This window comes from Coccinella septempunctata, chromosome 4 (assembly GCF_907165205.1).
Source record: "Coccinella septempunctata chromosome 4, icCocSept1.1, whole genome shotgun sequence".
NCBI lineage: Eukaryota > Metazoa > Arthropoda > Insecta > Coleoptera > Coccinellidae > Coccinella > Coccinella septempunctata.
Genome location: NC_058192.1, coordinates 23,057,334 through 23,125,274, shown reverse-complemented (window position 1 = coordinate 23,125,274; position 67,941 = coordinate 23,057,334). Strand labels below are relative to the sequence as shown.

The window sequence follows — 67,941 nt, the reverse complement described above, 5'->3', positions numbered from 1 at the left end:
GACTGCATGCCGTCGAGTCAATGGGAGAATAGGAGACCAATATCGCATAGGAACATACACTACCAGATATTAGTGTTCTATGCTACCAGTCAACCGCTTGCAGAGGCGGTGTGTGTGTGCGGATCCTTGCCTGATGATAGCACACCCTATTAGTCCAGTGCCTGCAGGCTGTAAATCCACATTCCACATAGTTTTCCACCCTACTATGTCGAAAACGTTGAGAGATTTACCTTCTCTAAATTTTTGGAGATCACCCTAAGAAGGTTTTGGGTGAATAAATGACTCCAAGACTAGCTCTCATATGACATTGCTCCGCAGTCCGCGAACTGAAGCAATCTCACCACGGAGGATTCGATGAAATACTTAAGAATGAGTGGGAAGGATTTCCAAAAAAATCCTACCTTTGGTTTCACCTAGAATCAAAAAAGTGGACACCCATTTACGTCAGGGAATCAGTGCTGAGGAAAGGTTGACTGCAACGGGCCAAAGTTTCGACGATCTGAATTTTCCGACGCGAATTTCACCTCAAGCGCCGGTGAAAATCATCAATTTCAACATCAATCACTTTCAAGCAAATTTACCTCGATCTGAAGGATTTTTGTTTGAAGGTTAAACAGGATTAGGCCCGGTACAGTCGAATAAATCTAGAAATAAAAGCTGTTTTACCATCCATCTCTAAGCGTCAGTCCAATCACACACACTAGCAGGGGTCAAAATGTCCTGCCGTGAAATTTACTAAAATTCGAGAGGAAGACGATCAGGCGCCAGCAAGCCAACTGACAGTGTGGTAGAGAGCACATAAGTTCATCATCCAATATGTCTGTAAGGGCGGCGGATTTGTCGTCCGTTCCTCGTCTGTGCAGCCGACTGCGGCGTCCACACACCTTCAGTTTGCGCCAACTGCAGTTCAAGATCTTCAGATCAACTGCTCAATGTGTGGACGAAGCCGATCGACAGCCTGACGATAATATTCAGGTAAACTCAAGAAAATTCTTAGTGTATGGGGCTCATATAAGATATCGTTGGGTTCCCGGACATTAGAACTGGAACGCGCAGAGATGAAGATCCTGCCTGTTCACGGAAAAGCTCCCATAGGAACATATTACCATATGGCAAATAGTATTGGAAGCAATTCATCTGAAATATTAAAGAATATGTCCCATTCTATTTCAACAGGATATGTCCCTTTTTTCTTTGGGATGGCATTCCTACAAATTTTAGAATCCGACGTCAGGTAAAATCTTTATTTTGTTCATTTTCTACAATGTTGTCGCTCTAAACCAGTCTTGCTGTTGCCATTTTAAGCAGGATAACCGTATGAGGACACCTAACTTAATACAACAGTATAGATATGTGCCTGTAATTATGTCATTTGTAAGTCTACAACATTTTACGAGTCATTCCTAAAAGGATTTACATTTATCCTGAAAAATTGTGAAGATTCACTCGGTACTGCTAAATCCATTTCAAGTAGTAATGGGGAATTCTCCTCAATTTGGGTTATCACAGCATATGCAAGTTTAAACTGAATAATTATGAGTTTCATTCATGAATTTTTTAAATGCACCGCGGAAACTATTGAAAATCATTCTTCAAATATGAGGTTTCAAAATTTAAATCGCTTCGTTACTAGTTAATGATTTGGCAGCAGCGTCTACTAGAAAATAAAAAGAACAATGTCTTGTTTATAAAGTAACAGCTGTTGATTTACAGCCATCCCAAGGCGCGTACTCACTGACGTGCCTCAACAGCAACCGACCATAAACATCCCATAAAATTTTACGACCTTCCTCGTTCGTCGCAGACTTTATAGACAGCCATCTTTGTCTATCTCATCAAGATAGTGTACATATTCGTGTCCTTTATTATCAACGCATATTTCAGTCGATGTTGCCAACTCGTGCAATAGAAACGAAACGCTTAAAATTTTAAATACCCATGTCTACATTCCAATGAGGGATTAATTAAACCGCTGCTGCTGCTAGAAGCATGCCTCAAAATGATTTTTAGAGGCTCCGGTACTTCTTTCACGACAAACTGATCCTGCACAAACTTGCTCGGCGTAAAAATGGGATGAGCACAGTATTAATCAGCAATAATATTACTATGACCAACATATACAAAAGCACTTTTATTGCTCTATCTCAAATCTTCTACTCTATTCACCTTTATTTCACGATATACCTAGTTTATTAAATTTCCCCAACTTGATGTTGGCGCATCTACGACGAATTTCTATCTAATCTATCTATCTAATGGGCCCAATTTGTTGTAGTAGAATTCTTCCCACATATACGTAGCTCCGCCCATGAAAGCAATTTTCAGTTTCAGTTCAGTTATTTTTGTTTTAGCTAAATTTTGTTTAGTCTCCGAACTATAGAAGCTGTAACGTGGTTTTCCTCGGTGGACTCGAGCGCCAGCTATTCTTTAAGGGAGAATAGCAAACCTACCCTGGCAGCTACTAGCCGGAGACAGGGTTCCCTTGTGTCTAGGGTGTTAGCGACGCACAATGATAGGCAGAATCAACGTTTACAACTTTTATTTGTCGATTCGAAAAAGGGGAACACAACTAGCACTATTACAAAATTCAGTGACTCGAAATCGGTGAGATTTACAGGGCAAAGACTAACGGAATAACACTGGATCCGATCTCAACGGTATACGGGGGTTAACGGAGTTGTTCGCCAGCCAGAACCTGAGACGTACACTTGACGGACAGATATTGGACTTCAGCCGGGTTAGGGGATAAAAGACAGCACAGAAATACGACGGCTCACCTTCAGGCTCGTTCGGCACTCCCCGGGCGTCCTCACCAGCAGAATGCCTCCCTAACCGTAAAGGTGAACACCGGAACGGGGTAAAAAGACGGGAACTGGGGAAAGGGTGCGTCACCCCAAAGTGTCCTCGGTACCCCCTGGGCGTCCGCACCTGCAGGGTACTTTAATGACAGTAGGGGTGAACTAGATAAGACGGGAAATTTCGGGAAAGGGTGAGCCACCCCAAAGTGTCCTCGGTACCCCCTGGGCGTCCGCACCTGCAGGGTACTTTAATGACAGTAGGGGCGGAACTCAGACTCGGGTATGAGAGACGGAAAACTGAAGTTCCAATATTAAAAAAAAATATAACGGCGTGTCGTCTTACCTCTGGTTCTTCGGCCACTTACACTCAAAACTCGAAATCCCTCGAATGTACGATAATTATGGTGAGAAAACAAAACTAAAAAAATTTATTCTGAACGGCCAAAAAGAAACTGATCCCAAAACTCAAAAGAAAAAAAAGAAACTTATGTTAGAACTCAACGGCGTAGAGTGAAAATCGGAAGTCCGGCGAAAATCGTAATAACACACTGAAAATAATTCGTAAGTGAAGTGGCCTGCGGGGGAACATTTGATTTTATACCCACAGGGGGGGTGCGGAAATCAGATGTGCCCGACAGTCGAAATTCGGTAATTTTGCGTCGATGAGAACGTCTTAATTTCGACTTATCTGTGCTAGCGAACAAAAAAACTCGGTTATCTTCCAATTCAGGATGTTTTATACGGTGCGACATCGTTTTTAGGAAATAAAAACGGAATAAAAACGGTGCGGTATGTTTACAATTCCGAACGATGTCGGAATCCTGAATTGGAAATTCGAAAAGATTTCTCGGAAATTAATTCGAAACAAAATTATTTAAAAAGGAAAACTAAAATAATTATTCTAAAATGAGGGAATAGGTTGGAAAACCCATTTTCTCATTACATCCCCTCGTCTCCGGTTGAAAAATTGAATCCACGATGAAATAGGGGATTAAATTTTTCACGGTGAAATCTACTAAGTCCGGTTAACGGTTTGACTATTCACGGCAAGACGATTGAGATCGGATTTACAATAAACAAGTTCACCTAATCTACTCCAGGTGGCGTATACTCGGCCAATGCTCCCACTCTATGGTCCGCGATGACGGCGCTTTTCGATGAATCTGTCGAAGTTCTGTGTTCTATCAGCTAACCTCCAAAGTCCAATTGTCAAATTTCGCCGGGTGGTTCCAAATTTCGATTTCCATTTCCATCGGTGAAAGAAATGCCGGAAAATAGTGGAAACAGTGCAGGACGGAATCTTCAAAGTGAGTACCATTTCGATTTGTCATTCGTTGTGTTATTTCTGAACCATTTTAGGGTGGACTTCGCAAAGCCGGCTCCGGGCACATGTCATGGGGGTTAACAGTTACCAATATCGTCCAACCAGGGTAGTTTGGAATACTGGACAGCGTCGTTGGCTCCCCCCTGTGACGGTGGTGCAATTCTCCGATGGTGTTGGAGTCAGCAGCAGTTGTAGGTTGCACAAAAAGGAGAGAAAAGCATTTAGTATACTGATATCCTGGAGCAGAGGGATAACAGGGTGCACGGTGGAATTTCGGAAGAAACGGTAAGTACGGTCGGTAATTTCAATAAGGAGATACAAATATACTGTTCTATTTCACTTACCGTTCAGGCCAGTTTGTCATATCGGTGTAAGCGGTGTCAGCCTTCCATTGCTATTTTCTATTTGGTTATTGTATTTAATAGTGACACAGGGGTGAAATAGAGACAGACAGGACGGGTGTATCTCCCTTGTTATTATCGGTCTCACAAATAATACAGAAAAATTGAATTAACTGTTACGGTTCCTGTTTTTCCAGTGAATTAACGGAATTTTCTGTTGTAGGTGTTCTGAGATACCACTTATCTACCCAATGACGGTCAGACGGCCCTGTTTGGTGGTAATAAAAGCTGCACAGAACACACAAAACTGTACGGAACAGAATCTTCCAACGCTGGCAGACCAGGTTAGATCTATCGGTTATGGTGGAATCGTGGAAATATAGGTATGTACATTCTGTCAGTTAATAAGGAGATACAAGTATAAGGCTCTATTTCACTCACCTGGGCACTTATTCAGTGAAAGCAGCGGTATTCGGTGATAAATATTATTTTTAACGGTAATAGAGGGGTGAAATAGAGTCCGACAGAACGGATGTATCCCATTTATTATCGGTGATCAGTACAATATAACGGTACGGTTTGTTTTTTTTATTTCGGTTGTTATACAGTGTACTTACTAATGATCAGACAGATGGAACGGTTTTAAATCCTTTACATGAATATTGGTGATTTTCTTACCACTGTCATCTTTCAGGTCATACACAACGGGTGAAATTACTTTCACAACGGTATACGGACCAGAGAACTTCGGGGCCAACTTGGCTGCAAAGCTATCAACGGCAGACGACAGCGGATTAGCACGGCGCAGAACTCTATCACCGACATGGAAACGAACTTCTCTTCGACGGAGGTTGTAATGGTGAGCTTGCTGCTCAAATGCACGGTACAACCTGGTATTGACAAACTCATAGGCCTCCTGAAGATGACGGATTTGTTCTGTACGGTGAGTAAGATTTACTCTACTCTCTTCGGGGCTTCTGTTTGTCTCCTCGGTGTCTTCGTCTTGGGTGTTTGACGAGTAGATTGCCTTTGGAACTGTTAGTTCCCTTCCATAGTTCAGAAATGCCGGTGTGAATCCTGTAGATTCTTGTTTTGCGGTATTCAGGGCGAAAGTTAGTTCACCTAACTTCTCATCCCAAGTACGGTGATCGGCTTCGCAGAACTGACCTATCATAGTCTTCAACGTACGATTGGCTCGTTCTACGGCGTTGCACTGTGGTGTATACGGAGGGGTGAAACGGTGAGCAATGTTTAGCTCTCGGAGACTGTTTTTGAACAGTCTACTGTCATACTGTACCCCGTTGTCGGATATCACCAGTTTCGGACAGCCATATCGGAGTATAACTTGTTCATATAGGGCTGAATAAACGGTTTTGGCGGTGGCTTTCCGCAACGGACGGCATTCAACCCATTTCGTGAAACGATCCTGCATCACCACTACGTAAGAATTTCCCTTCTTGGAACGGGGGAGTGGCCCAACCACATCTGTACAGACCTCTTGGAACGGTGCATCAGTCATTCTATGTGGTTGCATTTTTCCAGGCGTCTTCTGTTGTGGTACTTTGTACCTTTGACAGGATGGGCAGTTCCTTACGTATTTTGCGACATCTCTGAACATCCCTGGCCAGTAATAATTCCGGGCTAGCCGAGTGATGGTTTTGGAGATTCCCAGGTGACCAGCTAATTCCGAATCGTGATTTTCTTTCAGGACCTCCAGTCGTTGTTCGGTGGGTACACAGAGCTTCCATGGTTGTCCGGATCCAACTTCAGTAAAGTCGGAAGAGTCCCAGAAGTGACGATACAGTTTCCCATCCTCAACGGCGAAGTCAGGGAAATCTTCTGGGTCTCTTTGTACCTCTTGGAGCTTTTTGTTGTACCAACTGCAGCGAACTTCGACGTCGGCCAGGCATACGGAATCTACAGACGGTAACGGGTTTCGGGACAGACTGTCGGCGACTGTGTTCAGGGCACCTTTCCGGTATTGGACTTCAAAGTCGAATTGCTGAAGGAAAACGGCCCATCGAGCAATTCTTCCGGACGGTGACTTGATGGAATTCAGCCATTTCAGACTCATGTGGTCGGAAATTACGGTGAAATGAAATCCTTCCAGGTATGGTCGCAGTTTCTCTATTGAGAAAACAATGGCGAGACATTCCTTTTCGGACACGGAGTAATTTCTCTCGGCGGTGTTCAAGGTACGGCTGACATAGGCGATCACCCTTTCCTCTCCATCAAGAACTTGGGTCAGGGCTCCTCCAAGGCCTACGTCACTGGCGTCTGTTTGCAGGACGAACGGTTGATTGAAATCCGGACAGGCCAGTATAGGTGATTCGGTCAGTTTTTGTTTCAGGAGGTCGAACGCTTTTTGTTGTTCCTCACCCCACTTCCAACGTGGTTTCTTTTTTAACAGGTGAGTTAACGGTGAAACGACATCGGAAAAGTTCTCTATAAAACGGCGGTACCAGCTAGCAACTCCCAGAAAACGGCGCAATTCACGGATAGTTTTCGGCGCTGGGAATGCTACGATAGAGGAAACTTTATCCGGGTCGGTACGGATTCCTTCGGAAGTAACGACATGTCCTAGGTATTTTAGAGATTTTCGCACAAAGTCACACTTTTCGGGATTGAGACGAAGATTGGCTTCTCTCAACCGCCGGAATACTTCTCTTAAGTTCTCCAGGTGCTCCTCGAAAGTTTCCCCCAGGACAACTATGTCGTCCAGGTAAGCGAACGCCTCCGGTTCCATTTCTGGGCCAATAACGGTGTCTAAGAATCTCTGGAATGTGGCTGGACTAGCGTGAAGACCAAACGGCATGACGGTGAACTGGAACAATCCCCTTCCTGGAACTGTGAAGGCAGTAATCGGACGGCTCTCCTTTGCTAACGGTATCTGCCAGTATCCTTGTTTCAGATCCAGTGTGGAGATGTACTTGGCCTTACGCAGTTTGTCCAGAATCCCAGAAATGTACGGCAACGGGTATGCATCTTTTACAGACACTTGGTTGACGGCACGGAAGTCGATGCAAAAACGGTATTTTCCGTCTTTCTTCCTGACCAACACTACCGGTGAACTCCACGGTGACTTGGAGGGTTCAATCACTCCCTCAGCCAGCATACGGTCTACTTCCTGATTGAAGATCTCCTGCATTTTCGGGTTTAGCGGTCGGTATCGTTGTTTGATCGGTTCGGTGCCCGGTTTCAGTTTGATCTTATGTTCAATCAGGTCGGTTGTACCATATAGGTCTTCAAACTTCTTTAATTCTTCTTTCAGAAATTCCTCCAGCTCCTGTTTCTGAGACTCCGTCAGCTCCAACAAGTGTTCTTCGGCGGTGTGAACTTCTGCGGTGGTTTCGACGGGAGTCATCGGTTTCGAGATCAGACGGCCTTCCAGAAAGCACTCGGCGGTACTGAGGTTTACGGAAAACTTGAAAGTCGACAGAACATCCATCCCCAGAATAATGTCAACCGGTAAGTTTGGTACCAGTAAGAATTTCAAATCAGGCAGTGTGTAATCGGAAATTTGCACGGTGGTGGTGTACAGTTTCGGTGTGACGGTGGTTTGTCCGTTCGCTATTACTGCGAAACTGTTGTGCATTGTTTGTCCTGTGATTCCTTTACTTTCACACTGATCGGATACGGCCTGACTGCAGAAACTCCTGGTCGCTCCGGTATCTATCAGTGCTCGGAAGTGTTTGCCGGCTATTCTGACCTCTACTAACGGACGGTTATCATTACCGGTAGTCGGTGCCAGTGGAGTCAAGATTCCGGGAGATGTGGTCGACTCCGCCTCCAATCTCCCCTTCAGTTTCCCGAACACGGACAGTCTCGTGAGAGAATGTTTTCTCTCTGGCATCGAGAACAGAAGATTTTCGGTGGCCTGCGACATTCTCGACGCATGTGGCCATATCCACCACATCGGAAACACTGTGTCTGGAAGGACACTCTCCTCCCTGAAGGTGGTTCAGTCCGGTCAGCGTGGTTATTTTCGGCTGGACGGCGGGGTGGCGGTGTTGCAGGTCTGGATCGACCTTCGGACCTGTCTCCAGAAGTCGGACGGTGTGATTCCTGTCGCTGGGCTATCGACTCTCTGGACTTGGGTGGCTCTGGGCGGCTTTCCCTCGGCGGAGAAAGTCGTGTCTGGTTGGCTGGTGACGGCGGGACCGATTCCCTGTGATCAGTTGTTTGGCGAACCTGTTCTCCGGTATCCATAGAAAAACTGGCCTGATATCGGTTCAGCTGACGGGAATTGTACGTCAGGTGAGGTTCTTCCACGAAACCTGGTTTGGAGGGTGGCCGGGTGTACTGGCTCATCTGCCACTGGACCAGTTCAAAAACTTTTCCCTTACGGAGAAGTTCATCATAAGTCTTGGTCTCCTGGAAGGCCAAGGCTTGCTGTAAGGGCGGGATCAACCTCTGTCGGATAAGCCGGATCTGCTCCACCTCGGATGGTTTTGCATAGGTGAGTTTCTGGAACAAGTTCTGCATCCGGGTAACATATAGAAGCAACTTTTCTTCAGGGCCTTGTGTTCGCCTTTTTATTTCCTCCAACAGATTCTCCTCGTAGTTAACTGGCAGAAATGCTTCTTTCAGTTGGTTGCTAAAATCCTCCCAGTCCTCAAAAGTACCTCTCCTGGGGATGAACCAATCCCTCGCATCCCCTCGTAGTAACTCATACACTGATTCGAAAACTCGTTCCAGGGACACTTTACGAGATTCAGCCAGCCTCTCCACCTCTTCAAGAAATCCAGTTACACCACCAGTGCCATCAAAGGAGATGTTCCATTTGTGCACCGGAACAGCTGGCACTGTTGATCGAGACTCCGGTTCCGATCTGGCAGGTGCTGTGACAATTGGCCGGTCAGAATTCATCCACGGTGCAGGTAAGTGTGGAAAAGACACCCTTCGTGTGGAATTAACCCATCTACTTTGTGTCGGACCCTCAGGTGTTGTTGTCCCACAGTCCTGTGACTGTGTGAGAGGTATCGCTGGTAATTGTTGCAGTAATGCTCTACATGTCTGCCTTGTCTCATTCATGACTCGTTCTAATGTTGGATTTCTTACAGGTGTACCGGTACGTGAGACATTGACTACAGCAGGAGGATCGACACCATCTCCTAAGTCGATAAGTGATGTCTCAACTTTTGATAACCTCTCCGGTTGGATCGGTGACATCCCAGGTGAATTGGGCACCTCCTCATCCAAAAGAGACCTCTGACCTCGGTTGGATGTCTGCGGCTGTTCAGGATTACTCTTCCTACGCAGCTCCTCCAGTGTCTCCAACGCCTTATCTGTAGTCGCCTTCATTTGCTCAATCAATTGTAACTGTGTTGTGTCTGTGGTGACAATAAAGTTCAGCCTGCCTTGGATGTGTATTAATCTGGTGTAAATTCGCGAAAATTCGTTAGCCGCATTACTATGATTGAAGTTCTGAAGGGATTCCACCAAATCGGTTAGTTTATTTTGACAGATCTCAATCTCGGAGGCGGGATTCAATAATGTTGGGGGTAGTAGAGGTTCATTAGACTGAAGCACTTGTCGTAGCAGACTCCGTTTAGTCATCACAGTACCGGGTATCGATTGTCCCCTCAGTTGTAATTCAAATGTAAGTTCATCACTGAGTAACCGGTTCACATCCATGTTCGACATATTATTTCAACTAAGTCCGATTCAGAACGCACCAATATTTCACACTCGGTATGTCTTTCACAATCCGTTTAAGTTCTAAGTCCAACCCGGTAAGTTAATCGTTAGCCAACCTATTCACTTAAGTTCGAAGTGGGTATCGGTGTACCCCAAACAAAAATTAAGTCTAAGTCCCGGTGTATCAGAAAAAAAAAAAGTCTAAGTCCCGGCGCACCAAAAACAATCTAAGTCCGGATGTATCACAAAAAAAAATTTCAAAAATTTTTAAAGTCCAACGTTACTCGAGAAAAAAAAAAAATATTCACTCAGTCCCACTAAAGTCCGAAAACATTCGAGAAATGCCGCACACAATCGCAAGTCACTTCGTATAGTCCGAAAAATTTCCTGAAATTCGAATAGCACCAAAACGCACAGGTTAAATTTCCAAAAAGTTTTCAAAGTTCAATAGCCAGAAAATAAATCACAACAATTGACTTTCAGTTTTCAGAAAAATCAGAAATAATCGGCAGGTTTCAACAGTACAGGTCAAAAGAAAATAGAAAACAGGTAGATAGGTTATCAACAGGTAATAGGTGATTCCCTATTGAACCGATAGGTAAATCACACCTATTAAATTTTACCAATTGCGACAATAAATTTTCAATTTTTCAAAGTCCGGAAATTCACTCACCTTCAATGTGAAATTAAAACAGTTCAATTCAATAAATCAGAAAAATGCAATTAGAAATCGGAAATAATTTTCACTGATATAACGGCGGAATAACAGTTCAGATTTCAACAACTCAATACAGTAATCGGCAAAAAGAAATATCAAAAATTATTTTCAACGGGGTTCAACAGTAGGAAAATTTCCAAAATACAGTCCAATTCAATTCACAGTATAACAGTTCAATACAGAAAGGCAGGGAATAAAACACAGTTCAAGTTTATTTTTCACAGTTTTCCGTTCAAGGAATAGTTACTCACTGTTCTGGGGTTTTACTCACTGTTTCGGGAATTCACTCACTGTCCGGTTAATGTCTCTCACCTCAGTTGTTTCCTGGTAGATTCTGAACGGTCCCTGCTCGTTGCGCCATTTTTGTAACGTGGTTTTCCTCGGTGGACTCGAGCGCCAGCTATTCTTTAAGGGAGAATAGCAAACCTACCCTGGCAGCTACTAGCCGGAGACAGGGTTCCCTTGTGTCTAGGGTGTTAGCGACGCACAATGATAGGCAGAATCAACGTTTACAACTTTTATTTGTCGATTCGAAAAAGGGGAACACAACTAGCACTATTACAAAATTCAGTGACTCGAAATCGGTGAGATTTACAGGGCAAAGACTAACGGAATAACACTGGATCCGATCTCAACGGTATACGGGGGTTAACGGAGTTGTTCGCCAGCCAGAACCTGAGACGTACACTTGACGGACAGATATTGGACTTCAGCCGGGTTAGGGGATAAAAGACAGCACAGAAATACGACGGCTCACCTTCAGGCTCGTTCGGCACTCCCCGGGCGTCCTCACCAGCAGAATGCCTCCCTAACCGTAAAGGTGAACACCGGAACGGGGTAAAAAGACGGGAACTGGGGAAAGGGTGCGTCACCCCAAAGTGTCCTCGGTACCCCCTGGGCGTCCGCACCTGCAGGGTACTTTAATGACAGTAGGGGTGAACTAGATAAGACGGGAAATTTCGGGAAAGGGTGAGCCACCCCAAAGTGTCCTCGGTACCCCCTGGGCGTCCGCACCTGCAGGGTACTTTAATGACAGTAGGGGCGGAACTCAGACTCGGGTATGAGAGACGGAAAACTGAAGTTCCAATATTAAAAAAAAATATAACGGCGTGTCGTCTTACCTCTGGTTCTTCGGCCACTTACACTCAAAACTCGAAATCCCTCGAATGTACGATAATTATGGTGAGAAAACAAAACTAAAAAAATTTATTCTGAACGGCCAAAAAGAAACTGATCCCAAAACTCAAAAGAAAAAAAAGAAACTTATGTTAGAACTCAACGGCGTAGAGTGAAAATCGGAAGTCCGGCGAAAATCGTAATAACACACTGAAAATAATTCGTAAGTGAAGTGGCCTGCGGGGGAACATTTGATTTTATACCCACAGGGGGGGTGCGGAAATCAGATGTGCCCGACAGTCGAAATTCGGTAATTTTGCGTCGATGAGAACGTCTTAATTTCGACTTATCTGTGCTAGCGAACAAAAAAACTCGGTTATCTTCCAATTCAGGATGTTTTATACGGTGCGACATCGTTTTTAGGAAATAAAAACGGAATAAAAACGGTGCGGTATGTTTACAATTCCGAACGATGTCGGAATCCTGAATTGGAAATTCGAAAAGATTTCTCGGAAATTAATTCGAAACAAAATTATTTAAAAAGGAAAACTAAAATAATTATTCTAAAATGAGGGAATAGGTTGGAAAACCCATTTTCTCATTACAAAGCATTACGGTTAAGTATGCAATGATATTTCCAAAGGATATTTGTATTTACTTCAAAATTCGGGGAAAAACACTGGATATTTTGGGGACAGGTGATTTTTCAATCAAAACTTCAACATGATAATATAAATCTATTATAAAATAAATAGAAAAAAATAACCTTTGATGAGTATATATCGGCATCAACGAAATCTAATTCGCAAAACTGTCATAAATTTCGTCTCTGGAGTTGGTAATATCATTTTCGAAGCTATCTATGAATTCCCCATTATCTATTGCACGTAGAGTAGCTAAAAGTTTCGCTTTAGGATCTTCTCTCAATTTCACATTCCTGTTTCTATCCGAATCTTTCGATTTATGGTGTTTAGAATTTTTTTCTTCTTTGTCTGGTTTCAATAATTTCTTCAGTTCAGCTGCGTCTATAGAAAATATGCTATTTCTTTTCAGTTGATCATCTAAAGCTTTAATTTCATCCACTGCATCTTTTATGGTTTCTGTGTCGTTTCTCGACTGATCCAAACTTTCTTGATGATCTTCAACTACTTTACTGCAATTCTTGACCGTGTTCATAACCTGATTACAATAATCCCCCAAGGTTCTGTCGAATTGTGATAAACCATTTTCTCTGGATCTTTGAATTATTGAGTCAATGTTGTTGCTCAAACTGAAACAAAAATTCGTTACTAGACTACATACCGTATTTATGCATGTATACAGGGTTTATCTTTGACTTGTGTATATTTTAACGGAGGATTGCCGAGGTCGAAAAAAAAACACGTTTTTTAACTTTTTTTTCTTCAATTTGGCTTGGTTGAGAACATTCGTTCATTCATTGTTGTATCCAGTTACCGACAGATAATTTCTTAGGTTTAATTGCGACTGTGTGCCCTCCTGTACAGTGACTATATATAGGGGGTATAAAGTCACTGTACCCTCCTGTGACTGAAGAGAACCAACCGGGACCTACTGATCCTTCCATACTCCGGGCATGGATAGTCACCAACTAGATCTAGCCGCCGCTGTATCCTTCTCGAGTCTCCATTTCAACTGTGTACCAAAGACATCCACTGTGACCTGTCTAACGCTAGTTGTTTCCAGTTATGTTTGGCATTAACTGATTTTAGGGGTTGATGTAGTATATCCTTAAACCGCTTATACTGGTCTCCTGGTTTCCGGGCTCCCTCTGTGAATTCGCCATACGGAGCTATTTTGGGTAGTCTTGTGTCTTGCATCCTCAGAATGTGGCCGCTCCATCTGAGTCGTGTTATCGTTAATTGAGTCTCAATTGTTGTACAACTCGCGCGTTGCAAGACTTCTGCATTCGAAACTTTGTGGAACCATATCTGATGTGCATTATTTGTCTTAGATGACGTTATTGCGTTTGTTCAAGCTGTTTAATATGTCGCCTGTAGGGCGTCCAGTTTTCGCTTCCGTAAAGTAGCGTTGGGAGAACCACTGCTTTGTAAACAGCTCTCTTGGTCTTCAGTCTTCTGTTCTTTAGCTTCCAGAATGCTCGTGATGCCGAATTGATACGGTTGAGAACATACAGGCTACCGAAAAACCATAAAAAATTTAATTTTCAGTAATTTTATCGAATGGAATGATTTCCGGAATTCTCCGAACACAAAATCCTACATTCCGCATCTTCCAGTTTCTTCATTATGAGCATTTCATACCATTTTAGAAAACAAAATTATAAATAATAAAAAATATGTGAAATTCGAAAAATTTCCAACAGGTCACGGACGTTGCAATAGTATGCGTTTCGCTGGAATTTAGTTGAAATCCCTAGATGAGAATGCGGGGTTGAGAATGCCATTTATAAATTTCAGGATGGTTTTAGGGCTATACGTGCAGTATCCGAATCTTTTCTAAATCGGGTTGTGAATTTAAGGTCAATCTGACATATAGAACTTTATCATTTTACATTTTTCTGCTTTTATTTTTTTTCGGATGAAATTTTCCCTCTATTATCAAATATTTCAGCTTATTTCATAATTAATTTTATTTCTCACAATCCACTTCACTCACGGGGAGAAACGATTTTTTACTGGGATTTTTCCCTAAACTGGTGTATCATACGCCAAATTGTACGGTTCCCCGTCACACTAACCTCTGCTAAGACTGTATCTCATACACATGCTATAATTATTATTGTTTGATTTTAAAATTGTTATGCTCTTTAAAAAAAAATGTATATCTATACTCCATTCACATTTATTTTAGCAGTCGGTTGGCCATGAAATAATTTTCTCAAGTTTTTATTACTAGAACGGAGTAAGCAGGGCCGTCGCTATAGGGGGGGGAGCGTCCCCCCCCGGAGCACATTCGAAAGGGCGCCAAACAGACCGCGCAGGCGCGAAATCATAACAAACTGCGTGCCCCGCCATCAATAGACCGCGCAGGCGCGAAATCATAACAAACTGCGTGCCCCGCCATCTAGTCGATTCATGGGAACTACAGTGGCGGCATTGTAAAGTCTCGTTGTCAGAGCGGTCAGCGGTGTGAACACATGAGTTTAACCATTTAAAAGCATTTTATCGTATTATGGATCCCTGCCAAAAAAAGCTCAAACCGTCTGGAGCGGAATTCAGAAAAAGGGCGCAGAAAAGGAAAATTGAGACGGAAAAAGCAGCAAATGTGATGGATACATGGCTGAAAGCAAGTTGTTCGAAAGAAGTGGGGAATATTCTTGAAGAGAGCGAAAAAGGTAAATTTTGCTGATTACTAACACAAAGTTTTCGAGCTTATTCTAGCTTTGAATATGGAAACAATGAAATTCGTTAATTTTCATTTTTATATTTTGAAATATTCTCATCATATTCGAAGCTTGAAGTACCTATAAGTAATTTTTGTCGTATATACATAGACTCTTTTCGCCCTCGATCTTTCGAGACATGTGAACCTTTGAGAAAAAATAACGCAAAATCAAATTCACCAGATTATTTCAAGGCTTTCTTTTTTAGATGATAGCCATGAAATCGAAATGGAACAAACAACTAGTAATACTGAGAACATTCCCGGCGAAACCAGAAATTCTGAAATTTGCGATTCACTCACGCTGAGTATGTCGCGGGAAAAACAATGTTTCAATGTATTCAGTTCATCTGAAGAAATATCGTGGACGGCATTCTCCTCAAAACTTTTACAGATCATTGATGACTGTAAGAGTTTCGAAAAATACGAAAAGATAATAAAAGATTCCAAAGGAGAAGAATTTTCAATTATCATTGAGACCGTATCTTATTTGAAAATGATGAAAAATGATTTTGAAAATTGCATATCTGTCGGCGAGTCAATGATTAAACAGTTTGAAATTCAGGAACCATGTACAATTAAATCTTGTGAAGATGAAGGAAGCCGTTTAGTTTCTCATGATCCTGGGCTAAGAACTAAATCGCTATCAGAATCTCAAAAAAAATACTTGATTACTTTGGGACCTCATCAACCCAAATTATCAGTATTTCCGAGTGATGGTAAAAACAGATTCAATTCATCGTGGTACAGAGAGTATAATTTTCTGGAATACAGCACCGTTAAAGACAGAGCATACTGCTTCGTTTGCTGTTTATTTCCACCAAATAAGTCTCATAATGCAGAAGATAATTGGTTTAATGAAGGAGTTAAGGCTTGGGGAAAAATGAAAAGTAGTGGCAAGAACAAACTCGGGAAACTTCCAAGCCATTTTTCTTCGCAACACCACATCGCAGCAGTACAAAACTACTGCAATTTTGTGAATAGTACTCATCATATTGATATCATTCTGGATAAAAATGCCGAATTGAGACAAATTGAACAAAAAAAAATATTACAGTACAATAGAAAAATCATTTCCATGCTTCTGGATATATCTTCAACACTATGTCGTCAAGGCTTAGGATTTCGAGGAGATGCGCAAGATGATGTAGAAACGGGAAATTTTTATGAATTCGTCCACTTATTAGCTCGTCACAATCCCTTGCTTCAACAGTGGTTAGATAATGCTACTATGCGACCCTACCATATTACATACCTAAGCCCTACATCACAGAATGAATTCATAAGTCTGTTAGGAGGAAGTTTAAGAAAACATATCGTATCGGAGATCAATAATAGCTCTTTCTACACCATTATGGTTGATGCAACACCAGACCACTCTCACAAAGAAATGATTTCAATTGTTGTGAGATTAGTTGATGAGCATTCCAAACCAAATGAACGCCTGTTAGAAGTTATGGAGCCTACTGGAAAAACGGGAATGGATATTGCAAGTGACATCGTTAATTGTTTAAACAAATATGAGATCAATTTGTCGAAGCTCACATTTCAGTCCTATGATTTCGCTGCAGCAATGTCGGGTAAACATAAAGGTGTTCAACAAAAATTGTGTGAATTGATCGGACACAAAGTTCCGTATATTCCTTGTCAGGATCATAGAGTGAATACAGCAGTAGAGCACTGTAGTAATGCTAGCTTTCTGGTAAGAGAATTTTTCAATTATTTGGAGGAGTTGTATACGTTTTTCACTTTGAGTACTAAAAGACACCAGATGCTCGAAAAAAAAATAGATAAAATTGAAAACTCTTTGAAACTCAGAAATTTGTCTAGAACACGCTGGGTTGCTAGAGCCGAAAGCATAAAGGCCGTCAATATTTCCTACGAAGAGATAGTTCAACTCCTCCAAGAAATTGCCGAAAATACTGACTTTGACAGCACCTCTAGAACAAAAAGTTCAGGATTGAGAAAGAAAATTTTGAATTTTGACTTCATTGTAACCCTTTATTTCATGAAAAATGTGATGTTCAAACTAAAAAATTTGATTGAATCTATCGAGACTCCCGAAATAAATGTGATCGATTGCAATAATATATTAGAATTACACATTCAAATTTTGAAAACAATGAATGAAAATAGCTCATCTATCGATGATTTGATCGCCAGCGCAAAGCAGTTTTCTGAAAAATTCGACATCAATGTTGAAGAAGACTTTAAAAAATTTCATCGTCGTCGATTAGGACCCCAAAAATTCGATAGCAGAAATGAAAATGAGACAATTTTAGGTTTATATACATTTTATAGAAAAGAGTTCAAACAAGTATTAGACACGCTCATTAATAATTTATCATTGAACGTGAAATCAGTAATAGAAACGTTAGATCCAATATTTAAAGTTTTCCATTTTCCGCTGAAATCACAAAATTTGAAACTGGAGTACTTAGAAGCATTGATCAATATGATTCCGCCAAAGCTAGATAGGCCAGACCCACAAGCATTACTTACCGAACTCATGATTTTATTTTCTGATTGCGAATCATGTAAATCATTAACTGAAGTAGCTGGTGTATTGGCAACGAAATATAAAATGTTAAAACTGGCCGATTACATTTTAAGATTTGCCGTAACCGCTGGTTATGGTACCAGTACTAACGAGAGAACGTTTAGTCAACTTAAGTTAGTAAAAAATGTTCTCAGAACAACAATGTCTGATCAGCGTCTGAACGATTTGCTTCTACTGAAATGCGAAAAAAAAATCGCAGCAACTCTTTCTCTTGAGTCAATAGTGACTTCTTGGAGCCTATTAAAAGAACGAAGAATTAAAGTGTGATTTGAATAGCAATATTTATGAGAATATTTTCTTGTTTCTTAGATTAGTTTAATTAATCACAGATTTATTATTACACTTGTTACTTAAAATATACTTAAAATATTTGTGAGGTATTTTCATTTATACTCATGTCCATTCATAATTATTTCTTTAAAAAACTGTGTAGCTACATATTTGTATTACCTATTATAATACACCTTTTCCGTGTTCTTGTTTTTTTCGATATCCTGTGAATTTTTTTTAAAGAGGGGCGCCAAAATTCGAATTCCCCCCCCCTCGGAAAAGCTCTTCGCTACGGCCCTGGGAGTAAGGTTGGCACTCATGAAATGTCCGTAATGTCTTAACGCCGTTGCCACAACTAATATCAATTTTTATCACGAAAATGCCGAAAGTGATTGAAAAAAGAGACAGGGTTTCAGGAAGTGCTATTTAAAATTCAGGTCGGCTCATTCAAATAGTTATACCCTGATATTCTAAAATAGCGAACATATTCGATGTAAGAGAATTTTTATAATGTTTCAACTGAATCTAAACGACTTATAATTCAGCTGAATATTTCCACAATCAGAAAGATTGTGAATGAAGAGGATGACAAAGAATTCCCTTCTATTGGGATACCCAAAAAAGTGGTGGCATTCGAGAATTTTATGTTTGTTTGAGTGAATTAATGCGAAAAGTCGTAGAATAAGTTCCCAAAAATTGATTTTTCTATTTTTCATTTGACTTGTCCTATACATTGTAAATGTCTTACTAATAAATACCTAATTATTATTATTATATCAATGTATTAAGATGAACAGCCACAAATACGCGCCAGTCCTTGTTTATTCATGTGAAATTTTTGTTCAGAGGTGAAGTTCATCTTGACTTGAAACTTCCTTTAATTCGGAACGGGCAACATAGCGTTGATTTAACACCCAAAAATGTTTTTACAAGCTTCATAACCCCACATTTTCGTACTATACAGAGTGAAATGTGTCAAATTTCCATGGCCAACCGAGTGCTAAAATAAAAGTGAATGGAGTATACGTACGAAACTGCCAGACGAAAAGTTCTGAAATAAAAATTCATTAATATAGTCAGAATCCGGTCGATAGCATTGTAGTTCTAGGCATATGAATTTTTTTTCTCAATATTTAAAAATACCGATCCAATTGTACTAGATATTCTATCTTGGAAACTATCCGCTAGATCTAGCTCAAATTTTGCACTAATCTCGGAAACCTTATTCTACAGTAACTCAATGCTAATAAAGAAGATATTTACTAAATTGTTATCGCACAATACCTCTCTAATTTTTGCGAAGAATTCGGCCTAATACCACATTTCGGCCTCTCAACATCCGTGTGCAATTTCCCAGATTCGTATGTCACCCGCTTTTCCGTTGATAATCTGTTCTTAATAGTTTCTGTTGGTGAAATGAGCTCTCCGTTTGTGTCAAGTAGATATGTTTCCTCCGATCTGACATTTGTTGGTAAGACTTTCAATTTTTCAACAATACCATTCGGTAATTCCTTGATGAGCGATTCATCGCTACGCCTGTCGGTCAATGGAATGTTCAGCTTATCATCTATGGTGATCAACGATTTACTGTCACGTTCAGGTAACTTTTTACGTAATGGAAGTTTGTCTTCCTTCTTATTGGCCTGTAAAAAAAATATAATTTCTTCAGTTGGGTAAATAACTTTGCAACTGGATCATAGACTATTGGTAAGTTAATCTATGAACTAGATAACCCGAATAAAAGGATGCAAATCATACAGTAGTCACAGTCATCAAAAGTAGACTGTAGGTAGCTGTGCAGTAGTTAATCTTCGTCGAAAATCTTTGAATTCAGATTAAAGAGTTCAAGCACAGCAACCTAAAGTAAACGGCTGTGGTTTAAGTATTGATTATTATACAGTGTACGTTACGTACAATAAAATCATACAAAAACTTATAAACTACCAAATTGCCGATGCCCAGAATGGAGTTCTGTCGATTGCGCAGGACCTTCCACTTCATCGCCCTTGCAATCAGCTTTGAACTAAATTGCACCTCGTTTCTATATCTTCTTAGTCCCAGCACTGCAGTGAAGATCATTTAGGATCGATTATAATTCATGATTCACAGGTTTAAAATATGAGATTCCTCTAATACACAACGAATAATACTATGTTCGCTGATATTATTGAATTTTTTGTTCGCTTTGAATCGGTGATAACAGAACCAGTTCAAATTTGCGCCGCGAACAAAACTTTCATATTACTTTAGTTTTGAAGTACAGTAAGTTAGGCTGAACGTAAACGATAAGTAAGAATGTAAGTATGTGTAGATCCCATCCATTCATTATGATCCACACATTTTCAGCAAATTATCGCACTTGTTTCTCTAGATACTGTCTAGATATAAAGTTTAGCTGAAATGCTCCTTATATTTAGTATTTTTGAGATTGCAAACAAAAATATTTTACTACTTGAGCTGCATGACCTTACTTCTTATCTTAACCTTTTATCAAGAAATTGAATATGATTTTCACTTACATTCACATTATTCACATCTACCAGCCCTGTCAATCTCTCGATTTCTGCTAAAGCTTGCATTAGGTTTTTTTGGCACTCCCTGTGTTTCACATTTTCCACCAACAGTCTTTGTTTGGAAGATTTTCCTTCCAACAACAATTTTCTATTCAATGTGCTTATTTGATTGTCAGCGGATTCTAACTTCTGCTTCAAGTCATCTACCTGATCACTCAGTTTTTGCCTCTCGCCTAAATGTTTATTTCTGTTTAATTTTTCCAAATGTTCCAGTTGCTTTTTCACGTTTAAAAGTTCGTCGTCCCTCGCCTTGACTAAATCCGTCAAATCTTTGACAGCTTTCCGAAGAGATTTGTTCTTTTCCGTTAAGACCCGAATTTCTTCGCTATGAGATCTTAACAGACGTGGTAGATCTGCATTCGTGCCCTCATACCTGCAAAAATACGCTCAGAGTAAGTGAATTACTTTCATTGATTATTCAAAAGAACTCACTTAGCTAAAGCTTTTTCTTGTCTTTGATTAAGTGTTTTGAGGGTGAGATTTTCACGTTGCATTTCCTGTAAGGAATAACTAGGATGAAGTATCTATTGATATCTTGCTTTGTATTGTAATGAATCAATCTTTCAACTGACTTTTTTCAAACCTACTCGATCACGAACTCAACCAACATTTAACGGATAATGCGAGGGGTAAAGATCAAAAAAGGCTTCTAGAAAGATGAGAATAGTATTACATGAAATCAGAATATTTATTACGAATTGTTAATAATAGACCAATATTGAAGGAGTTTTCGCAGATATCACAAATCGAACATTGACAAATCGGTGAACTGTACTTACATTCAAGTGGTAATTGGCATCGTTCAATTGGCTCTGCAAACTTCTCAGTTTCAACAATTTTGCGGATAAAACTCTTTGTCTCACGTTGCTATTCTTGCTGCTTGTATGGGAGAATGTTGCTCTTACACTAGCCGCTAAAGGATGAATAGGTTTTCTTTTTTGCAGGAAACACCCAGAATTAGAGGAGCAAACAGTGTCGCAACTTTTACTTCTGAAAATTTTAATTGATGGAAAATGCCTACTTTGAAACATTGTAGATACAACGTATCCACATATGATAAAAAAATTTATAAAATATACCAACCTCCAAATGATACAAATTATCCCAGTGAATAAACTTTAAGTCGGTAAAACGAAAATATGATATGAATGATACTGAATAGATAATGATTCAATACAATTTTCATCAGCCTGCAGTAAAGCGAATAAATTAAAGACCAGTGAAAAGAGTGTATCTTCATTCTTCAGAACAGAATGGAAATATCAATTCTGAATTAAATTCATCATATTTCTTGAATCTAAGTAATTCAACTTGTTAGTCGAGTTATTTTGCATAATACTCATCAAGGGAAAGTCATGGAATTGTCAGGAATACTTCAAAACTTTTAATGATATCGAAATGAATTATCGTGCAATGAATTAGGAACAAACTCACCTTTGATCAGGAGATTTATTTACAGAAATGGAACTACAACTTGTCATATTGAAATAATAATTCTAATTTAATGAGGTAGAAAACTATAAAAATATTCGTTATTCTTTTTCAAAGCGGCAATACAGGGACATCATTGTTTGTATACTTATATCCGTTGCTATGGTAACTTGAATAAAATTATGATTGACGTTTATCCACTTCATTTCAGACATTTTTTGTTTTTGACTTGCGTGAAACTGCCAGAATTCAAAAGGAAAGACTCTACACCTCCTTTGCTATATCTTCTTGCCTACACCAAGAGAAGATATGCAGCAGCATATCCTCATGGTAAATAGCTATCGGATAAATATCTTTAATTTAAGCATGTTGTAGATTTTGACTTCCTTGGCAAAGGTGTATATGAGCCATAAAAATATTATGGCTAAATTCCTATCCTATTCAAATTAATTTTAAATCATTCCAGATGAGTTCCCTGGTGATAATTGATACAGATTTAAAGTAGCCAGGCTGCCTGAATGGACTTCGCTGATCTCGATGAAAATTAATTGATATTATTTATTTTACACACGAGAATTGGGGTAACTCAGCCTCTTGTATTTTCCTTCCGTCAGGAGAAAGTACGTCATGAAATATGCGACAATGTTGAGATTGTGAGAAAGTACACATAGGGTAAGAAGAACAGTAAAATGATGCTGTCCAAGTTTATAAGAAAAATGCATAGTGTAATGTGGTTAAATGCGGTATACGGGAGATTTATTTTAATAAGGTTCATTATACAAATTTTGCATTTTAAGTCGATCACATGTATACATGTGATCCCTTTGCTATATATAGCAAAGGAAATTGGAGACGCCTGAACTACAAATTTGTAACCCTAGATATAGAGGAAAATTAATGGCACACTGCTGCAGTCAACTGCACTCCCTTAAATAAGGACACAATTTTTTATAAAAATTCAGCGGCTTACTCCTATTTTTTCCAAAGGATTTCCTTAATCCTAGTCATAAAATAAAGTTTTGTCTTTCTGATGAAAATACAAGTTTGATAGTTTTTGTGGCTACAAGATATGTCCGTTGTAGGGCTGTTAAAAATTTACATATCTGTGATAAACTGAGATATACAGGATCGCCAACAAAGTTGTAGAGAAAGAAAGTTATACCTTTTCTTTAAGAGATACATTGTATATCATCCTTTGATTGTCAACTCCATTTTAAACATTTTCATTAACCATACAATGTAATCTAATGATAACCCGTCAATTTCTGATTCGAGGGGGAACAACTTTTGCTTGTCTTTCAATCCCGAAACTGCAACCTCCTAACGGGGATGAGCACAACCACTTGATTTTGAATAAGGTTGGGGGGTTTTGCGTTAACTCATGTTGAAGACCTATCGAGTACTATCTGATCCTCAAATTTTGCTTCAAAATTTCAATCGATAACGAAATTACAGGTAAAAAAGTGTAAAAGCACCATTCACTTCCATGCAGTAATAATAGTTTTGCTGAAAACGTTCACGTACATTACTCAAAACTGGTGTAATTTGATGGCATTAATTAATGATCCGAGTTCGCAAATCCCGACTCAGAATGGGTAGCAAAAATCTGGGATTTCAGGTGACGCGATTGAAAAAAGTTCAGTGGAGCCAGATCAGGTGATCTGGTTGCCCAATCAATGTCCCCTTCTTCCAATCCAGGCGTGAGGAATATTTTCATCTAAGAACTGATGGGACGATTATGTGATTTTCATAAATACCTACCCAAACATTCAATTTTTGGGGATGCTGAGTATGCACCTCATGAAATATCGACAGTCATGCCGATTTACTATGCCGTTAAGGTAAAATGAACACTCGTTCGAAAAAAGATATTGAACATGTAGTTTTGATCACCGTTAATCATTTCACTGACCACTTCAGAGAACTGGAATCGGAGATCGGGATCATCCTCATTCAGTTCCTGAATCAATCGTATCTTATAAGGGTGGAATTTATGTTGTTTAAGTATTCTCATAATTGTTGTGCGTGAAACACCAGATACATCGGACAATTTCTTAGCACTAAACGTCAGAATTTGCTACATGACCCAAAACAGCCACGTCCCTCGCTTCGTCGCTTTCATGAACCATTTTTTGTTTCCGACTGAACCAGTAGCGTAAAATTTGGCAACCAGTTGCACATGTCGTTCGAACTCTCGGTGGTATAAAATTTAAACCACCACATATTCAGTGTAATACCTAATAGGGACACGGTTTAAAATTATACACCGCTATAGCAGGCCCTTTAATGGGTTTTATATAGTAACATGACACCATTTGTTTTGACTGATATCGGTTGTTTACTCAAGAAATGCTTATTGTTTCAATCATTAATTTGTATCACTATTATCTCAAAAATAATTTCGAACATGTTCTAGACAACACTATATTCGAGTTCATCTTAAGTAAGAAAAAACTTGGATTTTTGATGTAACATCTTTTTACCGCCTTGGACTCAATACAGTCAAACGTTCTTGTAGCTCCGTTTGCAAAGGGAGAACTTCTTGGTGACTATACCTCATAATTTGTGAAAGTTCTTTATATCTTCGTTGGTATTACTTCCTCTAGCTACACAACTCATATATCTCCACAGCCTGGAAAACATTATCTGAAATACAGGGATAAAAAGAAACATCCCCTATTGCATATATTTAATACATATACAGAATATTATACATATATATGTACAAAGTTTTAATGTACATCAAATAAAATACATATTTACACCAATTATCTATTTCCCCCCATTATATGGCAGCAGCTTCTTGTATATTCTGAACTTTCCATAGTTTTGAATATAAGCTTTGCGGAAGTCGAATGAGATTTGAATGACTTCCACGTTCGACAACCTTTCCTCCTTGAATCACAAGGATTTCATCTGCATCCATTATAGTGCTCAACCTGTGTGCTATACAAATACTTGTTCTACCTTGAGTTGCTCTTCTCAAAGCTTTCAATATATTCTAAAAAAAATCACATTATAAATTTTTCTGTGAGAGAAATACCGGGATGTCTGAATTAATGACATAAAATATTAGAATGCCTAATTTTTTCCGGAATCAATTAATAATGGAAACATAACAATGGAGTATGGAAAGTTTTTCACATTTGAGCAATAGGTCATTCTAGTTAATCAAACCTAGGACCATCGCCAATGAGACACGAAATAAATACACATAAGCACATGTCCACATAGATCCTATGGATAGTTCCTAAAAGCAACATATGTGATGTGTATTTTTTAGGAATAATTTTAAAATTTCAGATATATTTTAAAAATTGACAATCACGTCACTTGTTCGTGAAACTTGAAAGACGCTTTTCACAAGATGAATTGAAAAATAAAATCAGAGATAAAATAAACACAGGTGAGTTAGATAATCATATATGACATTAATCTTTCATACATACCCTTTCAGTGATAGAATCCAATGCACTAGTAGCTTCATCGAAAATAAGTATGGGTGAATTTTTCAAAATAGCCCTAGCTATTGCGACTCTTTGCTTTTCACCTCCAGACAATTTGAGTCCTCTTTCTCCTACTTGCGTTTCATAACCCTTCGGCCAACTCTGAATAATTTCATGTATTTCTGCCATTTTAGCAGCTTCTATAATTCTATCTTCAGATGCGCTAAGATCGCCATAATGTAAATTATGCATAATTGTATCGTGAAATAAAACTGAATCTTGAGGAACTATTGAAATGGATCTTCTCAGACTCTCCAAATCAACGTCTCTTATATCCTGATTACCTATCAGAATTCTTCCAGATGAAGGCTCGAAAAATCTATACAGCAGTCTGACGATAGTTGTTTTTCTACAAAAAATAATTGTATAACAATTAACCCAATATTAATTTAATTAGATATCAATTGAGAGATGTCTCAGAGAGTAAATTTACAAAAAAAAAACTGAATAGTTTCAGTATTGTTTTTGTAAACCTACTGTATAGATTTTTTTCGTAAAAAATCCCACTCTACTCACCCACTACCAGATCCCCCAATAATGGCAACTTTCTGCCCAGGTGAAATTGAGAATGATAAATCTTTGAAAATATCTTTTCCTGGTCCATAACTAAAGCATACATTCTCAAATTTGATGTCCGAAGAGTTTACATCAACATGAAGGAAAGGGGCCAGCTCTTTGCTCTGCGAATTACAATATTGAAAAGCGACAATCATTATAAAACCAATCATTATTTCACAGAGATATAAAAGTTAATTCCAAACTTCATTTACCTTAATAGCGGGATCTTTAGACATAAGGGTGAACATAGTTTGCATATCAATTAGAGCCTGCCTAACTTCTCTATATACACTACCCAAAAATCCCAAGGGTATCGATAGTTGAAAAAGTAATCCATTTACCATCACCAGATCACCAACAGTCATATTTCCTGCAGCAGAACCAGAACTGATCTCAGAGCAAATGCCGGTATAATAACCAGTTCCTAACTAGTTTTTGAATAGGAATTCAACAAAAATTAAATTCATACCACTTCATCTTCGGAAGCTATTCTTTAGGGTTTTTTAAAATTAAATTTTTCGGAGCTAAACTAACACAAACGCTCAACTTCTAAGAGGTACGTTATCGCAACACGGCGATAAGGTAATCGGCATCTGCCAATAGAGTGAATCTCCGTTACATTAGTTCTTATTATAAGGTATTATTTCTAATGAGGGCGTATGAACCGAACATGCTAATTTCGTATTGAGTGTGGAAATTAGCACCCAATTTTTTCGATCAATCAATTTCCGAATACATCACTTCACTTCTAAATCATCAATCACTCCTAATGTGTATGTCATCGACCTCAACATACATAAAAATGTAAAAATTCGAAATAAAAAATTTACCATGTTATCCCTATAATGGAATAGGGTATATAAGCTTTGTTTTGGTTCGCATTTGAAGCGGTTCCGAATGGGTTCAAAGTAGTGGAGCAGCAATGGTATGGGAGGTTACACGCATGCTACGCGTGAACTTACGCTGCATAAATAAATGTGCGACTGTTTTGAACCGTTCTAGAACCATGGTAAAAGCGAACCAAGACAAGCCTATTAATAACTCCATGAATTATCAAATAATCTTCAGCAACAAACGGTCTATGCATTTTTGGCACAAAAAGTTTGGGTTATCATTTATCTAACTTATCTCAGGTTACATCAAACTTGAGGCGATCTATCCCAGCGCCTGCAATTTTGCGGTAAAGAAATAGTGCACTGGTACGTATAGTGAAATACACATGAAATTAAAGCGGATCGTAGGCACCGAACTCATCCGCCATTCGATTACTTTCTATACATCTCGTCCTTTGTTGCGATCGAGCCCTTGGCTCCCGTTTTTGTGAGGAACGAGACGATAGGCTGGGGGTCTGGAGCAAAAACAGTAAGATTAGAATTTAGAATAATCTTCCGGGTTTTGCGTTTATTCTGCGTATTTGTAAATTAATGTGATCGTTGGTTCAGTTTAGAAGATCTTCCAAAAGCCGATAGGTATACCTAAAGAATTGTTCTAGTTCTGTTGGTAATTAGGTGCAAAGGTGCATTTGTTTAAAATTAATCCCATACATTACTTCACTTGTTCCTTACTGAAAACTACCTTACCGAAAGGTAAGTATCACAACTGTCCGCCCGATACCATCTCTCAAACTTCTTAAAATCTGATGAAAAATACGGCCTTAACATTTTCACGATATTTCAAGACCCATTGTATGACAATGCCATGTGCTTGTGCTGTACCAATTTCAAAAAAGGTTCATTTTGTTGATCCTGTTCACTTCTAGCCTGGAAAGGCCGGAAATAATTCGTGGATTTCACAGGGTTATTCCGATTTGAAAAATCAAAAAACACGAGATCTCCAAAGAGCATATGAGTAGTTGTCTGAGTTTGACAAAACGAGAACGAGAAAAGAACACTAGCTCTTTACGAGACGCTCTGAAAATGCTGTGTGCAATGTCATTGCAATCATATAATGAAGATGTTAGAAAGAACCCAAAGTTGATGAGTTATATTATTGACATAATTTGCTATTCAACAAAACAAAAACTGTGTTTTCGTGGACATAGTGAAAAAAAATTTCAAGGAAACTTTCAATATTAAGTTTAGTTAGTTAACTCCCCAATCTTTGCTTTCAACAAGCCCTGGTACCGAGTGCAAACGGGTCGCTCATGTGAAAGATACGAGTCTACCGAATGTGAAGGTTAACCCATCTTATGTACTACATACACCACAGAAATACCCGATTATATGACATGGGCGTTCCATAGTATTAATAATAAGTATTATCCTAATCTGTCTATAAGGCTTCCAAGAGAATTTACCACTGCTTTGTGTGTATGAGGTGGGAATTGGCTGAGTCAACCTAATTGAGGATCAGGATCATTAAAAAACCATAAACTCGAATTACGTATTGCTATCTAGGTGTGCACTGTACGAGTTCAGCTGAACTAAGTAGTTATTGAGTAATCGTGTTTGAGGTTCGCTTAGCAGAATATTTCGAAGACTTGAAATTGCGAACCAGCGGATTATGTAGCCATTTTTCAAAAGATGTAACTTTTTTGATTATATTATCTTGAAATATATGCTTCGGTACTCTTTATGTTCGAACAGAAACTTATAGTATGCAAAAAAAGTGAGCAATTCATCAATTCCCAAAAGCGATGTGATATAATCAGGTAAAAACTCACCTTTAAGAATCTCTTGGGCAGCCAGTACCATAATAGCACTTAGGGAAACGCTAAAAATAGCGTTCTGTCCAAAATTCAAAAGAGCCAAGCTGGTACTCGTCTTCAAACTTGCTTGTTCATATTTTTTCAAAACATTGTTGTATCTGTCAGCTTCAAACTTTTCGTTATTGAAATACTGAAATATACAAGGTGAACATTGGATCCTTTAAAACTTATAATTAGATTGACTTGACTTGGCGAAAGAATCACGCATTAATTATACCAATCAATCTTCAATTTTTATTCCTAACATATTTTGCAATGTTCAATGTCAAATTTTTTGTTTTGTTTTGGATCCTCCTAAACATACCCATGTAGTAAATTCATTTCTGAACATTTACCTATAAACTAGGACCTATATTTCGTTATGATGTAGTCCTCCTTATATTGATAAATTAAACTGAAGATTTGGAATATAAAGCTACTCACAGTAAAGTAAAAGAAAGATGTATTTTCATGAAAAAAATTGGAAATTCTAAATGAACTGTTGAATATTCAATATTCCTTATTTCGACTTCTAACCTCAATGCAAGCACGAATTGAAATGGGCATGCTTACTGTGGGACCGCCGATTTTTTCTTTGGGACGTTTCTCCAATTTTCGAAAACTACTTGAATCAGTTTAATTTTGTTTTTCGAGTCGTTTTGCATGGAACCAGTAGTTTTTAAGAAAATGATATCACTATTTTTCGAATCGAGCATTGAAATATCCACTTGTACCTAAATTATTCACAAAATTCACCTTTATTTGAAAACTAAGTGTGATTTGAATGAAGAATTGTTTTGAGTTTTAACAGTTAAAATCTAATATTTTTTTTTTTTTTGTGAATGAATTCTTCCATCAGTGTGTCAACAATTTATGTGATTGAGAATGAGAAACACACTATTTCTAGTTAAAAAACTTTATTTTACTCTGTAGGCGATCGATTTCGGTTTTCAAAAACCATCATCAGGTCAGCTGATTTGTTGATTTTTCAGTTTTTTAACTAGAAATAGTGTGTTTCTCATTCTCAATCACATTAAAATCTAATACTTTTTCGAATCGACTATCGAAATCTCCACTTATTGTAATGAAATTATCCAACTTAAATTCACAATATGCATTACAAATTGAAATCTATGCTTGATTTCAAGATTTGGTAAGATATGTTTAAAGCATAACAACGTTCAGTGAGATCAAGGTCGGGAAACCGGCCAAAGCTGTTAGCATGCAGTAGGGGCATTACCCTGTTTATCCAAAATTATGTTTTCAAGTCAAGGGCATATTAAGGTATGTTGCACCAAATTCTTATGCCACGGCCCTCCCATGGTGTGTCCTGAGGACTTGAGCGTTGTTCTTATGTACCTATGTATGTTCTTATGTACCTACTCAACTGATCGTTAATTTTACGAACGCGCGAATATGATCAAGTCAATATAAAGCTTAAAACCTACCTTTACTGTTTCATAATTGATAAGAGAATCAATAGCTTTGTTTCCCGCTTCGTTTTCTGCTTTATTCATGAAGACTCTGAACTTTGTTCTCCATTGAGTAATACCCAAAGTATACGCAGCATATACTCCAACACAACCCATAGATATACCTTAAATTGAGTAAACTATAAAGTTCTCATTCTCAGAACAAATTTCTATCCAGCTTACCAGCGAATGCGGCTCCACATTGGATTCCTAATATCGAAGAAACTAAAGCCAGCTCAAAAACAGTTGGGACTATGTTGAACACCATAGCTGTCAGAACAAAATTTATTCCTCTAGAACCTCTGTCAATAGTTTTCGATAAAGCACCTGAAGAAAACGCATGATTTTCAATGATTAATGTCAATATCATCAATCTATATTATACAAGAAGATATAACAAAGTAGGTCAGAGGTGCAATTCAGTTCAGAGCCAAGTGGAGGGGTGAGAACGTACAAGGTGGCAACTTATGTGTTGTATTATATGATCCGTGAGGCGGATTTTGAGTCAATTGAGCTGGAATTATTGTTTCGTACACTTTTTTTTACCCTTAACAACCAACATTTGATCGGCAATTTCATTGTTAGGTTTTTTCGTAGAGTGGTTTGCAACGGTTGAGAACTGTACGGAGCAAGCGCAATTCCATTTTAGGGTAGCGAAAATCCATTTGCGCTTGTACAGGGTTGGCAAAATTCGTTGTCTTCTAAGGTGATCTCGAGAACTATAGCAGCTAGAAGAAAACGGATGACACATTCTCGAGCTCTTTTTTCGTGGCTAATCTAAATCTGAAAACAGAATCGGCCAATCATTTTTAGATTTCGAGTTATAAACAAAAATTGTGATTTTGACGATTCCGTAAAGTTCTCATAAATTTTTGTCTTTGAAGTTACAGATCTGAAACTTGAACCTTCTCAGGCACTTTCATACGTAGAATCTACTGACGAAAGATTTTTTTCCAATTCAAAAATATCAAATTCAATAAAAGTTTGCATTTAAAAAAAATGAAAGTTCACCTAATGATTCGAAATGAAAAAATATTTTAAGCTCATCAGTGGATTCTACGTAAAAAAGGGCCTGTAGAAGGTTCAAGTTTCAGATTTGTAATATCAAAGACAAAAAAGTTATGAAAACTTTACGAAGTTGTCAAACTCAAAAACGAAGTATCGTAGGAGGCTGCGGTTTTCACCATTCTTTGTTTCTCCGAAAATATGCTCGGAAATGTGTCATCCGTTTTCTTCTAGCTGCTAAAGTTCTCGAGATCCTCTCAGTAGACAACGAATTTTGCCCAACCTGTACAGTTCACATTTTATGTGAGCTACGCCAATGCGCGCTAGTATGACATGACGTATGGCGATAACGAAGTGACCTGAGTACTTCCAATCTCCTAATGCATCTCTTTTGCTATATCTTCTTGGTAAATTCCAAAAGCAAATGTCATCTAGAACTACGCAAAAGCATCGTGTAGAGTGCATCCTATTTTGGGTGAGACAGCCAGGTTTCTCGCTTGTTATTCAAGATAGAGCTCAAACAAAAATCATCATTATGTGATGTTTTAGTGTTTTTTAGCATTTCTGAGCATCCAATCTATATAATACATATTATACATCATTTTGAAGGGAATAAAATAATGAATGCAACGATGTAATAAAATACAGGGTGTTCCATTGAAAAAAATAGAGGTTTGCGTCATATCTCCAAAATCATACCTCGAAAAAAAAATTGAGTACGCCCCTGGATTCTACGCAGAATTCTGTATCAGAAGTAGTTTTTAGCTCAGCATTATTTCTAATAACTTTGGAGATAAAGGAAGGGTCCGAAAAGTATCAATTTCCAAAATCGCCCTGTATCTCATGAACGGAAGCAGTTATGCAAAATCTGATTAGGACAACTTGAGTTTCACAAAAAAGTAGGACAGGAACGTAAAAACCGCAAGGCTATATATTAAATAGCAAGCGAGAAACCTGGCTGTCTCACCCAAAATGGGATGCACTGTACACAATACTGTATTGTGCCTATGTCTGGATATGGCTTTACTTTTCTCAAAAAAGTTGATGTTTGTACATTTTTCTCTCTCATAGCGAATTCCTATGGCAGAACTAGTGCTGCACTAGATCACAGAACAGAATGCAATATTTGAAAATTATTGCCGTTATAATATGCACTCAATGTGCACTAGTTTAACTGATGGAATATTCCATGATAGCGAATTCCATTGGTAAAAATAGCTTCAGATCTTTTGGAGTTCTTGTAGTGCACTTAGTGTGCACCAGTCAATGGAAGTCAACGTAAATCTTGCTTACCTGTCTGTCGTCCTAAGTGAAATGCCAAATCTAAATTGTGCAAATGGATAAACACGTTCTTGGCAATTTTACGAATAGAATGTTGGGCAACTTTGGCAAACACTGCATTACGAAGTTCATTGAAACCAGCGGCTCCAGCTCTGGCAATACCATCTGCAACAAATTCCATTTATAGATCATAAAAGTAACAATAAAATCACATAATTAGCAACATTTCCTATCTATGTATCTGCTAAGGGTATCTAATGAATATATTCAAATTCGTTATTAAAATCTTAAGAGGATTTGTAATATGCTCAACAAAAGGCATTATACTGAATCCATTATGTGATAAGGGCGAATGATAAAATAGAATCTATATTATGTAGATATAGTTTCCAACTTAAGGTAGATGTATTGATATACAAACATGATTTATTGCACTTTTTATGCATTTATCAGGGCATAAGTATGATACATCAACAAAAAGTATAGTTTCAAGAAAATCTTGATAAGTAAAATATCTTAATTGGGAGCCCCTTATTTAATTTAAAATATGTTTTTCTTCTGAAATGAACAATCACGTAGAATGATGAATCAAAAGGAATATTATTACATTTTATTACAATGGTTATATATAATTGAAATTTTTTTCAAGAGGAGTTGAAAAAGTATATAGAAATACTAATGAATTGTCAATAATGGTTAAAAGATAGTGGCCAAATTCTCGATGATGCTAAATCTAATATAAACTCCCCATTTTTCATTAATTTAAATTGCTGGTCTGATTCAACTGAAATCTTGACATAAGTTAACAGTGAAAAATTCTATTTATTGCTGAGACATATATATGTATAAATTCTTACATCCAAGCAACATGCTTGTAGCAACTGTAGCAACAGTGGCAGGTGCAGAGTTCATATTGAGTGTATTCGCAGCATTCAAATAGTCAATCGAATATTTGAAAACAAATGGCACAGCTACATTCATCAGCTTTGCGCCTATCAATAGGCCCACTGCCAATGTCACTCTATCTCTAATTGCCTTATTATCTTTTGGCCAAATATATTGTAACATAGCATGTATCATTTGAATTCCTGTAACTGGTTTTCCATCAATTGGAAGGGTTTCTCTGGTCAGAACAGAGGCACCTGGATGAAAACATCCTCTAGATGGCTGATTTTTAACAAGAGGAATGGTAATACGCTTAAATACTTTTGCCAGAATTCCAGCGTTTTTTGGGCTCTTAGACTCCCCATTTGCATTTGTATGTGACTGGAATGAGAAATGATATAGTAGAAGGTTTTAGGATTGGAAGTCAACTTACTTCTTGGCAATATACGATAAGAACATTGGTACATTTATATTTATCATATTTCTTACTTAAGTGACTATAGTTTTTGTTAACTTTTAATGTTTTCACCTGTAACAATTTTGTGCTATAATTATTAAGCCTAAAAAAAGTTGCCATAGTCCTAACCTAAACTATAACAAACTGTTATCATACATAGACCTAATAATACATGGACAGGCCTTCACGTGGTTTTCCCGTTCACCGCATCGAGGAATACCCACGAGAGAGAGGGGGGTGGTAGAAAAGAGAGATAACAGCAGTCCCTGGTAGTAAACGTCAAGCTGGTAGCTGGTAGAGAATAAATCAACGTTGCCGCTTCAACCAAGTTATCGAGAAACTCGGGAATTCTACCAGTCCGCTGATCCTCCGTGTTGCATTTTTGGGTGGTTGCCGGTAGATTTATAGATTTTCTATCAATTTGTAGCAATTTCTGTACTGAAATCAACTTCGAAAATGTTATCAAATCAACTATATTTTTCTCGTAAACTTTCAAGTGCTGATAAAATAATAGTTTCAGAGATTGAGAGTGAAAACCCTGAAAGGTTTCTTCTGATTTTTATTAATGTAGAAAAACTTGAGAGTTGTGTAAAACAACAATATTATATCATTCGCCAGGGCTTGATTTTATATACACTGAAATTACTCGTGATTTGGGAAGATAAAAGGACCCCTGCTTTGGGATCTGGCTACACAGAAAAATTAATCGTTTAAGTGAATTTTTTTAAGCATTTCACCTTCCTTGAGCAAAAACATGTGTGGTATAGAGAAAAGGGCTATAATTTTAAGTATGTTTATTGATACTTTCACAAATAATATAAAATTTCCTGCGGGGGAAATATTTATGATGATTAATCATTCACAATTTTTTTTTCAATTATTTTGATAGGTTCCCCATCAGGTGGTTTAGTTGCTCTTCTCTGGCATTCCTGGCATTAATACTTTACTGCTCCTGTTTCTTTATCGTGTGGCTTTACAGTGTTAGATTTCTGTGACACTGATCAACAGAAGATATTGAGTTCTGAGTTTGCCGATGTCACAAGGCTTACTGAATATTAACATGATTCACATCTCTTCTCTTTCTAATATTAAATCCAGATTGGAGTTTAGTATTTTCTTCGGACATGCCTTGAAATAGAATGTGATGGTAGATATGTAACTACTTCGTTTAGAACAACATTCTTTATAATATTCAATAATATATACTATCTCGAAATTCAAGTCACCTCTACAAATTCTTGCTGTGGCCTTATGAAATATAGGAAGTAGATTAGGTATATTCCTTGTGATTGTTTGTAAATTATGTCTTATATGTACATGAAATAACAAAGAAACTCCCTTATTGGTCTATTATTTCCAAAAATAAATCTCTTTCGCTTTATTACCATGTAGCAGTCGATTCTAAAAACCTAGTTTTCTGCTAAATTGCTTGTGAGGAGAATGAAATATCGATTGAAAACACAGTAGCTGACATAGACATAATTAAGTCTATGGTAGCTGAACAGTAAACAATAAACATATGATTTTGACGTTTTCTACCATATGTCCATCTCTTTCTAACGTACTACTCGTGACCTCTCTCTCTCAGGGCCTGTCCATATTTTATTAGGTCTATGTTATCATATCAGCATAAATAGTTTTCTATGGCAGCAGTTGTCTCTATTCTATGGTGTACTGAGTCCGTGAACTTTTGTGCACTAGTGTGTACAACTCTACAAGTTTTTTAGACACAACTAACGAAGATTCCTCTTTGCCTTGAATCGGCAGTGTGTCTGCTATTTACGTCTTTGCTGTCTGTTCGTCGTTCATGACCATAACAGATAAGAGGGTCTTTGCAAAGATTTCTCTTATTGGTATTTGACTCAGCACCAGGGACGAAGCTCCTGCTTATTTTGAGGATTCAAAGATATAAAGTATTAGGGTGACCGGCCACCGAATGCGAAGTTGAGCGAACGAAGCTGAGCGTTTTCAATGCTAATATAATTGACAAGCTACGAAACGGGTGATGTAGCTCGTCATTTAGCATTGAAAAGGCTCAGCTTCGCTCAACTTTCAACTTCACATTCGGTGGCCGGTCACCCTTACAGAAAAGACAGGGCATAGCCTATACTAGGCTACATAGCTTACTTTTAGTAAGCTATGGACAGGGGCATACTGCATACTTATTAACGTCGTTCATAAGAGTATCAACGTTAACTGTTTCAGTTTCCCATCACCGCGACCTTGGTGTAATTATAATGATTAATATTGGTGCATAGCGAACTAGAAGTTACTTCTAGTAGGCTATGATTGGTGTAATTAACAACTATTGTTGGCTGCGACGCCAAAACCTTCAGTCCAAAGATTATAGAGTAGAATCTTCGCTTCAGTCTACTTTTACTAAGTTAGAAAATACACTTCGACTTCGTCGCCTCTCTCTACTCCTATCGTTTTTTCAATCTAATGGAGTGGAAAAGATTCGATCGAAATAAGACTAGAGAGTAGAGAAAAGCGGCTGAGAGTATTTTTCCAACTTCTAGTATCTATAGGTACTACATACGTCTTATTATTGAGTATGCAGGATCTGATTGGTGGCCTTTTTGTCGAGCAGATGCGCAACTCCTAGAAACAGTTCAAGGGTGGGTAACTTGGATTTTGAAGTTGAATCGAAAAATGGAACGGCTTTACAAGAGAAAAATCGATATAGCAAGCCCTGGGGAAAAGCTAGACTCTGCAGCTTATTATTGTTGTACGATGTGAGAAATGAGATTTCTTACAGAATAGCTGGTCAGCGTTACGGTATACCCTGGAAGCTGGAAGACTATATGGAATAAAGTGAACAGTACATACATAGATACCCTACAAAAAAAGTTTGTGGGCAAACATATTTGATACAGGTAGAACTATATATACGCTTCGGGTCTCGATTTTTCAGGAATGGAATGTCAAAAAAACCAATATAATCTTTAATAAAAACCGTTTGAGACGACACATCAAGCGTTACAGAGCAGAAAAAACAACAGATGAAATAAATAATTATTTCCCCAACATGAAAACAAGTCTGGGGAGGTGAGCACGATTCAAAATAACAAAAAAATACTTTTTGATTGGATATCTATTTTTTGTTTCAACGTTTTCCGAAATAAGCGAAAGCGATTGTGCAGTATGGCCTGCGCATGACTTTGGCAGCGCCGTCGAGCCTCTGAGAACTGAGAAGGCACTAAATAGTCGCGCTGCTCGCGTCGTTTACCGATGATAATTACGACTTTTAAGGAGAACTAATAGCAGTTAGCAGTAATAGCAGAGACCAGAGACAACCTATGTCTCTGGCAGAGATATAGAAAAGGGGAAAGAATTCTCTTGTCTCTGAGCAGAGACATACTGTATCTGTCCATGGTAATAGCTAAAAATCCGCTGCTTTGCGATTCAAGACTCGAAACCTGTAAGGATGAAAGTAGCAGTATTAGTATTATTGAATCATCCTCTTCTTCCTCCTCTACCAGCATCTTCAAGGGTTCTCGCTTTTGTTTATTCAAGTTGTCAGACATGATGGTAAAGTCTCAGTGTGTGTCATAAATTCAATTATAATATAAGTGTTAGTAGTCGGATAAGCAGTCAAATGGAAGAAGGAAATGACAATTTCCGAAAGCTTGGCCAAAACAATAATCTTTTATACCTTAGAAATGATGGTTGAGTTTTGATCCGCACTGGCTACTGCTCGACTACTGCAAGCGGCAGTCGCTACCGGGCCAAGGTAGCAGGTAGCTATCTGAAAGCATGTAGTAAAAAACTTATAGAAACATCGCACAACAGTGGTTATGAGTTACATAGCCTACTTTGGATATAATAATAAATCCCAGTCCTAACATGGCTCAGAAACTTGCAAAATGAGTAGAGCTAATGAAACAATTACATAAGGAGGACGATTCAGATGGGCTGGACACATAGAGCAAACGAAGACCTCACATCGTAAAGAATCATAACATCTCAATCAGTAGGCACCAGAAGTCGTGGTAGGAGAACGAGATCTAAGAGGATGCAGGCAAGATAGGTGCTCACAACTGAAGCGTGAATCGATGATTAGAGGTCAAAGGCGGAAGAAGATTAGAGAAATACTCATTGAATTTGGATATGTTTAAGTAAGTTATCTTGTACATGCCATGAAATCTCCATGTTCCAACTAAGCGTTGAAAGTTTAACTCAAGGACAATCTGGCAAAACAAACTTTTTCTTATGATTTCTATAGCGATTCCAGGCACTTCGTTATCCAGTCAGTTGCGTTATACCACGGGCTTTACGCACTAAAGTTTTACAGTCGCGCTATCAAGGAAAACCACGTAGTAGTAGTAAAAAAGGACAAAGTGTTTCAAATCACGACCTCAATCTGAAGACCAAGACAGCTGTTTACAAAGCAATGGTCCACCCAACGCTTCTTTACGGAAGCGAAAGCTGGACGCCCTACAGGAGACATATTAAACAGCTTGAACAAACGCAACAACGTCATCTAAGACAAATAATGCACATCAGATGGTTCCACAAAGTTCCGAATGCAGAAGTCTTGCAACGCGCGAGTTGTACAACAATTGAGACTCAATTAACGATAGCCCTACTCATATGGAGCGGCCACAGTCTGAGGATGCAAGACTACCCAAATTAGCTCTGTATGGCGAATTCACAGAGGGAGCCCGGAAACCCGGAAACCAGTATAAGCGGTTTAAGGATATACTACATCAACCTCTAAAATCAGTTAATTCCAGTCATAACTGGGAACAACTAGCGTTAGACAGGTCCACTGTGGAGGTCTTTGGTACACAGTTATAATGGAGACTCGAGAAGGATATAACGGCGGCCAGATCTGGTTGGTGACTATCCATGACCGGAGCGTGGAAGGATCTGTCGGTCACAGGAGGACACAGTCGCAATTAGCCCTAAGAAATTATAAATCTGTTCGCACCGTTTTTTTTCTTTTTTGTAGATTTATTCCAGGTAACGGTATACAGCAAAGAATGAATGAGTAGTAGTAGTAGTAATAAAATGCCAGAATGGTCGAACTTAGACTGGGCGCATCGGGTATGCCTCAACTGGTGACATAAGCCGTGCCTAGGCCCGCGAACTTAACGTGAACAAACACTCAAAAAAAGTGCTGCTAGGTGGTCCTTCCTTTTCTGCAAGAAATCAAATATTTTCAAATCATAAAAATTTATTCTCTGTAGATCAATATAATAAATAAAATTTGAACAACAATTGACAAATTAATTAGTAAAAGTTATTTTTGATACGAGGAAGGGCTCCTCGTACATTACACATATAAGAATTATAAGAAAATTCGTTTTGTTAATAGATTATATAATAATAAAACTACTAAATAAATGTCTTTTTCAAAATATCACTCAAAAATTTGTGCTATAAATGCTGACATCAAAATGCACCATCAATTGAGAAAAAAAATGCCAAAAAAAGCAATAATCCCAATACATTAGCAGAAGCCAAATAACTTGATAATTGGAAAAATAGAATGTGATTCATCAAACATTTTCAGCAGCCTTTGTTGAATGATCAATAATAAATGCTATCTCTTACATAACTAAGTACATAATAATGATTTCAAATGAAAGAATTGTGACATATAAATATAAATGCTTAAACCAAAATGTATCTGAACTGGAGTAAATTTTATCACAAATGGCAGTGGAAATCTTCAAAGTAAAAAAAATGACTATCACATCTATTATTTTGACTTGAAAACCGATTTCTTACTCAATGGATGAAAATTGCATTGAATGTAGGACTGAGGATATCTTTCCTCTTCTTACCGTTAAGAATTAGGAAGATTTTAAAATATGAAAATAATTGAGATTTTGAGAGTACCCTTGATTATATATAAAAACTAATAATTTTAAGCCACTTCAGTAGGATTAATAATAATTGATAGTGATGTGTAGTTTTTACACATAAAAAACTCCTAAACTATTTTCGTACAAAAAAGGGAATTTTTTTTCAATATTAGGTTAACAATAGCTTAAAGAAAATAGTATTCTGCATTATTAAAATGGCACCTTCAAATATATTGAAAACATTTTTAAGCTTTCTAAAGGACTAAGAATGAAAGGAGTTCTTCAAAAAAGGTTCTACATTTGAACAAAATTAAAGTGTTGGTTTAGGTCCAATTCCCTCAGCCATTTCATACACCTTCAATGCAACATCCAAAGCAAGCTGATCTGCTTCCTCCTTGATTGCAGCTTCTGCATATACTCTAATCAAGTCTTCTGTACCAGAAGGTCGTACAAATGATCTACCAGCCTTATATTTTTTCACAATATTATCAATTTCCTGTTGTAATCCTTCAGGCTTAACACAAGTCCTCTCGGCATTAGTGGTAGTTATCTTATTGCGATCCTGAAATTAAGAAGATTTGCGATTGATCTGTATACAATCCAACAAGAAAAATATTACAAGATTGAACTGATATTAAAGCAGTTTGGCTAATTTTTATGTAGGCCCAACTGCTGGCAACTTGAAAGGACAGTCAACAGAAGTTGCAATAGCTTCAATATTGACTCTTATCATTGAAAAGTACAGCAATGGAATTATTAAAATACAGAACATCAGCTCTTTACCTTGACAGAAACTTTCATGAGACAATTGGGTAAATCATCATAGCACTTTTCCCAATCTTGAATACTCCAGCCTTTAGAATGTAAAATAGTTTCAACTAGGAGTAAATCTGATAGGGCGTCACCAACAGTTTCGTTGATGAGATCAATAACGGTTTTTATCTTTTCAATTTTACTTTTTGCTTCATTTGATACACTAAAAAATAAATGAAATTTCATTGTTCCAATTTCCCAAACATTAAATATTAATCCTTTTTATGAACATGTACCATCATAAAAAGGTTAACTTACTCAGGAGAACTTAGAGATGAATGAATTTTTTCCTTGAATTCCTTTTTAAATACTACTGTACCATGACCATTTGCTTCGAAATATACACCAATATCATATTTCTGAGCTTCATGATGCAAATATTTTACACCTGTGCAAACAAAAGAGACTGGTATTTTCTGAAATAGATCACGTCTTTAGAATACAAATGGTGAAATCACAGTGGTATATATTTATTTGAAATAAATATCAAATGCAAAGTAGTTATAGCGATAGGAACCATGTTCAAGGTATGCATAAGGGGTTATGCAGTTTCATGTGTAGGGGCAAACATAGATTTCAGAATATCTAAAAAATAGTACAACTTAGTTAACGGTGATTTTCAGAAGATCCCATCTATTTTGTTGTTCTGAATTGAATTGTAGAGCTAAAACATTATGTTTTTATTTGGAAAAATCGATTTATTGCATTATTAGGAAGTATTATTCGAACCTCCTGTATATCTGGACCTACTCTAATGTTATCTTTAAAATAATATTCAATTTCTTTTCGAAAAACCAATTACAAAAAACAGATCAGATCGGAGAAATAAACAGTTCCTCACAAGCTTCCACCTGTAATTTCCTCAAAAACTACTCATCATAGAAATGCTACATGGAATTAATGCAGAAATTGAAAATACATTCGAAAATGAAATAATACAACGTTCCATTTGATATAAGGGAGTTGATATCCCTTTCCAGTATAACCGGAAATCATAAATTTTTGTAAATTTTTTGAAAATGAAGGTTCATCTGCCAAATGTCTTTGTACAGTTTTCAGACAGATCTATTATATATTTATCTGTACACTACCAATGGGCCGGTGGAACATCCTGTACAATGAAGCACAATATTCTTGATATCATAATTTGGTATTTCAAATTATACAAACTTGAAGCATATCCTATAGTTAACAATTTGATCTCACCAGTGTGTTGGTAATATAGTCTGTTGAAGCCCCATTTGCATATGCTGTTTGAACTATACCCAAATTTACACTGAAACCAATGTTTTGTACTAGATCTTTCAAATATTCTGCTATGAGAATGGCTATTCGGTCTCCATCTAACAAATGGAATTTTTCATTTTCATCCAAGTAATAATACATTAATCTGTCTGCATCACCATCAACTGAGCAACATCTCTGACCAACTTCTTTTGGAACCCCATTTGGAAATGTTTGTTTGGTTTTCACATAATCAGCACCACACTTGAAATAAATATGAAATAAAAATTGTGAAATGGTACACTATTACAGATTTTTTTACTTATTTCTCTGAAAATAATACCTACAAAGCCCAAGAAAAATATTATATTAGCTCACCAGATAGTTAAGTTTTCCAGTTCCAATCAATTCATCATTGTACCTATCAATTTTCAATGTTTCACCAAGACACTCCTGAAAGTACTTGATCTTTTTAGCACCAACCCCATTTGCTCCATCATATAATAATTTGTTCTTATAATTATTGAAGTTGAAAGTGTTCCCTCTAATTTTTTTGAAAGCACTGCATAATTTAGTATAATAGCCTTCTTCAGTTGGAGTCCCATATTGATGATGCGTATTCCTACAGTACACAAAATAGTGGAGTTGTGGTGTTGTTACTATGCCATAATCTATAGGTTTTCCTGATAATGCTAAAATACCATCACACAATGCCTTTGCTAGACTTGGACTACTTGGACGAGTATCCTTGCCAACCAAAATTTCAACCCTTTGGGTCATTTCAATTCCTAATTCTGACACTATTTCAGTGATCAATTCCTCAAGCCGATCATCACTATAAAAGAATTATCCAATAAACAGATTAATTACCATGCATTCTGTTCAGATAATGAAAGATTTCTTAGATTTCAAGAAAACTACAAATTTTTCGAAGAAATAAGGAAAGTACTGTTAGTTATTTCTGATTCAAACACAGCATAATTTCTTTTGACTCAAAAGGAGTGAATGTGAGACTAACCAGTATTTTTGTGTTGAACTAAATAAATCATTGAATTTACTCACGCTACATTCGCAAATTTAGTTGCCCATGCCTCCCAGCTTTGTTCCAACATTTCCCCGCAGGGATCTATTAATTTAACACCATTATCTGGTTCTGGATTGTGGGAAGCAGTAATCATAGCTCCAATACATGCTGCAAAACATTCAGGAAATAATTTAGGAACCAGATCGAACTACAAAAGTTCTAGTTTTATATGTTCTTACCCTTCTTGTATCTTGCTCGAAGTACAGCTAGCAAACCCATTCTATACATAACATATCCCAGAGTGTTTGCTCTATTATTGAAAATTATTAGTAAATAAAATCTGTCAGAATCAATAGAAATACTTACTTTGCTCTGAATCCTGCTGTTCCATATTGAACATCGAATTTTTCTGTCTTTGGGTGCATTTCTCTAGCAAAAGCATATACTGTTTTATAATTTGTGTGATTATTAGCCATTTCCCGAGATTTAAATAAAATAAAGATAATAGGATCTTATCTTATGATTGATAGTAGGTACGATACCAAGAGTACATATGTTTTTTGAACACAGGAATATGAATATCAATTGAAGGAAAACCCAGTTCACTGATTAAACTTCGATCTTGCTGGACTGGAAGATTAGCTGGTGCACAACTGTACGGCTGAACTTAAATATGATGAGTAATAAAACAGTCCTCTGAAGGATTTGCACTACTTAATTGATTAAATCACCTTTCACCATCAGCAAAGTTCAAATTAGCTTTGAATTGTAAATAAATAACCTATTTAATAAAAATGAAAGAAAGTGTTATGTTTATGAGAATGAATTGAAATATTTCAACTTTGGATAAATTATATTTTATATTCGACCTCCTCATTTGTGCATTTCCAAATCAAATCAATATTCAGTACTACAAGACAAAAATTGCATTTTTTATGATTTATTTTTAGAATGCGGAGCCCAACGTCATATTAAATTAAATTAATTTCAAATGACAAACGACGTAAAAATCTGTTAACAACTCATTTCAATGTTACTTTTCATCATTATAACGATATTCTCGATTCTTGGCAAAAAATAAAATAAAAATTAACATGGAGTATTCAAAAGTTGATAAAATAGTATCAATGATTTTGTAGCTCATTCTTTGATAGTATTTACATAGTACTTCAGTTTTCAGTTTGAATTTCTACAACACAAGCTGGTATTTTGAAGATATTTCAAAAATTTTCAAAAATGATGTGAAATTTATGAGACATCAGTGAAATTCAAATCAAAGATTACTTCTTTGTTCGAAGCGTGTGTAAAATTTGTGAATCCAAAGAGAAGTCTTCAACTACACAGTATAAAAATTCCCACCTTCGTTTCATCATACTAGATGGCAGCACAATCAATCGCTATTTTCAAACTATATTGATTAGGCAGAAATTTTTATTTTTAGTAGTTTGTTGTGGAAAACATGTATTTTCATCTGATTTACTTACTAATTACCCCCATTTTTGCAGTAGAAGAAAATGTTCGGTAATTATGGAGAACATGCCACCATCAAGAAATACGGATGAAAAATTCAGTACTTACTAATTTTGGGGCGTAGATTGCGAATCCGAAGTCGAAATCCCGTGCAAATGCCTAGTTTTTGAGAAAATAAATAAAAATGGTAACTTCATTCACGTCCCTTCATTTCTTTATATTTGCCGTAAAAACGTATTCGTTCTTGATTTCAGCCAAGTATTTCGTGTAAAGATTCATTTTCAATCATAATTCATGCATTTCCATCCGTTTTTTTACCATTAATTCGGTAAAAACGAGATGTTTACGTTTGCCCACGAAATCGGCCATTAGGGTTATGATGACAGCGAGTGGAGCGTAGTTGCCAGACCGAAAATTTTTCGGATCAGCCAAGAAACCACGGGGAAGTGTGTGCCACCCAGAGATATCTCTCTGGGGCCACCTTTGTCTGCATAGGAGAATGGAAAAAAGGAATGATTTTGAGAGGGAAAAAGAAGGTTAGGTAAGGTTACGTTAGAACTTTTTCTAGCACATAATTGAGGCGAGTACAGCTCTCTCCAAATGATGAGGAAGCAAATAATTGAATAGTTCAAATCTGCGGTTTAGTTCCTGTAATAATTTTATTTTTCGTTTCTATTTCATTATTCAAGCTTCTCCTGTTCATATTTGTTCGTAACCTCACCTAACCTTCTCACAATCATTCCTTCTTTCCATTCTCCTATCCAGGCCCACACCTCCCCGTGGTCTTTTCTGGATGACATTTTCAGCTGTACTCACCTCAAGTATGTGATAGAAAAAGTTCTAACGTAACCTAACCTAACCTTCTTTTTCCTTCTCACAATTATTCCTTTTTTCCATTCTCCTATCCAGGCAAAAGTGGCCCCAGAGATATATCTGGGTGGTCTACATCTCCCCGTGGTATCTTTGCTGATCCGATAAATTTTCAGTCTGGCAACTTCGCTCCACTCGCTGTCATCATAACCCTAATGGCCGATTTCGTGGGCAAACGTAAACATCTCGTTTTTACCGAATTAATGGTAAAAAAACGGATAGAAATGCATGAATTATGATTGAAAATGAATCTTTACACGAAATACTTGGCTGAAATCAAGAACGAATGCATTTTTACGGCAAATATAAGGAAATGAAGGCACGCTAATGAAGTGACCATTTTTATTTTTTTTCTCGAAAACTAGGCATTTGCACGGGATTTCGACTTCGGATTCGCAATCTACGCCCCAAAATTAGTAAGTATTGAATTTTTCATCTGATTTATCCGATGGTGGCATGTTCTCCATAATTACCAAATGTTCTATTGACTGAAGTATTCACTATTACTTTGGATCCTTTATTATTTAATTGGACGTATGAAGGTAAGTGATGTTTAGGCATTGAATAACTCTGGTACCTTGTTATTGTTATTTATTCCAGGTGATCCTGACCAATATGTTTATCAAGCATCTCTTCTGGATTCCCCAGATCTACCTTCATGGATAAAATATGTTTTTAGCGAAAAACATAAGAAAGGGTTTTTGTATGGTGTACCGCCAAATAGAAACATGGCTAAGATTCCGCTTCAAGTAGTTGCATTAAATACAAAAAATTATGATACGAGGATTAGATACATAAATATTCATATCTCCGAAAAATTGAATCCAGCAAAGTTCGAAGTTTTGATGAAAATCGATAATGTTAATGTTGAAGATATATTTGATGTTGAAAGGATGGAGAGCTTGAGAGATATTTTTAGAAAACATTTATGGAAAGATAGCGAAAATGATCTCTATGTTACTTATCTAGAATCTGCTACTGAATTGGGAGCAAGGAAACCATTAGATCCCGATCAAGAAGAGGGGCAAGTATAAATTAAAAATAATTCAATTATTGGTACCTTGTTTCCTTGGAATATGAGTAATGAACATTTAATTGTAAAACAACAAAATCCGAGGTACACCGAATGAGTACTGATTTTTTCTTATAGAATAGTCATAAGACTGGGAAGTCAGTCACCATTTTCAAAGAATTTAAAAGATTTAGAAGATGAGGTCAGACCACTTTGGAAAGGATGGAAGTCCTGTCCTAGAAATTTCAAAAAAACATCAGTGGAGAGATATTTCAGAGATGCAAGAGTTACTCTAGACTGGTGTGCATTCAGATTGGTGAGCATTTTTTTTTAATCTTTCTTGTGTAAAAAGTACCTACTTTTTTCCAAAACATCTTCACTGATGGTTTCATTTGAAACTGTGCCTGGCACTTTTGTGGTCAATCAGTGTTTATTAAATTCTCAAATTATGGGAATATATTGATACAAATGTCGAATATTAACTTCGTTTATTGTGAACAACAAGGATACAATAAAGATGTGTATTCTAAAATAATAATGTTGCTTTTGTAACTCTCATAACTTCCAGATTGATCCAAATAATTCTGCAATGCATCATTCTGGCATGAAAGAAAATGCTTTTTTGAAGGAAAAATGGGAGACCATCACCAAAGACAATATTCCAATAAGAAATTATTCAGTAGATGTCACATGGAGCCTGGTGCTCCCCATTGCACTTCTGATCCTACTGACATTTCTTCTCTCCTTTATACTTTGTTTCTATCATGATGGCATGTGAGTATTCTCTTGACTCTTCTTTTAATTGGCGATTGTTGAAATATTTTTGTTGAATCGCAAGATTTTTATTTTTTGAAGGGAATATATTGAACAATGTGTTCTTTCTTCAAAGATTCTATTTTATTTCCTTACAATATTTCATTGTAAAAATATTTTTTTTTAATTTGATTAGAAAATTGATATATATTTACAGATATGATCAGGCCAGTGAAGATTTTTTCAGTAACTTATTTCATATTTGCACAGATATGTTCGACAGGTAATTGTGTTTGGGTGCTTTGCTTTATAAAAAGAAATTGGTTTTGAACTTTGGATTTCCTATCATTGCAGATTACCTAACAAGCTTTTAAACATATCTGATTATTTTTCATTGAAAGATTTGAAAGTGTATTAGGGGGTTATAATGAAATTGACACTTTTCATTCTACAAATATGAGTATTAATTGCACTTAGGGCAGAAGATTAGATAGAAGTGGCGTTAAGTCCACGCGAACCACAAACACCTTTACCTATATCTATTCTGCAACCTCTTGCAGTTTACTAGTCAGGCATCAAATTCTCAATAAACTTCACTATCTTCCTGGGTGCTACATCCATCACTTGTTCTTATTTCGAAAACTGAAAGCTAAGGCGCCGTAACCTTTTTCGATAGACATCCTCATAATTGCAAAGTAGGTGCTTGGCTTTCCCAGTGACTTCTTGGCGTCAGGTATAATCGGAAACCCTTTCCATTTTCGGCAGCTGATATTTCACAGAGCATTATCCCATGAGTGTGCCTGTTTATTTCCTCATCAGTTATGATTTGATGAGTGAGATAACTCATATATCATATCTTGTTGGTGTCCTGAATGAATAGTGGTAGCAAACAACTCTTTGGTGGTAGCCTATTTATTCCCATTTTGAATTGATGATAGAGATTATACTCTATGGAACGTACACGCTCTAGTGCTGAGTGTTCTGCCAGAGCTGTCAGATGTTTTTTCGGCTGTAGACTGGCTTTTACAGTTGGGGAGTCATTCAGTCTTACTGCTCTTTTTTCTGATGGATGCAATCCATTAGTTGTAATGAATGTTTGAGTGCTGAGTATCAAACATGAGACTCATGAGAACAGTATTCAAGCCGGGTCTCTTGTCTGATTTAGACGACTCAAATAAATGTATGAAGGTTTTCCTAGAATTTAAGACTTCAGACACTGTTGCACATAAAATCTTATTGGTCATCCTTAACAATTAGGGAAAGGGGAATCTCTCATCGTGGATTATTAAAGAATTACCACCGTAATAGAACTAAAGCGATAACCATTTGGATCGAAGATTGTGTTAGTAATCGTATAGGCGGGAGTGCCTCAAGGTACAGTACAACATTTTTGATAAAATCACATGAGGACTATAATCCAATTATTTTCGTAGGTGATTCAAGGAATGCAATTTAATTTGGCCAAAAATTAATTCTTTACTTTCACTATCAATAGTGAAATTCTCCTAGTTATTCAAGATGTGTATTCCCTCTGGGGTGTAGTAAATAAATGTCCATCCATCTCAAGAGTTGGCGAGATAAAACATTTAGGAATCATTGTTATGACATATCTGAGATGGGAAAGACAATCAAAGTCGACAAAAAACTCGTGTATACATTATTCTATCTACTAAGAAACATTTTCAACAAAAAATCGAGGTATACAGGGTAAGCCTTCGAATTGTTCAAATATTTTAACAGAAGATTCTTGAGGTAAAAAAACACCTTTTTTTCCTTTACTATTTTTTCCGAATCGGCTCTGCTTAAAAGATACAGGCTGTTGAAAACAAAAAAATGTTATTTTTAGTTCTATCGCATAAAGGGTTTTATCAAATGAAATGAATTTCGGAATATAGTTTTTCTTCTATTTGATTAATCTCTTTCAATCACAAGATATCACCCACGCCTTCCAGTTTTCTGATTGGCTATATCTTTTTATCAGGGTCGAATCGGAAAAAATGCAATAGAAAAAAAGTGCTTCTTCTAACCTCTAGAATCTACTATTAAAATATTTGTTCGAGTCAAAGACTCACCCTGTTTATAAAACATTTTAAGATATTGTTCGATTGTATGGGAAGGATTAACTAATAAAGCTAGGATGTGTCTGCAAATATGACAAAACAATCTGATGAATGAACTATATTGTGAATTCAACCTAATTATGAATACAAAATATGAGAGCAGTTGGAAACAAGCCACTTGAAATTCCATTTTTCAAAAAGCGTTTAATTTTCTACATTGGGCCTTAGTTCTAAAGTAGGCTACCACTCTATATGATAAAACTATGGAAGGGAAAATGTTTGAAAGAGATACAAAAGAGGTTAAACCTTTTCACCTATGAATCGTGAATTTGGAATTTGCACTTATTTTAACACTTATTTTTTTTTCATCCTCTCCTCCCTGTCTGTGTCAGTGGGGACAAGCGGTATTTTTTGTTTTTTTGCTTCTGGAGAGGTCCATTCTTCATTATTTAGTTTAGTGCTTTATGTTCCCGGCAAGCGCAAACAGTTTGCAGTAGCAGTAAGTGCGATGAGGATGTTGGAATTTTTGCACATTCAGTATACGCAAAAATGTAATTTTTGAACAAATGAATCCTCAAAGAGTGCCTTTTTACGTAAAAGTTGGTGGATTAGATTAGATACACTCATAGCTGTTTTTGACTGTGGCGTGCGGTTGAGTGGCATTTCTATACAAAATATTGAAATATGTTAGTGAAAAGAGTAGTTTGCGATTGGGAGATATTTTCAGTTATCCAGTTCAGCCTACCAATTACTAATTGTTGGTGTATTGAATTACACCAGATTCTTTTGGCCCCACTCGTTTCTTTTAATGAGATCTTTGTTCAAGTAATCGGTTTGTTGGCATCTATAGAGTTGAGATCAATCGGTGCTCAGATTAGGTGAATAAATGTGCTGTCATTCGTTCATCGTTCACAAGAAACATTTCTGTTTTTCTTTCCTTTTCAATACAAGTTGAAGCGATCCAGGCTCGCTTATCACAAACTTTTATTTATTTGTTTGACATTTGAAAATTTATTTTGAGAAGTGAATTCTGTAATGTGTTCTTTCGATACACAAAAATTAACCATAAACCTAGGCTGTGGTCCGTATATACACAATTGGTAACCGAGAGTTACCAGAGCGGTTAGTATGGTTACTATGATGACAGATAATTGCACCGAAGTGTTAGGAATTCGACATATACGGACCACCCACTTACTAACCAAAAGGGACCAAAGTGTATATACGGACCATACGCCTAATTCATTTTCTTCAAGCTAATCAGTAGTAGTAACTAATGGTTGAGTTTTGGTCTTTGCAGATACAGGGATGAATACCCCAATAAGATGCAAACACCTGTGTGCCATAAACCCGCTGTACTGAGTGGATATAAACCTTCAAGTAATTTAATTAAACTATCCCCAGATCCAGCACTGGGTTCTCGTAGTCATACCAACAGCCCTAGCTCCACAATAAATAGAGGAGTCCATTGCAGACCCAGTCCACCACCTTATATGAGACCCAGGTTCAGAACAGATGTCCCCCAAGATGAACAAATCTCAGATGAGAAGAATTGGTATTGCTGAAGCAGCAAAATTGGTGTTTACAGTCATTTCATCATTGGCAATAGCTGCGAATTTGATGTTAGAATGACAATATGATATACTAATAGCTGCTATTTGGTTCTAGCGTTATTCAATTTAAGGAGGCTCTTAGAAGTGAAAAAGATCCGCAGTTGCGTTGAAACCACAAAAACATAATTTGGACCGATTCATTTATTTTATAATCTGGACATATCAAAGATTCCGGGAAAGGCGGTATGAATTGGTCTGGAATGAATGAAAAGAAAGGAAAATGCTGTTTCTGTTATGAGAAAATTTCAATACTATATAATTAAATAATATATACTGAAAAACTGATTGATTACTATTTATCTTGGTCACCTTATCTGTTTTTATGAGTAACGCCAACTCCACAACCCTGTTTTATATGTAGGTAAGATAATTCCTGTTGTATGACTCCTAAACAAAATGATGATTCAAATAATGACCCCATTATTTGAACAAAGAAAGATGTGTGAGCAGGTTTCGGACTGCTTTTCATCCCTTTGCTTTTGGAGTTATAAAGCAGAAATTGGTATTCTACCAATTAAGGAAGTTGATATCTGTTCTCTTCATTTCACATTTCACGTCAATTTCCGGAACATTTTAACCGTTAATATTGATTTATACAAAGAATATGCCACTTTTTGCGTTGAATTAATTTTAATTGTATTGCTGATTTCTAACTAGAACATTTTCAATATTATCAGCGGGTTTCATAAAACATTGACTGTCCGATCAACAATTCGACAGTCACTCGATTTCTAAAACGAAATCGTCGAAAGCTTTTCACTTCTGAATATATTGAAGAAGTAGCAATTGAGAATCATTGAATGGACGTATAAAGGTCATAATTTAATGCGAGAATGGGGTATATTTCTCATCATTGAACATTGATATGCGATACAATAACCACATAGCCACAATTCGTTTAGGGTTCATTATTATTCATTAACCTTCTGTCACGACAAATAAGCAACTAATCGTTTGGCCGGTAAAAATTCGGTGAGTGCTAGCAACTGCACATATTAGGTTGGGGAAAAAGAAATCCATTATTTTTACGTGAACTTCAAGACTTTATTTAACATGTTTTGCATTGTCCGATGTAGGTCAAATATGCACCATTTTGTTCTATAATTTGTTGCCATTTTAATGGAAGCTTCATTATGCCTCTCTCATAAAAGTCTTGGTCCTTATTAGCGAAAAACTCCAGCAATTGATTTTCACACTCTTCCCTTGATGCCAATTTCTTATCACTAAAAAAGTTTTGCAATGCAAGAAAAAGATGGTAATCGCTTGGTGCGAGGTCCGGACTGTATGGTGGATGCATCAAAACTTCCCAACCGAGCTCCTGGAGTTTCTGACGAGTCACTATAGAAGTGTGTGGCCTGGCGTTGTCCTGATGGAACACGACACCTCTTCTGTTGGCCAATTCTGGCCGTTTCTGGTCAATTGCTCGCTTCAGACGGTCCAGTTGTTGACAATAGATGTCTGAATTTAATGTTTGGCCATATGGAAGCAACTCGTAATAAATGATTCCTTTCCAATCCCACCAAACGCAAAGCAGAACCTTCCTGGCCGTTAGTCCCGGTTTGGCCACCGTCTGAGCTGCTTCACCGCGCTTTGACCACAATCGCTTTCGCATAATGTTGTCGTATGTGACCCATTTCTCATCCCCAGTCACCATCCGTTTAAGAAATGGGCCGATTTCATTACGTTTGGCCAAGGCTTCGCAGATGGAAATTCGATCCATCATGTTTTTTGGTGTTAATTGGTGTGGCACCCAAACATCAAGCTTTTTTTTAAACCCAGCTTTGTGCAAATGGTTTAAAACTGTTTTGTGGCCGATCTTTAACTCCTGGGCGATGCTACGACTACTAACATGCCGGTCCACTTCGATGATTTCAGTGACTTTGTCGACATTTTCGACGACGGGCCTGCCTGTGCGAGGGGCATCCTTAACGTCAAAAATACCCGAACGGAATCGACGAAACCAAAATTGCGCGTAATTAGCTGTTACAGTATCGGGACCATTATAAACACTATTCACATTTTCAGCCGCCTGACTTGCATTTTCGCCCTTATCAAAGAAAAACTGTAAAATGTACCGAATTTTCTCTTTGTTGACTTCCATCTTTAACGCCGTGTAACTCAGAACTGAATGGACAAAACAAAAAACTGCAAACGAATTCTTTTAGTGCGAACTGTTACCTTGACAACGAGCATAAATTTGAAATTGTTTGATCGATAATTTACGAGATATCGATCACTACAGCCATCTACCGAAAAAATAATAGATTTCTTTTTCCCCAACCTAATATAAAACATCGGCCGATTTTATACTGATTTTCACCTGAAACTTAACTGAAATGGACAAAAGAATGAGTTTGATAAGTAAGTAAACCTTTTTTCTCATATTAAAAAAAATGGTGAAAAAAAAACCGGAAACTTTTGAAAGTGTTTCACAAATGTTAACATGCTTAGAGGGCAGGACGATCATAGAGACTGTTTTGTATCAACTGACTGAAGTCATATAGAGAACTCTTAATTCGAAGGAATAGCAATGTGCGCTTTCCTGGAGAGATTTCGGGCCTTTGACAACACAACACTCAAAAAGCGAGGGGTGAATGATGCCTGTATAAAAAGGAAGTATAAGTGTTGACGACGAGGATCGCTGGAACACCGATGGGTAATCAATCCAGCTAGCGATACACTTCCAGGCTCTTGATTCTCAAATGTGTAGGAATGCCATCCGATGGAAAAAAGGGACATTTCCGATGAAAAATTTTAAATTCTCTACTTCGGACTATAGAATTTCAAAATATTTCTTCACATTTCAAAGGAACTGCTTTCAATGCTATTCATCATGGGATCATGTTCCAATAGGATCCAATTTCTTCAGATTCGAAAATCGAGCTCTGCTAAGGAGGTTAGTAGTTGACGAACTACTACACAGGCTAGCGAAGCTTGGCTTCGAATCCTTTTCTTTGCTGATGACATAGAATCATTGAGCAGTGTAGGTGAATCGACCAAAACTAGGGTCATTGTATAAAGACTAGTAGACCTCAGAGCTTTGATGGTCTGATTAGTCGTGCGACTGTAACCCTCAATCAACGTTATGATTGTGAGACCAATCATGCTCCAACATGGGTTACAAAAGAAGAAGGGGGAAGTAACTTAGGGTCATAGACATATAGACATGGACTGTGCCTTTCCTTTCTATCTATGCATGAAATACGGTCAAAAAAAGTGACAGAGAGAAACGCACGTCGGGAATGCAGTTGTCTCTTTCTAGAATTTTGATTGGTCTACAGTCACCTCTATGTGAACATTGTGAACAAAAAAGAGACAACTGCATTCCCGACGTGCGTTTCTCTCTTTCTATAAAAAAAGCCAATTTCATGCTGACATTGCTCAGTCCATGTCTCTATGTCTATGCTTAGGGTTGACAACAGTTGGGTTCAAGATGAAGAAAGACACAAGTTTTTACTATTGGACCCCTTCATTTTGTTGAGTAAACGTTTGGAGGGAATGTGAAGAAATGATCAGTGTAATACGCGTATATAATGATCCCAATTTAAAATGTTCGTGCTCACAATATTTCGTTGAGTACAACTTTCATTCAAAGATTTTTTTCACGCAAAGTTGCTAAAAATTGTCCTTTTTGGATTGACGAGGATTATTGTTATTATAAATTGAACCGCGATCGTTGTGACTCTATTAGCCTTTCAGGAACTGCGACCATGTAGATCTTTTGTTCTCTACCTTACTCATTCGTAGCCAAGGAGGTCATCAATGATGTTGATAAAACCGACAACATCTTTAGGGGCCTTGGCCGTTACCTCGTGAGTATCCAGGAACGGCTTCCCAATATAAATGGTTCATAGGCCAGCCAGCTCTGGACAGTTGCATACCATGTATTCAGCTGTTTCTGCATCTGCTGACTTTCCCATATGGTACAAGTCATATTTGTACCGACAGTGCCCTGCCCGCAGTCGGTGAAATCATCAGGAATTTCTTTGAATAAGTAAGTCCAGGAATGTTTCTTCAGAGGGTTTTTTTGTTGTTCAAGTTCAACTCCCATTGTTGAACCGCTGCCTAATATTGGTATTTTCCAAGACCACAGAAAGGCTCTGGTCCAGCAGGTGTTAACTTTGATGTTTTTTTGCAAGTTCAGAGGCTTTTCCATTTCCTTCAACACCACAGCGTTCTGCTACCCGTAGTAGAGTACTTTATTGCCTCTGGTCAGTTGCTTTATGGTATTACGGCACTCCCATGTAAGCAGAAATTCCTGGCAGTGTGTTTCCAGGGATCTCAGCGTGGCCTGGCTGTCCGTGGCGATATAGATATGCGCCCCTTTATGGTTCATTTTAAAACACTCCTGACTCTCGAGGATAAGCTTATGAATTCAACAGTCAATTAAATTGAGAAATGTAAATCCATGCAGAATTTTATATTCTTCAACTACAGTGACATTTTCCGTACGATACTTGGTTTGTAAGGTATGACCAGAAAACCGGGAAAAGTCGGAAAATTTTGAGGTTTTTAGCTATTTTCGGCCTGAGCCGGTTCTACAACGAGATAGCAAACTTCAGATCGTATTCAGCACCCCAAAAAACACAATTCCGTTGAAAAACCTTCTACCGCACTGGTGTTACCAAAAAACTACCATTTCATATGACTAAGATATCGCATGAGATTCTGGAGGTCACAGCAGTCCGATAAAAGACTAATGTTATTAACAGCTATTATTCTAATCAAGTTGACAGGAAAAGAATAATGAGTCCTTTTCCTATAATACCATATTGAATTTATTTATTTGCTTTTATCACTTTTTCAAGAAATTGGGACATAAGGGGATATACTGGATCATAATTAACAGAATTTTTTTGTCTTATCAAAGCTTCATACCTCTGCAGAGCGCCAGCCATCAAATCTAACCTGTCCGATTCGGACTGGTGCTGATCTAACCAAGCAGACAATTTCTGCAAAGACCATCCTGTGTTTTGATGAGGACTTGCCAGTTCTGTTCCTGCATGAGAAAATAGCAACAACAGAACGGTACTTGGAGGCACTATACTCCCTTCAGTATAACTATCAATGATTTCAGTGGGAGATAAAGTTATCAGTGAGGTCATTGCTTTCAGAAGTTTATAGGGTCTACCAAGCTCTGATAAATTCGGACATAAAATTTTCAATGCAGACTCTAGATAAACATAATCTGCCCTCAGCCTCTGTCTTCCTCCCTCTGTTATAGGAGAACTTGGTCTCAATAAGGTTGTGTGTCTAACGAATAGTTCAATGCATCTCATAGCTATTTCGCTACACCTAAAATAAAGAAAGTAAACTGTTATGCTATGAAATCAGAAAAATATGTTGAGACATAATCTAGAATAATCCTTTTAATTTGGTTTATATTTTCAAGTAATTGATTTATAAAAATAAATGAATATAAGATAAGTTAATGAGTTATTTTTAATTACAGCTGATCCGTATATAGATCAAATATCAAAAGTTAAAAATAAAAATCTCTCTAGAATATTTGCTCATACACTAATGAGTATTTTTAGTTAATTGAAATTTGTGTGAAAATTTCTGAATTAACTAATAATTTAGATAAATTAGTTTTCCATCCCCACATTTCCCTTCTAATTACGATTTCTCTAGACTACAAATTAATATTGTATGAACTTACTTTGAAAGCAATACTTCTTTGTTCTCAAATTGAGCCAAATAAGTATTGAAGACTCGAGTTATGAACTGACCCAATTCTCTCATATACGGACTACAAGATGTTTGCTTGTTGACAGCTGGCAACTTGGTCCAATCAGCTTCAACATGTATGGTAACAATAATAGTCTCCACTGTTGAATTGATAGAAACTGCAAAATATCGATCGAATGATGTTGATACCACGTTCGCCACAAGTACCCATAAAATTATTCATTAAAGTTTCAATTTCTCACAAGCACCCAATGAGTAATGCACCAAGAAGTCAATAAGAAATTTTCCTTTGAGATTTTGGAAACAAAGGTTAAATATCAAGATTCAGGAATATGATAAAATTTATAAATTTTTTCAACGGAATTCTCTCAAATAATCTATTTGACTTGCGCCATACACAGATTCGAAGAAAGGGAGAATTTTATTCACCATGGACATGGGTCTAATATTGGGTGGGGAGACAAAATGCGAGACATCCTTGATCTTCATAAGGAAAATATGTAAAGAAAGAAAAGTATCATTTATCAATCAAATTCTCGATTTAACTGGTACACAAATCTAGATATACCTCGCCGTTTTAAGGTTAAAACCAAGGTTTAATAAACTGCTCCACATGAGTTAGGGATATTGACTCAAATTGCAAAAAAATATAGTTAAAATAAGATTTTTGTGATGAAAATTCATATCAATATGATTTAAAGTTGCAAATTTATTTTAGCCTGTAGGTCTTCAGCGTATATAGGATGGTTAAGAAAAATCGAGTAAAATAACGAAATTTTTTTCCCAGGGAATTCAAGCATTTTAAGACTATCAATACAATGTATGGCCTCCACGGGCATCAATAACATTTTGACATCTTCTTTGCATACTACACACGAGGCTGTTGAACATTTCTTGAGGAATTTTGTTCCATAAGCAGGGCAGAAGCTATCTCAGATCATTTAAGGATTCCTGGGTAGGTTGATGATTATCCAATCTTCTTTGGATCATATCCCATGCATGTTCTATGCAATTCAAATCTGGTGAGTGCAAAGGTATTGGTAAATGTGGAATACCAAGCTCCTCGCACGCATTCTCAACTATGGCTGGACGGTGCGGTCTAGCGTTATCGTTGAAAATTTTCACCAATAGCAGCGTGAAAATTTGGCACAACATTGTCAATGACATGCTCCCTATAGTGTAAGGCGGTCATATTCCCAGGAGAAATGTGTAGATCTGTGCGCCCGTTGAAACATATCCCGGCCCATACCATAACACTACCCCCTCGGAATGTATGGACTTCTTGGACATAGCGACGATTACGGGGTATGCGTGGGATTATCCATACCCTTATTCTTCGAAAATCTGAAAATCGTCCATATCTGGATTCATCAGTGGAATGGACACTACGCCATTGATCGTTCCAATTGATATGTTTATTCCAGTCTATGACGCTTATAGTCACGTGTTAATGGAACTCCTCTTAATGGATGTCTAGAACCTAGATTCACCTCTCTCAAACGTCGTCTGATGGTTTCGATGGAAACTTGGACCCCATCTACATTTTGAAGAGTATTCCGTAGCATTCAACACGTAGATGTAGGGTTTCTTCTCGTCGAAACGGTGATGAAAGGATCCTGAGCAGGTGTTGTTTTTCGTCGCCCACCAAGCCTTGGTCTTTCCAACACGGAACATGTCTCCCTGAACCTATTCTAAAGTCGAGATATCACACTTTGGCTGACTTGGAGCCTTTCCGCTACAAAAACCTGAGTTAGGCCACCCTGTGGCATTCCGATAGCCCTATTAGCCTCAGCGTTTGTTAATTCACATCTTGGCATTTTCAGAAAACTCGTTTCAAATCGAAGCCCTTGATAAACTGACTTCATTTCAAAATAAGAACATTCATGAAGCATATGCAAAGAACCAAACTTCAGAAAAAAGGCGACCAGATTGAGTAAATGTCTCATACTGATTTTGATCGGATCGATTCAAGTTGTTATTCAGTTTTAAATGATTTTACAGCGATATTATCGAAGATTACATACTTTTAAAAACGATTGAATTCGATATCCCTAACTCTTGTTGAGCAGTATATTTATGATAAGTTCGAAATGCCACTGCACTGATTTTCAGCAAAATATTTATGTGTGCATATGATAGATCAATATGTTGAAGTTTGCAAGTGTATGATGATCCCATAAGTTACTGATGCTTAAAATTAGTCACATTCGTACTGTAAAGGAATATAAATGTTATATACATTTATGTTTTTTTTTACAATTTAAAGACACTTTCACTTTCTTGTATCTTGCCATGTATCTGCTTATTATTGGGAATAAAGGTGAGAATAAAAATGACTCACCTACAAGTGGTTGCATAATAGCTCCACTGAGAACATCAATACCATTTAATGCATCATATATTATCTCAATTTTCGAGTTTGACAAGCTTTCATTCATATTAGATAATATCCTTTGGATTTGCCTCTGAAAATAATTGAGACGATTGGCGAGCTGTACATTTTTTTGTTGTCCTATATTAGCGTTTCCGCCGATGACCTGTGCGGAGTCTGGACCAGTATCTAGTTGTTGTTCAGTTTTGACGGCAAACATCTTGATACATTTCGATACGTTTTTGCTGATCTTTCTACTTAGGTTTTCCTCGATTAGAGCCACGCTCAAATTACTGGAACAAAGGAGAGGTATTTAAAATGAAAATCTAGAAAGCGGTAAATAACTGGTCTGGAAAACAGATGAACACTTCGGATATGGAGTTTAATCAAAAAATTATTTATTTATTCCATCCAAGAGAGCCAGCTGCACAAATTATTCTTAACAGGAGTAGAAAGTAGAGACAAATTTTGGCGTAATTGGCGCGTAACGGAACACCTAGTTCGTAAACAACCTAGCCGGAAATTACAGTCAACAACTGTGGTTACTGGACTTCTCATCTGCTCATGCGCAGAATGAGAAATCACTAGAAGCAGCAGGGTTTACTCAAAAGGTAGCTGAATACCCTACTATTATTACGATAACATCTAACTCTTCAATGAACGACCTAAGAAGCAAGTTGTGGGGGATTACCCAAAAATTCCCATATAATACGAGCGCCACTCACTCGCACATTGGTTCCCTTTTTTCTTCATTTTTCTTCCGGTCTTTAGGATCACCTGTATCATGTACAATTGCGCCAAGAAGAGGCGACATGGGAAATCAGAAGTTTTCGCCTACTCGGGAGTTGTCCCGCAGTTTCGTACATATGGGGTATGTTTTAAAAAATTACCCTTTATTTTCAACAGGTGGCAGAACTCGGCAAAGTGAACCATTGCACCAAAAACTGCCTAGAAAACATTCAAAATGACGAAGTTGAAAAGTCACCGATTAAACAGAAGGTTACTTTCATTATCAGAAAACCATCTGCAATCGAGGGTAATCCATGTTAATTTATCCCGGGATACTTAATCCGATTTTGTTTCTAATGCAAGTGAATAAAGTGATGACCGGCCGTTCGATCTTCGGGAATAAAAATTATTGACGAAACATATTCCCTATTACTTACATTAGGCGATTTTTCGTGAAATGTGCACCGGTGAACATCGAAAGTAAAAAACTCACCAGTAAAATTGATCAAAATGGTGACCATTAAAAAAAATAGTCTTGCCTGGCGTAATAATGAGTGACTATACATGCACCAAATATCATATCAGTTCCTCTACATGTAACTTCAAAATCACCTTCTATGTAAAATCTGAACGTACAGGCCATAAAATTGGCTCAGACAAACAGTATTTAAATACCCTTGAAACCTTATACACCAGTATACCTACACTCATAAATTTCTCTTACTACACAATTCAACAATTTTAAAATAGAGACCCAGTCTCTTGATAAATTCTGGAAACAGATTAATCAATTCTCACCAAATTCAATAGGCTATGCAATGCTCCAGAGGGTGCACTCAAAACCCACTCAATCGTGTCAAATTTGTGCTCCATAGCTTTAAAGTTTCTATCTGCAGCATGTTCCCAATAGATTTGTGCACTCTGAAGTGTAAATTGTTTTCGAAAATTATTCAATATTGAGGCATATCTCTGCTAGGAACTGGAGCAACTCATAAACCATAAAATAATAATGCTTATGCTGCTCAAGCATATTATTCGAATTTTGAAATCAAAAATTTGTGAACACTCTTTTGACATAACATTGAAGATTCGATCTGTACTGAAATTATTTTTTAGGACATACCTTGATATAATACGAACAATCTTGTCTATGTCATCAGTAGAAGGTGCAACACAATTTTCTACTGAAAACATTTCCTGGGTAGGATCTAATAATGTAGTGAGTGATGTTGACAAATAAGCAGTTTCACATTTCTCCAAAACTGTTCGACTGAAAGCAAAATGTTATTTCATAGTTCAATTCACCTAACATAGATAACTTACTCAAAGGTGAAATATTCATAATTAAGTTTTTTTGATATATCTAGGTAACATCTGAGCAGTCTAGGATAATCTTCTTCTAGCATTTGTTGTATTGAATAGGGCGCAGCATTTATTTGTTCTTGTATTATTTTACCTAACAATGACCAGAATTTAGCTGCTACTTCTATTTCTTTATCTTGAAGATTCAAATTATTTAGACAGCTTTGTAGAAATTTTACCTAAAAATATTAGATGTTACTGGTATGACTAGGTTATGTACTATTATAGATTAGATCTGAAAGATGTTCCTATTAAAGAAATTCGTAGAGCTAGACATAGAATAAAGGACCCACAACCCTCTTAATGGAAAATGGCTTTTGATTATACTCTAGATATTGACCTGCTTGGAAAGTTTTCCGTGGCAAAACAAAATTGCAGGTACAGTTTTCGAGATACAGATTGTCAAAGATGAAAAAATAATTTTTTGGCTCAGAATTTCACAATTCGAAGAATTGATAAAACGCCAAGTAATGTGAGAGTATGACTCCTCAAGGATTGTACAATGTGACAGTCTTTTCATCCGTTTTAATTTTTTGGTTTCTGGTCTATTACAGGGATGATCAATGATATTATTTCAATTTGATTGAATTTAAATCAACCAGTGTGAGTTCAATGATGAAACTGAGGATTCAAGTCATTCCAGAATTCCCGAATTTTCATCATGATACCAACAAAATCGGATTTAGTTGAGCAGAAAATGCATGTGCATATAACTGGACCTTTTTTCACATGAATAAATCATTGATTGTAGTAATTTTTTATTTATTAACTATTATTTTCTAGATATAGTGTCATTATTGTACAATAAATTTGAAAAAAAATCACTTTTACATTCTTTTCAGTAACTTATAAACATCTAAGAATATAATTGGAATATCAGGGATACATGTTCAGCGTATTTTTCCTATACATAGTGGAAGTGGCCTATAGGGATACTGATAAAAATATGCACCAACCACTTAACCTCTTGAGTGGTGTTGAAACAAGTCAGTACATAGAATCTTATATTAAAATCCAAAAACTTTCATAAGATTAATTGATTTCCAATGGCTTAGTGTGATTCACTCATTTATAGTGCATTTTGTACAACAGAGAGATAAAGGCCCGTTTTTACATGAGGTAAAGATATACAGGCAACAATGAAATCCGAATCTGCATAAGTATGCAAATGGGTTTAAATTCTTAACCAAGTAGCGCCCATTCGCAATTTACCTTGATGACAGGCCTGAAGGTCCAGTATGTCAAGCATGTGGTATCACTCACCTGACTGGAAGGCACCTTATATTAAAAGGCTATTTCAATAACTCACTTGTTTGCAATGCTGATGGATATCCTCACTGAATGCTTTCTCTAATTCTGTCCAAATTTTTGTTCTGAATCCTTGTGAAGATGAAAGCGAAATTCTACCTTGACCTGCTTTGGATTTAGTATTAGAAGCTGACTCAAAGGCATAGGTTATACTCTGTTTGCATTCTGACAAAGTTGAAGATATGAGGTTATCTAGAACCTTGTTTATAGTTCCCAAGTTTATAAAAATCTGAAAATGTAATGGGTGTTATATCATTAGTAAAAATATTTATCATTCAATTCATTTATTTTATGAAAAAGATGAACTGACAAGCAAGTTTTTATTGTTAACTTTATAATGATCCCTTACTTGTAAGGCAGATGTAGTTTGCACTGAATTTTCATTGATTATTCCTTGATTCAGAGACACAGTGGCTAACTGCACAACTTTCTGCTGCTGTGTTCTTATATTTCTTAATTCTGCAGTCACCGTGTGAATATCTTTCAAATCTTCATCTGAAGCTAGTTGCTCTGAAAAATTAAACTTTAATAATATTAATAATTAAAAAAAATATAAAATTCAGCTTTACCTAATTCCTGAAGAATCAAAGCTTTTTGACTTGGATCACTTGTATTACTTAGTCTTTTGCTCAGTTGTTGAATCCTACTAACTTGTCTCAGAATGTGACTAGCCAGATGTAATCTTCCTAATACTTGAGTATGCTTGCTAAGAGCTTCATAGGGCACATTTATCTATAAAATGTTTCCATTAAATCAAATATCTCACATGATCTTAGTTATTAATGAGAGATATACAGGCTGTGTCAACAGAGCTCGAAAACTCTAAGAAATTTTGTACTAGGAGAACTTTGGCGGAATTGACTCTAATTTGCTCCTAAGCTAGAATTATGCTACTTTATAGGGTGATTTGAAAGTGGTGAAACATGATACCACCCTTCTCATTCGAATGAGAATACTCAATTTCATATCAAAATCTTATTCTGAGTCTACATGAAATTCTGATTTCGAACTACCCCACTTTTCATAATGTTTGTGTACCTTTTTGAGGTATGCCACTTTTTGGAAATCCATTTGAGATAAATTTATGATTTTTTTTAATTGAATTCCCAAAGAGTTTTTAAGTATCGGGTTTTCGTATCTAAGATGACCTTTAAAAAATGTCAATAAGTCCATTGTCTCAAATGGAATGCCCTGAACTTTTTTTAATCTGTTGTCTTCATTTTTATGAAAACATTTCTGGCCTTAACTAAATCTAAAAAAGTACTCATTTTAGGCCTAAAATGTTTCTCAAATGAATTTTGAAAAATATTTTTTTTAAGCCTAAAATGTTTCCATAAAAATGAAGACACCCACTAGGGTATCCAGTAGACAAAATAGTTCAGGGCATGTCATAGGAAAAAATGGACTTAATGACATTTTTTAAAGGTCTTTTTCGAAAAATTGCACTGAAGCAGACTTGAAAACTCTTTAGGAATTCAATAAAAAACTCATAATTTATCTCGAATAGTTTTCATGGTTATGATCTCTAGTTAAAATCATCATAAACATGAAATTTGTCGAAAAAAGTAGCCTACATTAATTAGGCACACCATTGGGGTATTTCGAAATAAAAATTTCAAATGAGGGACATAGGTCAAGTGACACCTCATTTTAAAAGTATTTAAATTTCCTTCGTAGACAGTCGGAGTCGGGTATCTCAGTAGTTTTGCACAAAAACCATTTTTTGTTCTGGGGCCCGATTCTCGAATGTGTAGGAATTAGATCCTATAGGAACTTGATCCCATGCTTTCAGTTCCCATAGGAAATCATAATTTGACGTGATACCTATTCTTGAATTCGATGGAATAGTTTTTCCTAGATGATTGACAGAGTGAGGTTTGTCGATGATAGTATCTTGTCCTTTAACGAATACACCAATGAAAAATATGTAAATTATGTTGGTAATATGTAACATATTCTGTGGTATGTAGTTTTGAGGTTATGTTATTTTGTCATTGAACTCAATGAATGAAAACTTCATGATTTGTGTTCAATGTGTTTTGATATATTTTCATTACTTCTTGTTCATAATACATAAGATAATACATAAGACAGCTAAGAAAAAGGGATAGAAACGGAAATAAAAAAGATCGAAGAGGGGCCAGTATCAATAAGGAGTAGAAAAAACTTCTCATTGAAATAATGAAGGCGTCTGAGGACTTGAGAGGCCATTGGCGAAAAGGCATGTACTAAATAATTATATATGTACAATGTACATACGTATATGTATTATTAAGTCAGCATTAAGTTTTCAGATTAGTTTGATGAAATGTTATTTCTTGTTGAGTTCAATCATTTAATATTCAGATTCTTGTTTTATTGTTACATAGTCTTCCTGTTCCTCAATTGTTGTATAATAATTTAGTTTACAATGATAATATACGCTGAATTTTCTCTCTCTACTGTTTGTTTTGTTCTCGAACATAAAAAAATATTTCAGGATTAGGGGTGAAATAATAAAATAAATGTGATGAAATGAATATGTTCGATATAAAACTGTAACATCCAAATTCAGAGGAAATAATTCCGAAATGGTCGTTACGGTGAGATGATTACTTTTCCTCACGTCACATTTTGGAGCTCCCTGAGTTGAAAGAGTCTTTGAATATTTTGTGTTGTGAAGAAAATCTTTCGAAAGTGTTTGGTGATTGTTATGATGATCAGTTATCGTTGCGGAGTTTGCAACGCAGCTCATTCCATGTGTTGATGACGACCAGCCAGGCACATTTTAAAAGATTGAATGAATGAATATGTTCCTAATCTTAAATTCCGAAAAATATTGATTCGCGAAACTGTTGAAATGAAAACATAAACGTCAAACGACCCTGTAACGTCAAAATTTTCCCAGTGGAAAAAGCTCATTCCCATAGAAAAAACCATTGGAAGCAGTTCCTATGAAATGTAAAGGAATATGTTCCCATACTTCAGTTCGAGAATACAGAAATTGAAAATTTCATAGGAAATGTCATTTTTTTCCTATAGGATTGCATTCCTACACATTCGAGAATCGGGACCCTGATAGTTTTATTTTATTATGTACAGGGTGGGCAAAATTGGTGATACCTGAACTACAACTTTTTAACCCAATGAGATAGAGGAAAAATCATAGTACGCCACAGGATTGCTATAAAAAAAGTGTCTGTATGATGTTTTCATTTCAATATCCTAGCAGAGAAACGGAGATAATGACCAAATTTGAAATTTTAATTTTGACCTATAACTCTAAAACAAACGAAGATAGAGGAATGCAGTTGATGGCATTATTAGTTTCTCGAAAAAAGATGACCGTAATGTGCCATGAATTTTTCCCTATCTCTTTGGGTTGAAAACGTTGGAGTTCAGGTATCACCAATTTTGCCCACCATGTACAAAAATAGAAAGCATTCTTATGAATTTTAAATGTTTAAATTGAGGCCAATTCTCAATTTTTGGCAATAACCAAAACCAGATTTGGAATTGAGGTATATTTTGTGAGACCTCTAGTTTCTAATTCAAGTTTCTGGGCTTTTTAGATTCAATCTTGTCAGAATTTCATCTGACATTTCGCCTACAAATGAGGAAGATACCTACAGGAGAATTCCTGTCTAAGATTAAAGCTCACCAGAATGTTACTCTGAACATCAGTGTTAATAAATTGTTGGAAAACCCTTTTCACATAGAGACTGAAATGAAGTACTGAAAACGGATCTCTTACTAAAATGATGAGCAAGATACGATTTTACTTTTTCAATCTCTTCCATTCATAACTACGTTTCAGTTGTTTCAATATTCACCTGATTTCTTAATTTTTCAGCGTTTGCAACCAAATTATATACATGGCTATTCATTAAACTCAAAATATTTTCTAGTTTTGTTGCGTGATCAGCTTGTTTCAGAAGATCTTCATATTTATCCAAAACACATTTTTGTAATTCTTTAGTTATCGACTCGATTCCTTCGCCGAGTTTTTTTACTTTATCACTTATTGCTATATGATCGCAGAACTCAGAATTAGAATCCTGGCTCAAGAAATGACTGAAAAAATCTGAAAAAGGTATGATATCATACAATGGTGAGAATTTTTAATTTGGAATTACCATCATTTTCTAATTGACCAATCAGATCTACTTCACCTTCCATATTTTCAATAAAACATAAGCTTTTCAAACATATTAGGGGCGAAGTTCACCTAAATCGGAAAATCAGCCTAAATTTATTTTATTATTTATCAATAAGAAACGTCAGTTTACTGATGTTGATATCGAAATTTGAGGTTGAAGTTTGACGATTTGAGCAAAGAGTAACAACTCTTTGATTTGAGGTTTGTTGACGTTGTTCAGAGACTTTCTCTATGACTCTATGAGACTTTCTCTATGACGTTGTAGTCTCTGGTGTCTACCACAGAACACTACTACTCTTTGATCAAAATGGCCATCTGGAATCTTCATTGAACTCTATGGGAACCATAGAGTTCAATGGGAATCTTACAAAATTTCATATGTTTCTGCAAATGGCCCTCGAATTAATATTTTAACTAGCCTTAGGGTCTTGATCTTGAAACACAGATGGTGCTCACATCACTTTAGTCGTACAGTGGCAGTGGGCAAAGCAAAGATTAATCTCAATAATTTCTAATCTTTGACCATGGGGCTATACAGGATGGGCCATCCATAACATTCCACCCCGAATTTTGAGATTTAGGATGGAATATCGAAAAAACGCTCAGACAGGTCAAATTTTGTTGAAAGGGGGACAAATAAGGGAGTTCAAATGAGTTTGATATCACTACCCCTCACAGCTCTCATTTTTGAATAGGGAAAAGGGGTCGAGTAGCACCTTTTTGGAAAGGCAATTCAATTTCCTGCATGAGTGTATTTTTTTTTTCATCGCTTTATTATTATACAGAACTGGCACACACGACGACCGCTGATTGGTGCCGGTAAAATGCTGGTGAGCAACCGTCCAATACCGGAAATACCGGGATGTAGTGGCATACTAAGTACACGATTGACGATTGTACAAGCACCGAACTGAACTCAAGAAAGAGCCAAACGAATTCGACTGATATGGTAGGAAAACAACATTGAACTCAAGAAAGAACTCTTTCTTGAGTTCTTTCTCAAGAAAGAACTCTTTCTTGAGTTCAATGGTAAACAATCGGTGCTAGAACAAACGTGTACTTAGTCACGTACGCCACTACATCCCGGTATTGCCGGTATTGGCAGTGTTGCCAATGGTAATTTAAGGAAAAATCCGAAATATCTGACAAAAAAATCCGAAAAAATCCGATGCTTCCGTAATTTAATCCGAAAAAAATCCGCTCGTTCATCGAACAATTAAATAATTAAGAAAACAGATAAACAATTTTCTATTTTCAATATTCCAATCATTTTTTCAATGTGAAAAATCTTCACTAGCCTTTTTGAGCTGCGAATAATAATAATAATAATAATAATATGTTTATTAATTCCAAGAAATTACACCAAATAAGATATAAAGATGGAATAAGTCAAAAAACATATCGAACAGGAATCAAACAGACAAAATATTAACATACCTATCTCCTACAGTACGAAATGAATTCAGATAAACTGTATGGCTCTGATTTCAATATAAAACAATATAAAGATTTCTTAAAATCCTTATCGCAAGTGATCATTCTAATAGTTTTTGGTAGAGCATTGTACATAGATATTGCCATACATTCAACAGTTCTCTCCCTTAGTATTGTCCTATGAATAGGTACATTATAAGGAAACATTCTTCTGGTGTTATTAACATTTTTGTAATCCTCAAAATAATGAATTTGTTTTCTAAAAAAAAGTA

General features: G+C 36.9%; 6 protein-coding genes across 7 annotated transcripts; 1 reads left to right on the top strand and 5 right to left on the bottom strand.

Annotated features, from left to right (window-relative positions):
- Positions 1 to 12,661: 12,661 nt before the first annotated feature.
- LOC123311789 (laminin subunit alpha-2) lies at positions 12,662 to 22,327 on the bottom strand. Its single transcript, XM_044895879.1, has 6 exons — positions 22,138 to 22,327; positions 21,483 to 21,693; positions 21,136 to 21,200; positions 20,650 to 21,076; positions 19,415 to 19,773; positions 12,662 to 13,207 (listed from the first exon to the last, which is right to left on the bottom strand). Exons 1-6 carry the CDS (start codon positions 22,182 to 22,184, stop codon positions 12,736 to 12,738), a joined length of 1,581 nt encoding a protein of 526 aa, XP_044751814.1. The 5' UTR covers positions 22,185 to 22,327; the 3' UTR covers positions 12,662 to 12,735.
- A 2,481-nt stretch (positions 22,328 to 24,808) lies between these two features.
- Positions 24,809 to 34,133, bottom strand: LOC123311787 (iron-sulfur clusters transporter ABCB7, mitochondrial). Its single transcript, XM_044895877.1, has 10 exons — positions 33,961 to 34,133; positions 33,500 to 33,908; positions 32,655 to 32,807; positions 30,540 to 30,683; positions 30,333 to 30,481; positions 28,861 to 29,035; positions 26,411 to 26,568; positions 26,157 to 26,320; positions 25,584 to 25,989; positions 24,809 to 25,135 (listed from the first exon to the last, which is right to left on the bottom strand). Exons 1-10 carry the CDS (start codon positions 34,102 to 34,104, stop codon positions 24,920 to 24,922), a joined length of 2,118 nt encoding a protein of 705 aa, XP_044751812.1. The 5' UTR covers positions 34,105 to 34,133; the 3' UTR covers positions 24,809 to 24,919.
- A 5,533-nt stretch (positions 34,134 to 39,666) lies between these two features.
- Positions 39,667 to 43,860, bottom strand: LOC123311788 (phosphoacetylglucosamine mutase). The gene is made up of 8 exons (XM_044895878.1): positions 43,225 to 43,860; positions 43,098 to 43,168; positions 42,897 to 43,026; positions 42,213 to 42,669; positions 41,817 to 42,098; positions 40,869 to 41,026; positions 40,581 to 40,773; positions 39,667 to 40,359 (listed from the first exon to the last, which is right to left on the bottom strand). The coding sequence occupies exons 1-8, from the start codon at positions 43,332 to 43,334 to the stop codon at positions 40,108 to 40,110; spliced, it is 1,653 nt and encodes a 550-aa protein (XP_044751813.1). The 5' UTR covers positions 43,335 to 43,860; the 3' UTR covers positions 39,667 to 40,107.
- A 347-nt stretch (positions 43,861 to 44,207) lies between these two features.
- On the top strand, positions 44,208 to 50,921 carry LOC123311790 (epsilon-sarcoglycan). 2 transcript variants are annotated; one of them, XM_044895880.1, is made up of 7 exons: positions 44,208 to 44,372; positions 45,675 to 45,740; positions 45,799 to 46,222; positions 46,349 to 46,526; positions 46,779 to 46,984; positions 47,181 to 47,246; positions 50,324 to 50,921. In XM_044895880.1, exons 1-7 carry the CDS (start codon positions 44,318 to 44,320, stop codon positions 50,586 to 50,588), a joined length of 1,260 nt encoding a protein of 419 aa, XP_044751815.1. In that variant the 5' UTR covers positions 44,208 to 44,317; the 3' UTR covers positions 50,589 to 50,921. The 2 variants fall into 2 exon arrangements, with proteins under 2 accessions (XP_044751815.1, XP_044751816.1); XM_044895881.1 differs by lacking the exon at positions 47,181 to 47,246 and having other exon boundaries at positions 44,218 to 44,372.
- Positions 50,922 to 51,684: 763 nt separating this feature from the next.
- Positions 51,685 to 52,737, bottom strand: LOC123310929 (histone-lysine N-methyltransferase SETMAR-like). Its single transcript, XM_044894643.1, has one exon. The coding sequence runs from the start codon at positions 52,735 to 52,737 to the stop codon at positions 51,685 to 51,687; it is 1,053 nt and encodes a 350-aa protein (XP_044750578.1).
- A 2,658-nt stretch (positions 52,738 to 55,395) lies between these two features.
- LOC123311786 (conserved oligomeric Golgi complex subunit 5) lies at positions 55,396 to 66,394 on the bottom strand. The gene is made up of 10 exons (XM_044895876.1): positions 66,213 to 66,394; positions 65,910 to 66,160; positions 62,667 to 62,829; positions 62,447 to 62,607; positions 62,099 to 62,326; positions 60,751 to 60,968; positions 60,551 to 60,697; positions 58,669 to 58,991; positions 56,299 to 56,485; positions 55,396 to 55,931 (listed from the first exon to the last, which is right to left on the bottom strand). The coding sequence occupies exons 1-10, from the start codon at positions 66,253 to 66,255 to the stop codon at positions 55,415 to 55,417; spliced, it is 2,238 nt and encodes a 745-aa protein (XP_044751811.1). The 5' UTR covers positions 66,256 to 66,394; the 3' UTR covers positions 55,396 to 55,414.
- Between the last annotated feature and the right edge of the window lie 1,547 nt (positions 66,395 to 67,941).

Coding starts and splice junctions, on each gene's coding strand:
- LOC123311786 (XM_044895876.1), bottom strand. CDS start 66,255: ATGGAAGGTGAAGTAGATCTGATTGGTCAATTAGAAAATGATG. Junction 60,698..60,750: donor TATGAATATTTCACCTTTGA/GTAAGTTATCTA, acceptor TTTTGCTTTCAG/TCGAACAGTTTTGGAGAAAT. Junction 56,486..58,668: donor TATTATGCAACCACTTGTAG/GTGAGTCATTTT, acceptor GATATTTTGCAG/TTTCTATCAATTCAACAGTG.
- LOC123310929 (XM_044894643.1), bottom strand. CDS start 52,737: ATGGAAGTCAACAAAGAGAAAATTCGGTACATTTTACAGTTTTTCTTT.
- LOC123311790 (XM_044895880.1), top strand. CDS start 44,318: ATGTATTTTCATCTGATTTACTTACTAATTACCCCCATTTTTGCAGTA. Junction 44,373..45,674: donor CATTTTTGCAGTAGAAGAAA/ATGTTCGGTAAT, acceptor CATAATTACCAA/ATGTTCTATTGACTGAAGTA. Junction 45,741..45,798: donor ATTTAATTGGACGTATGAAG/GTAAGTGATGTT, acceptor TATTTATTCCAG/GTGATCCTGACCAATATGTT.
- LOC123311788 (XM_044895878.1), bottom strand. CDS start 43,334: ATGGCTAATAATCACACAAATTATAAAACAGTATATGCTTTTGCTAGA. Junction 43,169..43,224: donor ACAGCAGGATTCAGAGCAAA/GTAAGTATTTCT, acceptor TTTCAATAATAG/AGCAAACACTCTGGGATATG. Junction 42,670..42,896: donor ACTAAATTTGCGAATGTAGC/GTGAGTAAATTC, acceptor ATTCTTTTATAG/TGATGATCGGCTTGAGGAAT.
- LOC123311787 (XM_044895877.1), bottom strand. CDS start 34,104: ATGGCAACTTTTTTTAGGCTTAATAATTATAGCACAAAATTGTTACAG. Junction 30,684..32,654: donor TCACTTAGGACGACAGACAG/GTAAGCAAGATT, acceptor CGTTTTCTTCAG/GTGCTTTATCGAAAACTATT. Junction 29,036..30,332: donor TCAATTATGAAACAGTAAAG/GTAGGTTTTAAG, acceptor TGTATATTTCAG/TATTTCAATAACGAAAAGTT.
- LOC123311789 (XM_044895879.1), bottom strand. CDS start 22,184: ATGACAAGTTGTAGTTCCATTTCTGTAAATAAATCTCCTGATCAAAG. Junction 21,694..22,137: donor AATAAATCTCCTGATCAAAG/GTGAGTTTGTTC, acceptor TAAAATTTTCAG/AAGTAAAAGTTGCGACACTG. Junction 21,201..21,482: donor ATGCCAATTACCACTTGAAT/GTAAGTACAGTT, acceptor TATTCCTTACAG/GAAATGCAACGTGAAAATCT.